The 72,089-nt window shown below is 36.8% G+C and overlaps 2 protein-coding genes, 2 long non-coding RNA genes and 2 other non-coding genes across 10 annotated transcripts; 3 read left to right on the top strand and 3 right to left on the bottom strand.

Moving 5' to 3' along the window:
* The first annotated feature begins 8,287 nt into the window (after window positions 1-8,287).
* LOC112767917 (small nucleolar RNA R71) lies at window positions 8,288-8,395 on the top strand. Its single transcript, XR_003185357.1, has one exon. It is a non-coding gene; the product is annotated as a small nucleolar RNA R71 (small nucleolar RNA).
* A 20,093-nt stretch (window positions 8,396-28,488) lies between these two features.
* Window positions 28,489-48,059, bottom strand: LOC112765182 (anthranilate N-methyltransferase). Of its 3 annotated transcripts, none has more exons than XM_072222578.1 (4): window positions 47,466-48,059; window positions 46,613-46,926; window positions 46,102-46,166; window positions 28,489-28,967 (listed from the first exon to the last, which is right to left on the bottom strand). In XM_072222578.1, the coding sequence occupies exons 1-4, from the start codon at window positions 47,912-47,914 to the stop codon at window positions 28,797-28,799; spliced, it is 999 nt and encodes a 332-aa protein (XP_072078679.1). In that variant the 5' UTR covers window positions 47,915-48,059; the 3' UTR covers window positions 28,489-28,796. The 3 variants fall into 3 exon arrangements, with proteins under 3 accessions (XP_072078679.1, XP_025666848.1, XP_072078680.1); XM_025811063.3 differs by lacking the exon at window positions 28,489-28,967 and adding an exon at window positions 29,680-30,143; XM_072222579.1 differs by lacking the exon at window positions 28,489-28,967 and adding an exon at window positions 42,451-43,054.
* On the top strand, window positions 31,391-43,847 carry LOC112765183 (uncharacterized). 2 transcript variants are annotated; one of them, XR_003183546.2, is made up of 4 exons: window positions 31,391-31,569; window positions 31,665-31,721; window positions 31,798-31,956; window positions 34,139-34,398. It is a non-coding gene; the product is annotated as an uncharacterized lncRNA (long non-coding RNA). The 2 variants fall into 2 exon arrangements; XR_003183547.2 differs by lacking the exon at window positions 34,139-34,398 and adding an exon at window positions 43,356-43,847 and having other exon boundaries at window positions 31,393-31,569.
* A 505-nt stretch (window positions 48,060-48,564) lies between the features above and the next one.
* Window positions 48,565-51,537, top strand: LOC112765990 (uncharacterized). The gene is made up of 3 exons (XR_011875039.1): window positions 48,565-49,615; window positions 50,503-50,607; window positions 50,891-51,537. It is a non-coding gene; the product is annotated as an uncharacterized lncRNA (long non-coding RNA).
* A 3,356-nt stretch (window positions 51,538-54,893) lies between these two features.
* LOC112767928 (small nucleolar RNA R71) lies at window positions 54,894-55,001 on the bottom strand. Its single transcript, XR_003185368.1, has one exon. It is a non-coding gene; the product is annotated as a small nucleolar RNA R71 (small nucleolar RNA).
* Window positions 55,002-64,449: 9,448 nt separating this feature from the next.
* LOC112762946 (uncharacterized) lies at window positions 64,450-66,982 on the bottom strand. 2 transcript variants are annotated; one of them, XM_072222576.1, is made up of 7 exons: window positions 66,648-66,982; window positions 66,257-66,361; window positions 66,000-66,182; window positions 65,620-65,821; window positions 65,159-65,272; window positions 64,923-65,059; window positions 64,450-64,829 (listed from the first exon to the last, which is right to left on the bottom strand). In XM_072222576.1, the coding sequence occupies exons 1-5, from the start codon at window positions 66,690-66,692 to the stop codon at window positions 65,256-65,258; spliced, it is 552 nt and encodes a 183-aa protein (XP_072078677.1). In that variant the 5' UTR covers window positions 66,693-66,982; the 3' UTR covers window positions 64,450-64,829; window positions 64,923-65,059; window positions 65,159-65,255. The 2 variants fall into 2 exon arrangements, with proteins under 2 accessions (XP_072078677.1, XP_072078678.1); XM_072222577.1 differs by lacking the exon at window positions 66,257-66,361 and having other exon boundaries at window positions 66,648-66,934.
* Window positions 66,983-72,089: the final 5,107 nt, after the last annotated feature.

Raw genomic sequence — 72,089 nt, 5'->3', positions numbered from 1 at the left:
AAGATCAAAACCAAAGAGATTTCACTTATTCACACCCCATTCATCAAGAGCCATCACCTCTGAATTATCCAACCTCACCTCCTAGTTTTACATATCCAAATTCTTCATCACTTGAGCATTTCTCAGCACAAAATTCCTTCTCAAATTCATACAATTCATTTCATTATCCACAAGACTCATTCCACTACACACAAGAGTCATACCACTACCAACACTCCAACCAAAGACTCTATCAGCTCACACAAAACACATACTCCCAACCACCATATCACAGCCAAGATAATCAACCTCATCAACCCAATCCGAACCAACAATTTCAAGATCAATTAAATAGGATAGAAGGAATGCTTGCAACTATGGGCAGAGATGTGGCCGATTTGAAAGGCTTTAAGGAAGAAGTGATATCCAACTTACAAAATCAAGGTGCTGCCATTCAAAAGCTAGAAGCACAAATTGGATATCTATCAAAGCAAATCCCTACCCACAATTCTTCTAGTGATACCATGGCAAACCCAAGGGAGGAATCAGAAGAACAAGAAAGGGAGAAAGTCAATCAAGGGAGATCACACTCCAATGACACAGAGAGTTGCAAAGAGGAAGGGTTCATTGAACCACAAATTCAGGAAGCTTTTGATGAACAGGATACTCCAACTGTCCAACAACAACCAAGTTCTGAGATCAAGGATGTGAAGGCAGTAGAAACAAGCACCAAAATGAGGATTGTGACCGAGAAACAAAGGACCATATCCATGAAGAAGAGAAGGTCGAAGAACAATCCAACTCCTGAGCCAACAAGCAAGTTCACTCAAGCCAATCACAAGGGAAAGCTTGCTGGAAAGAAGCATTCACAACAAGGGGCACTAACTAGCTCCTTTATCCACTTGAAGTCATTCCTCTTAACAAACTGGAGGAAGAGGAAGAAAGTCAAGAACAGCATGTCAAGCTAATGACGTTAAAGAAGCGCTTGTTGGGAGGCAACCCAACCAAAGGTAGTTTTTCTTTTCTAGTTATTTCAATAAAATAGTTAAGTAGATTTATCTGTATTGCAAGGAGCTAAGTTTGGTGTTGCACACCAAAACAATTCAAGGGTGAATGTGAGATTCTAAGTTTGGTGTTCCACCAAAAACTTCATTAAAAGCACATTTCTACCTCAGCATGACTAGTCACTAGCTCCAACCAATCAGGGAAACTACTTAAACAATAGTTTAATTTCTAGTTCATAGTTTCTTTTTCTAGTTCATAGTTATTTTCTTAATAAAAGCACATGAGGTTTTCTGCATATGATCCAAATTGCTGCATATGGCAAGGAACTAAGTTTGGTGTTCACATACCAATCTAAGTTCAGAGGCCTACAAACATACATGCATGCTAACCAATTCTCAAAGTGCTTGGGGAACAAGCAACTTCTAATAGCTTTGCAGGAAAACAATCAATCTCATGGAAGGAATATACATCATCATCAAAGAGAACACCAAGGCTAGGAAGGATGATGAACAACAAAGAAGATGCTAAAAGGTTGTATTGTCACTTAATTGCTTGTACTTTGAATTGCTGATATTGGAAGTTTGCATGCACCCCTGCTTTAAGTTTGAGTCATTGCAGTTTTTGTTTGTCTGTTTGTTTAATTTCCAAATAAGTGATAGTCTAAGTGTCTGGATAAACTTCACTTGCTTAAATGTATGCTTGCCATGCTTGTTCTGTTTCCATAAAATAAAAGAAATGTTTGAACAAAAGTAACTCAATTCCATTTGGTAAGAAATCAAATAAGATTAAGTGGTGGTATGCATGTTTGATTGAATAGTCAGCTCACTAAGAAATAAAGTTAGAATTGTCACTTTTAGTGGAAATTAGGATGCTGTCTATGGATCTTGATGAATAAATGTCTTTGGCCATGAAAAAGAAAGAAAAAGAAGAAGAAAAAGCCACTGAAAAAGGGCAACCAAAAAGCAAAAAAATTGAGAAAATAAGCTAGGCACCAATGGTTTGAACTTCTGAGACAAATGCCTGTGGTGTGTATGTATTAAGGATATGCTTGGATGAATAGGTTCTGAGGAGTGCTTCAACACTTGGTAACTTGGGTTAACTAACCCGGGATTATCAACCAAAAGTCCATTATCAAGAGCAACCTAAATACAAAACATTTAGTCACACAAAGAGGTGCTGGGTACCAATGTCTCAAGAAGAAATGTGAACTAAAATGCCTGTAGTGGATATGTGTAGTGCACTGATAAGAAAAAGAAAATGCCAAAGGCTTGTGCAACACATGACACTGAGCAACAAGGAGCAAATAAGCTCAAAGAAAAAGAAAAACAAAGAAAAGAAACTTGCCAAGGATATGTGAATAACAAGAGGCCATAGCAGTGTTTTAGTGGAAACATAAAAAGTGACATTCTTACCTAAGAAACAATAAAGTGATGCTGCAACAACTTTCTGCATGAACACCCCATTAATCAATGTCAATTACTTACTGATATGGCTAATGAATTTACTTTCTGTTTCATTCTTTCTTCTCAATAATTCAGAACTTGCTTGGGGACAAGCAAGGATTAAGTTTGGTGTTGTGATGCCAAGGCATCTTAGGCTAGTTTCACTAGCCTTTTTCTTTTATTTTTAGTTGTTTTATGCATTTTCTTGAGCCTTAAGTAATCATTTGGGCCAAATAGTCATGCTTGTCTTAAATCATTCAACATGAAGATTTTGATGCAAATTCCATGAGTTTTTAGTTATATTACTTGAATGCTATGAATGGAAGATTTCTCATGAAATTTTGCAAGACTTTGATGCAATTGTTTGGATGATTTCAGGGAAGAAGAGGCTAGGCAAGGAAGCAACAAAATCAATAAATGAAGCTTGAATATCACATGTGGAGTTTAAGTTCCAGTTTAAGCTTAAACTGGAACTTAAACTACCAAGCCATATAATGCTGGAATTGAAGTTTAACCTCCAGTTTAACCTTAAACTGGAGGTTAAAGGCCAGAATGAAAGTCTCACCAAAGAAGCATTCCACGTTTAACCTCCAGTTTAACCTTAAACTGGAGGTTAAACGCCAGAATGAGAATGCCAATCAGGAAGGAGTTCCACGTTTAACCTCCAGTTTAACCTCAAACTGGAGGTTAAACGCCAGAATGGGAAAAGCACCAGGGAGCCATTTTCCACGTTTAAGCTCCAGTTTGACCTCAAACTGGAGCTTAAACGTGTTCGACCAAGTTTTCTCCTCCAGGGTTGCTCTCTCCATTTCCACGTTTAAGCTCCAGTTTGACCTCAAACTGGAGCTTAAACGTGTTCGACCTCCAGGGCTACCTTTTCCATTTCCACGTTTAAGCTTCAGTTTAACCTTAAACTGAAGCTTAAACGTGTTATATGGAACAGCTTGACCATGCCTTCTTCAAACATAAATAACTTGAGCTACAAAACTCCAAATGAGGTGATTCAAAATGCATTGGAAAGAAGACATCTAGAGCTTTCCAAGCATATATGGCATGCATGGTGGATACTAAAAATTGAGGGAGAAAACAGCCCCGTAATGTGCATAGAAGAGCATAGTACCAACATGCAATCAGGCCAGCTGACCTCTTCACCTTCCATGGAGTATAACTCGAGTTGTAGAGATCCAATTGAGGTGCTTCCAGTTGCGTTAGAAAGCTGACATCCATAGCTTTCCAACGAGGTATAATAGTCTATATTTGGCATCAAATTGGCAAGGTTGACAAGAGAACAAAGTGACGACTCAAGAAAGGGGGTGCAACATTTGAGTGTAGTTTAATGGATCATTATCCTTTTTGGATCAATTATGTCACTCAGCCCTTCAAGCAAGCAAGGCCCATCAACAACACCAAATCAAGGCCACAAGAATCATCTAGAATAGTTTATTTTCATTTGATTGTAATTTGCTTTGAATTTCATTTTCATTTTGTAATTTAGGGAGCCTATTTAAAGGCCTTAGTTTCTGCATTTGAAGGGGGGGGGATTAAAGGGGAATCCAGCCCCTGAGAGGGGACTTACTTTCACTTTTAGCTAGTTTTCCTTTTCTTTGTAATTGAATTCAGAGCTATGATTCACTAAACCCCCTTTCATTGGGTTAGGGAGCTCTATTGTAATTCAATGAATCAATAATAGTTTATCTTCTTCTTCAATCTTTTCTCTTGAATTTTGTTAGAAAGCTTCTCGATCTAATTCCATTGAGTAGTTGTCTTGGGAAAGAAACTACCCATACTTGGAATTCTTCGGAACCTTGGGAAAGGAATGGAGGATTCATGCTAGAGAAGCTTTCTCACAGTGAATTGGATTGGGGTTTGGATGGATATTGTGACATGTAATCCTACCAAATTGTGGTTCATGAAACTGTGTGGTATAATCAGTGATCGAGCATCATCTCTTCTTATGAACATTTAAACCAAGGGATTGGGAATTTGTTTGTTTTTAGAGAGAATTGGTGAGCCAAGGGATTGGGATCCAATCATATAAGATTGCCAAGCAAAATTCAATGAACGCATTGGTTGAGGAAGAGATAAACATGTTTTGATTCGGAGATCTCAATATCTCCTATAACCCAATGAATTCCCCATTTCCGATTTCCACTTTCTCTTTACATTCCGCTACTCAATTCATGCAATCATCCCCATTCCCTTTTAATTTCAGCAATTTAGTTTCTGCTCTTTAATTCATGCAATTTAAGATTCCGCCATTTCAATTTCTTGTCATTTACTTTTCCCGCCAATTTTACATTCCGCAATACTCATCTCAATCTTGATTCCGCTCAACTAGAACACACTTCTAATCCGAATTGCTCAATCAACCAATCCTTGTGGGATTCGACCTCACTCTATTGTGAGTTTTTACTTGACGATAACCGGTGCACTTGCCGGAAGGAATTTTGCCGATCGTGCAATTTCCTAAATCGTAGCATAACAAGTTTATGTGCATCAGTCCTCATCAATGAGGATGTCTTCCTCTATGTCAATTCCAGCTGAATTGCAGAGGTGACAAATGAGATGAGGGAAGGCTAACCTTGCCATAGTGGAGGACTTGTCCGCCACCTTGTAGAGTTATTGGGATATAACCTCATGAACTTCTACTTCTTCTCTAATCATGATGCTATGAATCATGATAGCCCGGTCTATAGTAACTTCAGACCGGTTGCTAGTAGGAATGACTGAGCGTTGGATGAACTCCAACCATCCCCTAGCCACGAGCTTGAGGTCATGCCTTCTTAGTTGAACCGGCTTTCCTCTTGAATCACTCTTCCATTGAACGCCCTCTTCACAGATGTCCATGAGGACTTGGTCCAACCTTTGATCAAAGTTGACCCTTCTAGTGTATGGGTGTGCATCTCCTTGCATCATAGGCAAATTGAATGCCAACCTTACATTTTCCGGACTAAAGTCTAAGTATTTCCCTCGGACCATTGTAAGCCAATTCTTAGGATCCGGATTCACACTTTGATCATGGTTCTTGGTGATCCATGCATTGGCATAGAAATCTTGAACCATTAAGATTCCAACTTGTTGAATGGGGTTGGTGAGAACTTCCCAACCTCTTCTTCGGATCTCATGTCGGATCTCCGGATATTCGCCCTTTTTGAGCTTAAAAGGGACCTCGGGGATCACCTTCTTCTTGGCCACAACTTCATAGAAGTGGTCTTGATGCACCCTTGAGAGGAATCTCTCCATCTCCCATGACTCGGAGGTGGAAGCTTTTGCCTTCCCTTTCCTCTTTCTAGAGGTTTCTCCGGCCTTTGGTGCCATTAATGGTTATGGAAAAACAAAAAAGCTTTAGCTTTTACCACACCAAACTTATAAGGTTGCTCATCCTCGAGCAAAAGAAGAAAGAAGAGAGTAGAAGAAGAAAAAATAGAGGAGATGGATGGGGCTTTGTGTTTCGGCCAAGGGGGAGAAGTGGTGTTTAGGTTGTGTGAAAATGAAGGAGTGAAGATGGGTTTATATAGGAGTGGGGAGGGGGTATGGTTCGGCCATTATGGGTGGGTTTGGGTGGAAAAGTGGTTTGAATTTGAATGGTGAGGTAGGTGGGGTTTTATGAAGGATGGATGTGAGTGGTGAAGAGAATGGTGGGATTTGATAGGTGAGGGGTTTTTGGGGTAGAGGTATTGAGGTGATGGGTGAAGAAGAGAGAGAGAGATGGGGTAGGTGGGGATCCTGTGGGGTCCACAGATCCTGAGGTGTCAAGGATTTCTCATCCCTACACCATGTGGCGTGCAAAACGCCCCTTGCTGCCAATCCTGGCGTTAAACGCCAGGCTGCTGCCCATTTCTGGCGTTTAACGCCAGCTTCTTGCCCATTTCTGGCGTTTAACGCCAGCTTCTTGCCCATTTCTGACGTTAAACGCCAGTCTGGTGCCCATTTCTGGCGTTAAACGCCCAGAATGGTGCCAGACTGGGCGTTTAACGCCCATTCTGCTACCCTTACTGGCGTTTAAACGCCAGTAAGTGTCTCCTCCAGGGTGTTCTATTTTTCATTCTATTTTTCCTTCTGTTTTTGATTTTTCAATTGTTTTTTGTGACTTCACATGATCATCAACCTATAGAAAACATAAAATAACAAAAGAAAATAGAAATTTAATATAGATAAGTAAAAATTGGGTTGCCTCCCAACAAGGGCTTCTTTAATGTCAATAGCTTGACAGTGGCTCTCATGGAGCTTTACAAATATTCAGAGCAATGTTGGAACCTCCCAACACCAAACTTAGAGTTTGACTGTGGGGGCTCTGTTTGACTCTGTATTGAGAGAAGCTCTTCATGCTTCCTCTCCATGGTGACAGAGGGATATCCTTGAGCTTTAAATACAAGAGAGTCTTTATTCACTTGAATGATCAATTCTCCTCTGTCAACATCAATCACAGCTTTTGCTGTGGCTAGGAAGGGTCTGCCAAGGATGATAGATTCATCCATACACTTCCCAGTCTCTAGGATTATGAAATCAGCAGGGATGTAATGGTCTTTAACTTTTACCAAGACATCCTCTACAAGTCCATAAGCCTGTTTCTTTGAATTGTCTGCCATCTCCAATGAGATTCTTGCAGCTTGTACCTCAATGATCCCTAGCTTCTCCATTACAGAGAGAGGCATAAGGTTTATACTTGATCCCAGGTCACACAGAGCCTTCTCAAAGGTCATGGTGCCTATAGTACAAGGTATTGAGAACTTTCCAGGATCTTGTCTCTTCAGAGGTAATTGCTGCCTAGTCAAGTCATCCAGTTCTTTGATGAGCAATGGAGGTTCATCCTCCCAAGTCTCATTACCAAACAACCTGGAATTTAGCTTCATGATTGCTCCAAGGTACTTAGCAACTTACTCTTCAGTAACATCTTCATCCTCTTCAGAGGAAGAATACTAATCAGAGCCCATGAATGGCAAAAGTAATTTAATGGAATCTCTATGGTCTCAGTCTGAGCTTCAGATTCCCATGGTTCCTCATTAGGGAACTTCTTTGAGGTCAGTGGACGTCCATTGAGGTCTTCCTCAGTGGAGATTACTGCCTCTTCCTCCTCTCCAGGTTCGGCCATGTGAGACGTGTTTATGGCCTTGCACTCTCTCTTTGGATTCTCTTCTGTATTGCTTGGGAGAGTACTAGGAGGGAGTTCAGTAATTTTCTTACTCAGCTGACCCACTTGTGCCTCCAAATTTCTAATGGAGGATCTTGTTTCAGTCATAAAACTTTGAGTGGTTTTGATTAGATCAGAGACAATGGTTGCTAAATCAGAGTGGCTCTGCTTAGAATTCTCTATTTGTTGCTGAGAAGATGATGGAAAAGGCTTGCTATTGCTAAACCTATTTCTTCCACCATTATTATTGTTAAAAACCTTGTTGGGGTCTCTGTTGATCCTTCCATGAGAGATTTGGATGATTTCTCCACGAAGGATTATAGGTGTTTCCATAGGGTTCTCCCATGTAATTCACCTCTTTCATTGCTGGGTTCTCAGGATCATAAGCTTCTTCTTCAGAGGAAGCTTCCTTAGTACTGCCTGTTGCTGCTTGCATTTCAGACAGACTCTGAGAAATCATATTGACTTGTTGGGTCAATATTTTATTCTGAGCCAATATGGCATTCAGAGTATCAATCTCAAGACCTCCTTTCTTCTGAGTTGTCCCATTATTCACAGGATTCCTTTCAGAAGTGTACATGAATTGGTTATTTGCAACCATTTCAATGAGTTCTTGAGCTTCTGCAGGCGTCTTCTTCAGATGAAGAGATCCTCCAACAGAGCTATCCAATGACATCTTGGATAGTTCAGACAGACCATCATAGAAAATTCCTATGATGCTCCATTCAGAAAGCATGTCAGAAGGGCACCTTCTGATCAATTGCTTGTATCTTTCCCAAGCTTCATAGAGGGATTCACCTTCCTTCTGTCTGAAGGTTTGGACTTTCACTCTAAGCTTGCTCAATTTTTGAGGTGGAAAGAACTTTGCCAAGAAGGCATTGACTAGCTTTTCCCAAGAGTTCATGCTTTCTTTAGGTTGTGAATCCAACCATGTCCTAGCTCTGTCTCTTACAGCAAAAGGAAAAAGCATAAGTCTGTAGACTTCAGGGTCAACCCCATTGGTCTTGACAGTGTCACAGATTTGCAAGAATTCAGCTAAGAACTGATGAGGATCTTCCAATGGAAGTCCATGAAACTTGCAATTTTGTTGCATTAGAGAAACTAATTGAGGCTTAAGCTCAAAGTTGTTTGCTCCAATGGCAGGGATTGAGATGCTTCTCCCATAGAAGTCGGGAGTAGGTGCAGTAAAGTCACCAAGCACCTTCCTTACATTGTTGGCATTGTTGTTTTCGGCTGCCATGGTTTCTTCTTCTTTGAAAAGCTCTGTTAGGCCCTCTAAAGAGAGATGTTCTTTAGCTTCTCTTAGCTTTCTCTTCAAGGTCCTTTCAGGTTCAGGATTAGCTTGAAAAAGTATGTCTTTATCTTTGTTCCTGCTCATATGAAAGAGAAGAGAACAAGAAAGTAGGGAATCCTCTATGTCACAGTATAGAGATTCCTTGAGGTGTCAGAGGAAAAGAAGAATAGAAGGAGGAGGTAGATAGAAGAGAATTCGAACATATAAAGAAAGAGGGAGTTTGAATTGCACCTTGAGGAAGAGTGTTAGTCCTTTAAATAGAAGGATGTGAGAAGAGGGGAAGAATTTTCGAAATTAAAGTAAAAGATTTTGAAATAATTAAAAAGAAATTTTGAAAATTTGATTGATGATTTTCGAAAATTAAGATTGGGAAAGAAATTAAGTGATTTTTGAAAAAGATTTTGAAATTAGAAATAAAAAAGATATGATTGAGAGTTAATTTTGAAAAAGATGTGATTGAGAAGATATGATTGAGAAGATATGATTGAAAATCAATTTAGAAAAAGAAAGTTTTTAAAATTAAAGTTGATTACTTGACTAACAAGAAATTAAAAGATATGATTCTTAAAATTTAAAATTTGATCATTTCTTAATAGGCAAGTAACGACTTGAAAATTTTGAAGTAAATCTTTAATTATAACATGGATTTTCGAAAATAAAAAAATGGAAAGAAATTGATTTTGAAGAGATATGATTGAAAAGATGTGATTTGAAAAAGATTTGATTTTGAAAAATTATGAAGATTTGAAAAAAAATCTAAATTAAAAACAAAATCTTCCCTCTAGTGTCATCCTGGCGTTAAACGCCCAAAACTCTACCTTTTTGGGCGTTAAACGCCCAGCCAGGTACCTTGGCTGGCATTTAAACGCCAGTTTTCCTTCTTCACTGGGCGTTTTGAACGCCCAGCTTTTTCTGTTTGATTCCTCTGCTGAATGTTCTGAATCTTCAATTCTCTGTATTATTGACTTGAAAAGACACGATTTTAAAAATATTTTTGAATTTTTAATGATGAGAAACAATCAAAATACAACTAATCTTAGGAAACTCAAATCAAACAATGCATGCAGGACACCAAACTTAAAAATTTTCATATAAGAGACACTAACAAATTGAGAATGCATATGAGAAACAACAAAACACACAAAACAAGAGAATTTAAAGATCAGAGCACTGAAATCATCAAGAACAACTTGAAGATCAATGAAGAACATATTGCATGTATTCGAAAAAATACAAGAAGAATAAAAACATGCAATTGACACCAAACTTAAAAATTGATACTAGACTCAAACAAGAAACATAAAATATTTTTGATTTTTATGGTTTTATAAATTTTTTTGTGATTTTCGAAACTTATATGGAAAAAGAAAATAAAGAGAAGCAAAATTTTTAATGAGAATTCCAGGAATCATGCAATGTTAATCTAAAGCTTCAGTCTAAAAAGATTAGACATGTTTGGCCAAGCTTCAGCAGGACATTACATTCAGCAGCTAAATTGATGAGAATCAATCAGCTTTTGTGATGCTAAGAACATCACCTTGAAACTCTAGAATTCATTCTTAAAAATTTTGAAAAGTACCTAATCTAAGCAACAAGATGAACCGTCAATTGTCTAAACTCGAACAATCCCCGGCAACGGCGCCAAAAACTTGGTATACAAAATTGTGATCATCAATGGCGCCATCATCATGGTACGCACAATTGTAATCTCAACTCTTTATCACAACTCTGCACAACTAACCAGCAAGTGCACTGGGTCGTCCAAGTAATAAACCTTACGTGAGTAAGGGTCGATCCCACGGAGATTGTCGGCTTGAAGCAAGCTATGGTCACCTTGTAAATCTCAGTCACGCGGATTCAAATGGTTATGGAGAATTGATAATTAAAAGATAAATAAAACATAAAATAAAGATAGAGATACTTATGTAATTCTTCGGTTGGAATTTCAGATAAGCATATGAAGATGCTTTATTCCTCCTGAACCTCTGCTTTTCTATTGCCTTCTTCCAATCATTCATACTCCTTTCCATGGCAAGCTTTATGTTGGGCATCACCGTTGTCAATGGCTACTTCCCATCCTCTCAGTGAAAATGTTTCAAATGCGCTGTCACCGCACGGCTAATCATCTGTCGGTTCTCGATCATGTCGGAATAGGATCCATTGATCCTTTTGCGTCTGTCACACGCCCCACAATCGCGAGTTTGAAGCTCGTCACAGTCATCCCTTCCCAGATCCTACTCGGAATACCAAAGACAAGGTTTAGACGTTCCGGATCTCAGGAATGGCCGCCAATAATTCTAGCCTATACCACAAAGGTTCTAATCTTAGATCAGAAACCCAAGAGATACGCATTCAAGCCATTGCTAGTAGAACAGAGGTGGTTGTCAGGCACATGTTCATAGGTGAGAATGATGATGAGTGTCATGGATCATCACATCCATCAAGTTGAAGAACAAATGAATATCTTGGAGAAGAAATAGACTTAAGTTGAATAGAAAAACAATAGTACTTTGTATTAATTCTTGAAGAACAGCAGAGCTCTACACCTTAATCTATGGTGTGTAGAAACTCCACCGTTGAAAATACATAAGAACAAGGTCTAGGCATGGCCGAATGGCCAGCCTCCAAACGTGTCTAAGATAGCATAAGGCTTCTCAAAGATCCATAGTATGAGTAAAAGATCAAAATACAATAGCAAAAGGTCCTATTTATAGAAAACTAGTAGCCTAGGGTTACAGAAATAGGTAATTAATGCAGAAATCTTCTTTCGGGCCCACTTGGTGTATGCTTGGGCTGAGCATTGAAGCTTCCATGTGTAGAGACTTTTCTTGGAGTTAAACGCAAGCTTTTGTGCCAGTTTTGGAGTTAAACGCCAGAATTCTTGAGCTGACTTGGAACACCGGTTTGGGTCATCAAATCTCGGGCAAAGTGATGACAAGTCATCTTAGCCTAGTTTCACTAGTCTTTTTCTTTTGTTTTCAAATGAATTATGCACTTTCTTGAGCCATAAGCAAGCCAATTGGGTAGATTTTCATGCTTCCTTTGATTTAATCAACCATAGATGAATTAATGCAATTTCATGAAGTTTTATGCTATAATTGTCACATATTATGAAAGAATGAATATCTCATGATTTTGAGCATAGCTTTGATGTGTTTGGTTGATTAATGATAGGTGAAGAAAGCTTGGAGAAAGGTTGAAGCAAGAAGGAATGGCTAGGAGGAAGAGAGGACAAAAAGTTTGAGCAAAAGTTTGCCTCAAACTTTAGCTCAAACTTTTGGAATAAGTGAAAACGAACCAGGGAGCAAAAAGCTTAACCAAAAGTTTGCCTCAAACTTTTGCGCAAACTTTTGGGCAAAAAGCTTGAGCAAAAGTTTGCCTCAAACTTTTTGGCAAACTTTTGGGAGAAAAGCTTGAGCCAACGTTTGCCTCAAACTTTTTGGAAAACGTTGGCATCACAAATCAACACCCTGGAGAGCAAAAGTTTGCGCCAACGTTTGCCTCAAACGTTTTGGCAAACGTTGGCGCCATGAGTGTGCAAGGGGGAGCCAACGTTTGAGCAAAAGTTTGACCCCAAACTTTGGCTCAAACGTTGGTAGCAGCAAGGATGGGGTGGCTGATATGAAAAGTTTGAGTAAAAGTTTGCCTCAAATTTTTACTCAAACTTTTACTCAAGCTTTTATAATTCCCAACCCGGTTCACTTCGGTTCTTTTTCCAACTCCGAGAGCAATCAACCAAGGCCTCTATCAACCCAATTCCATTAAGAGCAAAGGCCCAATCCAAGGCTTGAAGACCATTTGAAGAAAGTGTATAAATAGATTAGGATTTAAGTTTCTAGGGGAGCTTTCTTTTCGGTTTTGATTTAGTAGTTTTGTAGAGAGCTCACTTTTACATTTTGGCATTGTTGCTTGAATTCAAGAGAATTTGGGGAGGAGAATTGATCTCTCTTCTTTCTTGTTTTTGCTTGAATACTCTTTACTTTTCTTGCTTCGGATCTTGGATGGAGAATTGAAGAAATTCTATTTCAATCTCAACTTGGGATCTTGTTTAATTTTACTGCACAATTGAATTTCAATTTCTGATAATTGCTTCTTCTTCTACTTTCTCTGCAATTTACATTTCCTTTGCAATTGCTCTTGTTGGATCTAGGAAGGCATTGAGATCTAGACTTGGTTATCTAGTCTCTTGAGTCCTGAGATCTGGATTTCACATTTTCGATTCTCTGTTTAACACTTTTCAAGCCCATTTACAATTCTGTTTTAGATCCGATTCAATTCAAGTCATTTTCTACTCTTCTGATTGTTGAATTTTACTTTTCATTATTTAATTTCTGCAAATCCAATTCCCAATTCCCTTTACAGTTCAAGCCATTTACATTTCTTGCACTTTAAGATTCCGTAATTTACATTTCTTGCGTTCTAAGTTTCTGCCATTTAATTTCTTGCTCTTTAAGATTCAGCACTCTAATTCCTGTTCTCTTTAATTTCATGCAAATTTCCCATTCCCTTTACTTTCTGTGCAATTTAAATTTTGTTGATCACAAATCTCTCAACCAAATCATGATTCGCTTGACTAAATCAACCACTAAATTAAAATTGCTCAATCCTTCAATCCCTGTGGGATCGACCTCACTCCCGTGAGTTTTTATTACTTGATGCGACCCGGTGCACTTGCCGGTGAGTTTTGTGTCGGATCGTTTTTCGCACATCAAGTTTTTGGCGCCGTTGCCGGGGATTGATCAGATTGACAATGATTAAGTGAAGTGGAGATCTAGATCAAGCACTTTTTCTTTTCTGTTTCTTTAACTTTTGACTAACACGCTAACTGTTTGAATTTTTGCCTAAGCTAACTAATATTTCACTTCAGCCATGGATTGAAGTGTTATTGCTTTTTTGGTATTGTGTGATTCTTGTGTTTTGCTTGTATGTCAGATGCAAGAAGAGAGATCCCTACCTTTCATGAAACTGACGAAAGAATCCTCCGAAGGCTAAGAAGAGAAGCAAGAGAAAAAAATGTTGCTGGAGAGGAAGAATCAGATGAAGAATATCATGAATTGGAGGAACACTCAACAAATCCAACAAATCCACCAGTGAGAATGGCCAACAACAATGGTCAACCCCAGAGGAGAGTCTTGGCTTCATATACATTTGCTAATCCAAGGCATTGTGGGAGTAGCATCCTTACCCCAAATGTCGATGCAAATAACTTTGAATTGAAGCCCCAACTCATCACCTTGGTGCAGAACAACTGTTCCTAAGGAGGAGGCCCCTTGGAAGATCCAAACCAGCACCTATCCACCTTCCTGAGGATATGTAACACAGTGAAGACCAATGGTGTGCATCCTGACAGTTACAAATTGCTGCTCTTTCCATTTTCCCTCAAAGACAAAGCCACTCAATGGTTGGAGTCATTTCCAAGAGATAGCATCAACAATTGGAAAGATCTAGTGAGCAAATTCCTTGCTAAATTTTACCCGCCTCAGAGGATTATTAGATTGAAGACCGAAGTACAAACATTCACACAGATGGATGTTGAACCTCTCTATGAGGCATGGGAGAGATACAAGGCTCTAATCAGGAAGTGCCCTCCTGAGATGTTTAATGAATGGGATAAACTCCAAAATTTCTATGAAGGACTGACAATGAAAGCTCAAGAGGCACTTGACTATTCCGCAGGAGGCTCGATGCAACTTATGAAGACAGCTGAAGAAGCTCAGAACCTCATTGATATGGTGGCAAACAATCAATACTTCTTTGCTCATCAGAGACAACGCCAACCATCACTAAAGAAAGGAGTGTTAGAAATGGAAGGGGTGGACACCATCCTAGCTCAAAACAAGATAATGCAGCAGCAGATTCAAGAACATTTCGAGAAGATGGCTAAAAAGATTGATAGTTTACAAGTTGCAGCAGTGAATACAAGCCAACCATCAACCACATGGGGACAAAATGAAGAAAACCAAGAAAATCAGCAACAGGAACAACCTCAATATGTGCACAACCAAGGCTCAGGCCAAAATGAGGTTTATGGTGACACCTACAATCCATCCTGGAAGAACCATCCAAATCTCAGATGGGGAGATAACCACACCCACAGCCAGCAACCGTGGCAGAAAAACTCAAACCAAAACAACTCAAGAAACACAACTTACTCAAACCACGACCAGCAAAACACTAATAATAATAAATACAAGAAACCACAAAATACATATCAACCACCCCACCACAATCCACAAACTCATCAAAATAGCATTTCCGCACCAACATCTAACCCCCAAAACTACCACACTACCCCTACAAATAACTTCCAGCAACCACATTCCACCCCCATCATACCACCAATAGACCATCATGAAAGTAGAATTTCAAGTCTTGAGGCATCCATACAAGCAATTGCTCAGTCCACTCAAAGCTTGGTCAAAGTGCAAGAGAGAAATGAAGCTACCATGAAGAGCCTTGAACGACAAGTGGGACAATTGGCCAAACAAGCTGAACGGCCGACCAATGTTCTCCCAAGTGATACAATCTCCAATCCAAAGGACAAAAGAAAAGCTACAAAGTGGGAGGAGTGCAAAGCAATCATAGTGGGAAGTGAAAAGACTAGGGAGAAGGAAGCCATCAATCAAGAAGAACACAACAGAGAAGTTCCACAAGAAGAGACAGAAGAGAGAAGTGAAGAGGAGATAAAGACCAAGAATGCAAAAAGCTCAAAGAAAGATGAGGACATCCTTGAAACACAGCTACAAGAGAAGAAGGAAGGGGTGAAGCCAGATGTCCCCAAACTTTCGTACCCTCAGAGGTTCAAAAAAGAAAACGAGGATAAGCAATACTCAAAATTCCTGGATATATTCAAGACTCTCAGCATCAATATTCCTTTCTTAGAAGCACTTGAACAGATGCCATTATATGCCAAATTTATGAAAGAAGTACTCACAAAGAAAAGATCCCTGAAGGAAGGACAGATTGTTGAGATGACAAAGGAATGTAGTGCTATCCTCCAAAGAGAGTTGCCAGAGAAGAAAGATGATCCTGGGAGTTTTTACATACCTTGCACCATAGGAAACATAACAATTGAGAAGTCATTTTGTGACCTCGGTGCAGGAATAAACTTGATGCCTTTGTCTCTAATGAAGAAACTTCAAATTTCTGAGCTGAAGTCCACACGAATAGTTCTCCAAATGGCTGACAAATCCATTAAGCAAGCACTGGGAGTTGTGGAGAATGTGTTGGTAAAAGTGGGAAAATTCTTTCTCCCAGCTGATTTTGTCATCCTGGATATGGATGAAGACCCTAACACTCCCATCATCCTGGGGAGGCCTTTCCTGGTTACGGGCAGAGCATTGATAGATGTTGAAAAAGGAGAATTGTTGTTAAGAGTGCATGATGAGCACCTAGCATTCCATGTTTTTAAAATCCTGCATGAGCCCACTCAACAAGAAGATTGTATGAAGGATAAGGCCAAGGATCAAAGTTTGAAGGAGGTAGTCAATGAGTTAGCTCCAAGACTTCCAAATCCATACTTGAAAGAAGTAGAGATGGTGCAACAGACCAAAGAAATCAAGGAGGAACTAGATCCAAAACCTCCAGATGAGAAATTCAACATCTCAGATAAGGAACCACCAAGGCAGGGAGTATCTTTTGAGAAAGAAAAGAAGAAGAGGCCAAGAGGGTGGAGAAACAAGAAAATCCCCACTGAAGGCTTTTCACCAGGGGATAAAGTAGTGTTAAACACCCAACCAATGAAGGTGTCCCCACAATCATCTGAATGCTATACTGTGAACCGGATCCTTTCACTTGAACACCTAGAGATCATCAAAGAGGAGACCGGAAGAAAGTTCACAGTAAGAGGAGAAAAGCTGAGGCACTATGACTTTCAACCTCCATGATCAAAAGAACAAGATGTCAAGCTAGTGACATTAAAAGAGCGCTTGTTGGGAGGCAACCCAACTTGAGGTAATTTTCTTTTCATAGCTTTTTCAATAAAAATGTTGAATAATTAAGTATGTATTGCAAGGAGCTAAGTTTGGTGTTGCACACCAAAATAATTTAAGGGAGAATGAAGGATTCTAAGTTTGGTGTTCCACCAGTTAATGTTAGCTCCAAGCAATCAGACAAATTATTCAACCAGTTAATTGCTTTTTTTTTGTTTTGGTTCCATAACCTTTAGCAAGGCCAAAAGAATTAATAAATGTACAACCTGTTGCATTAGAGACAGTGGCAAGGAATTAAGTTTGGTGTTCCCACACCAAATTAAATCCAAAATCCACACTCAATTCATGCATACTAACCAGTCAATTAAGGGCTTGAGAAGCAAGAAACTTTTGAGAATTGTGCAGGGAACGAACCACCCTTTGAAGACATTATGCATCATGACTCAAAAGGGGCACAACAGAAGGAAGAACAAAAGAACTGCAAACCAATAGGTTGTATTTATACTTAACTTCAACTGTTGAGAGATGCTATGATTTATATCTTGCTAAAGTGTTCATCTAGTACAAGTAGAATCAATTTTCTTAAAATAAGCAAGCTAGTCTAAGTGTGTGCTTGTGTGTTTACTTTCACTTAACAAAAAGCATGCTTTGTCCCCTGCAATTTCAATTCAATAAAAGAAATGTTTGAATGTGAAGTAAGATAGTTCTCTGTTAGATAGAAGTACAATAAAAGTAAGTGGTGGTATGCGTGTGTGATTGTATGATAGCTCACTTTTAGTAAATAAAAGAACTAGGATGTTTCCTTCTAAGTATAAAGTGGCCTACTGTCTATGAATCTCAATCAAATAAAAATCCTTGGTTAGAAAGAAAAACAAAAAGAAAGAAAAAAGAGGAGAAAAAGAAATAGCCAAAGAGTGGCAGAACAAAAGAAAACAAAAAGAAACAAAGCTGGACACCAATAGCTTGAACCTTAGAATATATGCCTGTGGTGTCTTTGTATTAGGATCTGCTTGGACTACTAAGCTCTTTGGAGTGCATCAACACTCGGTGACTTGGGTTAACTAACCCGGGATCATCAGCTGAAAGTCCACTATCAAGAGCAACCTAACTACAAGGCATTTAGTAGCCCAAAGAGGTGCTGGGCATCAATGTTTTAAGAAGGAATGTGAGCCAAGTGTCTATAGTGAATAATGTGTCAAGTATAAAGAAAAGAAAATGAACTTGCTACACATGACACTCAAATAAAGCTTATGAACAAAATAATAGCCAAGGATAAAGGAATAATGAGAGGTCATAGCAGTATGTTACTTGAAGCTTGAAGGAGACTTTCTAGGCTTAAGAGTCAATAAGAAGTGAGTGTTTACATATCCACATAAAACCCCATGAACTACCAATAACACTCTACTAGCATGAACATCCTCTTCCATTTCATTCTTTCTTCTCAATAAATCTTTTCTTGCTTGGGGACAAGCAAGCTTTAAGTTTGGTGTTGTGATGACAAGTCATCTTAGCCTAGTTTCACTAGTCTTTTTCTTTTGTTTTCAAATGAATTATGCACTTTCTTGAGCCATAAGCAAGCCAATTGGGTAGATTTTCATGCTTTCTTTGATTTAATCAACCATAGATGAATTAATGCAATTTCATGAGGTTTTATGGTATAATTGTCACATATTATGAAAGAATGAATATCTCATGATTTTGAGCATAGCTTTGATGTGTTTGGTTGATTAATGATAGGTGTAGAAAGCTTGGAGAAAGGTTGAAGCAAGAAGGAATGGCTAGGAGGAAGAGAGGACAAAAAGTTTGAGCAAAAGTTTGCCTCAAACTTTAGCTCAAACTTTTGGAATAAGTGAAAACGAACCAGGGAGCAAAAAGCTTAACCAAAAGTTTGCCTCAAACTTTTGCGCAAACTTTTGGGCAAAAAGCTTGAGCAAAAGTTTGCCTCAAACTTTTTGGCAAACTTTTGGGAGAAAAGCTTGAGCCAACGTTTGCCTCAAACTTTTTGGCAAACGTTGGCATCACAAATCAACACCCTGGAGAGCAAAAGTTTGCGCCAACGTTTGCCTCAAACTTTTTGGCAAACGTTGGCGCCATGAACAACACACCCTGGAGAGCAAAAGTTTGTGCCAACGTTTGCCTCAAACTTTTTGGAAAACGTTGGCGCCATGAGTGTGCAAGGGGGAGCCAACGTTTGAGCAAAAGTTTGACCCCAAACTTTGGCTCAAACGTTGGTAGCAGCAAGGATGGGGTGGCTGATATGAAAAGTTTGAGTAAAAGTTTGCCTCAAACTTTTACTCAAACTTTTACTCAAGCTTTTATAATTCCCAACCTGGTTCACTTCGGTTCTTTTTCCAACTCCAAGAACAATCAACCAAGGCCTCTATCAACCCAATTCCATCAAGAGCAAAGGTCCAATCCAAGGCTTGAAGACCATTTGAAGAAAGTGTATAAATAGATTAGGATTTAAGTTTCTAGGGGAGCTTTCTTTTCGGTTTTGATTTAGTAGTTTTGTAGAGAGCTCACTTTTACATTTTGGCATTGTTGCTTGAATTCAAGAGAATTTGGGGAGGAGAATTGATCTCTCTTCTTCCTTGTTTTTTCTTGAATACTCTTTACTTTTCTTGCTTCGGATCTTGGGTGGAGAATTGAAGAAATTCTGTTTCAATCTCAACTTGGGATCTTGTTTAATTTTACTGCACAATTGAATTTCAATTTCTGATAATTGCTTCTTCTTCTACTTTCTCTGCAATTTACATTTCCTTTGCAATTGCTCTTGTTGGATCTAGGAAGGCATTGAGATCTAGACTTGGTTATCTAGTCTCTTGAGTCCTGAGATCTGGATTTCACATTTTCGATTCTCTGTTTAACACTTTTCAAGCCCATTTACAATTCTGTTTTAGATCCGATTCAATTCAAGTCATTTTCTACTCTTCTGATTGTTGAATTTTACTTTTCATTGTTTAATTTCTGCAAATCCAATTCCCAATTCCCTTTACAGTTCAAGCCATTTACATTTGTTGCACTTTAAGATTCCGCAATTTACATTTCTTGCGTTCTAAGTTTCTGCCATTTAATTTCTTGCTCTTTAAGATTCAGCACTCTAATTCCTGTTCTCTTTAATTTCATGCAAATTTCCCATTCCCTTTACTTTCTGTGCAATTTAAATTTTGTTGATCACAAATCTCTCAACCAAATCATGATTCGCTTGACTAAATCAACCACTAAACTAAAATTGCTCAATCCTTCAATCCCTGTGGGATCGACCTCACTCCCGTGAGTTTTTATTACTTGATGCGACCCGGTGCACTTGCCGGTGAGTTTTGTGTCGGATCGTTTTCCGCACATCACAAAGTATAGACTATTATATATTGCTGGAAATCCCAGAATGTCTACTTTCCAACGCAATTGAGAGCGCGCCAATTGGGCTTCTGTAGCTCCAGAAAATCCACTTTGAGTGCAGGGAGGTCAGAATCCAACAGCATCTGCAGTCCTTTTTCAGCCTCTGAATCAGATTTTTGCTCAAGTCCCACAATTTCAGCCAGAAAATACCTGAAATCACAGAAAAACACACAAACTCATAGTAAAGTCCAGAAAAGTGAATTTTATTTAAAAACTAATAAAAACATAATAAAAACTAACTAAAACATATTAAAAATATACTAAAAACAATGCCAAAAAGCGTATAAATTATCCGCTCATCAGGGACCCCAGAATTCATTCCATCAATCAACACTCTTGGGGCCTTGTCACTTGCTTTAACTTGCTTGAAGGCTCTTTACGCCTAGTTTGGGATCCCGGAGGCCATTGGAATCACAAACATTGGTGGAGATTCCTGGATGAGTTCAAGCACAAGCCACCATAACAAAGGACTCCCCAAATGTCCAACTTAAGGACTTTAACTAAAAGTGCTAGGTAGGAGACAACCCACCATGGTATGATCGTTCCTTTTTTTCAATTTTAATTTTATTTTGTTTTGTTTGTTTTAAAGTTTTGTTTTATTCTATTGAACCTGGAATTATTCATAACCTCCATATCAGCATTTGCATTCTGCATTCTGCATATTGCATATTGCATCAAAAAAAAGAAAAAAAAGGGAATGCACGCGACGCGTAAGCATCGCTAACGCGTCCGCGTCACAAAGTGCGTTGGGAAGAAAACAAATTGAACAGAGAGTCACGCGAAAGCGTGGCTGGAGGCGTGCCTTAGGCACAAATATGATCACGTGACCGCGTCGCTGATGCGTTCGCGTTGTTTGCGATATAGCCTCTCCACGTGTCCACGTCACCCACGCGAACGCGTGGCCCTGTAAAATCGACGTAAATGGGTGTATGGCTGCAAGTTATGATGGAATGGGGCTGGAACCATGCTAGAAGCACCAGCCCTCCCACGCGATCGCGTGCCCCACACGGCCGCGTCGTTTTACAAAATCAGTCCATTCACGCGTGCGCGTCACCCACGCGCACGCGTCATCCTAAATTTTGGCAAAATGGATTTGAGACAGAAAGTTGCGCGAACGCACGGCTGCACTCGCACCAATAGCACAAATCAGATCACGCAATCGCGTGACCCACACGTCCGCGTCACCTGGAAAATATCACACATCACGCGATCGCGTGACCCACGCGTCTGCTCGCCTGCGTCGCACAACTTATCCAGATCAGCGCCAATTATTTTATCTTTTCTTTTCTAATCCTAATTTCTTCTATCTTTTCTTCTTTCTTCTTTCTTTCTTATTTACTTCTTCTTCATCTCTTTAACCTCTCATCCCTCTTCACTTCCATTCTATTTTATTTAATTTATTTGCATACTTTCATCCATTGCATTTTAATTTTGTGCATATTTTTATTTTCTTTTCTAAATTTATTATTTTACCATTGGTGTTACATTTTCTTATTCAACTGTTACATCTTTTCTTGAATTATTTTGGTACTTAGTGACTTGCTTTACACTGTTGGGTAATACTTTATACTGTCTTTCATTTCCTACTCTTCCCTTTTGTTGCAAATTTTTTGCAACATTGATATGCCATTTGCTTCCACTGTTTTCTCAATTGCATGTTGTAGCTACCATGTAATTGTGATCCTCATTATTTGGCATTAACACAGCCATATTTTATTTGTTTTTTATCTTTCTTTCTGGGTTACTTTTCTTCTTTTCCTCTACTTTCAGGCTGGCCACCGAGAAAAAGAAAGGGAAAGCTTCTAAATGGGGAGACAAACAAGTCCATCTGCAAAATCTTCGGAGAAAAGCGCCAATTGGAACAGCCCGTCCACCTGCACATCTCAGCATGCACCGAGGACGGTGCAATCTTTAAGTGTAGTCGATACCGATCTCCATGGGTTAGTTATTTTTTTTCAACACCAATATTCTATTTTCTTTGTTTGTTCATTGTTGCATTTGCATATTTGATTGCATGTTTGTTTGATTTTATGCATTTAGTTACTACTTGGTTGAAGTAATATTTTCCTTTTCAAGAAATTTTTATAGTATTTAACTAATTTAAATTGAAAATTTTTTTTTTGTTAAATTTGTTGGAAGTTGTATTTGGAACATAGTTTAAAGCTAGAAACTTACAACCTGTAAGACTTGAGCTTAATTACATGGTTACATTATTTAACCATAAATTTTTATTCTTGTGTGTTTTCTTCTCTATAACTGCAATCTAGATTTTGTTCCAGTCTATATGTCCATTAATTAGTATATTTACATGCTTGCATATGATTGAGGCCATTACTTGTTTTGCTCACTTATCGCAAATAAGCCTACCCTTATATGTCACCATTGTTAGCCACTTTGAGCTTTTTTATCCCCTTTTGTTCTATAATCACATCACTAGCCTTTAGCAGAAAAATAATTAAATACCCCAATTGAATCTTTGGTTAGCTTAAGATAGAGATTGTGCATCAACTAAGTGTGGGGAAACTGTGGGAACATGGGTTAATAAGGGAATGTATCATGTTTCCAACTTATTTGAATATTAGAAATTTGGGAACCTACTCATGAAAAAACAAAATAGAAAAATAATGAAAAATCTATGTGCATTGATAACTTATGTTTGCTTTTATCATTCAAAAAAAAATCTAAAAATATTCAATAAATAAGTAAATAAATAAGGGGACAAAATTACCCCGATGTTAAGTTAATGAAAAATCAATGCATATGTGATAAAATCAAAGAAAAGTTGATACATGAGTATGTAATGCAAAAGTGAGAATTTTGGGTAGCTAGGCATGATTCTAGAATTATATAGAGTATATGTATGTTAGGTGAGAGCTTAGGTTAATTAAAGATTCATATTACAACTCACTTGGCCATACATGTATCCTTACCTTCACCTCAGCCCCATTACAACCCTGAAAAGACCTCATGATGTTTGCATTGGTATGCTAAATATTTGTTGATTGGTTAGATGAAGAACAAGGTTTAGAAAGCATGACTAGAGAAGAGTAGAGTGATTAACCCTAGACACTTGAGAGATTAGAGTGATATACACTACTAGCGAGGGTTCAATGCTTAATTCTATGTTCCCTGCTTTCATGAGCTATCTTCTTACAAGTTTACTTGTCTTTTATTGTATAATTTGAATTAGTGGAATTTGAATTATTTTTGTCTTGGAGAACTTATTTGCTTTTAACCAAGTAGGTAGAAACATCTTAGCATGTAGCTGCATTCTTGAGTTATCAAACTCAGCTGTTGATTGAAATTGGAATTCTTTGCTGGTTAATTTGTACTCCAATAACTCTAGTCTTTCCATAGGAGTTGACTAGGACTTGAGGATCAAATTAATTAGTCCACGTGACCCTCATTTGTTTAGCAAGGGTTAATTAAAGTGGAAGCAGAATCCAATTCTCATCACACCTGATAAGGATAACTAGGATAGGACTCCAATTTTTTATACCTTGCAAGAGATTTTTATAATTATTAATTTATTTTTCTTGTCATTTAAATTACTTGTTCCTTATTTTAAAAAACCCAAAAATATACTGTTTTACATAACCAATAATAAATCATACCTCCCTGCAATTCCTTGAGAAGACGACCTGAGGTTTAAATACTTCGGTTATAAATTTTATTGGGTTTTGTTACTTGTGACAACCAAACTTTTGTACGAAAGGATTCTCTGTTGGTTTAGAAGCTATACTTGCAACGCGATTATTTTTATTAAAATTCATTACCGATAGAAAATCCAATCATCAATGATGTTCTCACCTATGCGTACGCATGGTAAGGGAATGCGCACGCGAGCTGCCTTTTTATACTCGCACGCGTACGTGTGGCCCCTGTTTCCTGCAAAACTGAATTTTTGTGTTTTAAACCAAATTTTAGACTTCTAAACCTCTATTTTCATCCTTTTAGTCATAAAGTATAATACTAAGTCTAGTAGCTAGTTGAAGCTAGGGAAATAAGGTAACTTGGGGACGAAAAAAGGGGTAAACATGATGAGTTATAAGAAAAAGATGTAGATGTTAAATGAAGTTATGATGCCATGGCTATGATGAATGATTATATAATGATTATGAATATTAAACGGCTTATGAATTAATGATATCTGAGATACGAGTTTCCCTGGGTAACAGAACCGTTGCTTGCCACCACGAGTTCCAGGTTGAAACTCGATACTCTGTTGACCCTATGTCGTAAGGGTGACCGGGCACGTATAAATTTCCAGGAATGGATATCCCCCATTGAGTGATATATAAATGAATGAATGAGAAATCTATGCATAGACTCATGGGGATGCACGACGAGGGACAGTCTAAGGTTTTCGGACTTGTCGGGTTGGCTGGATAACCAACAGATGAGCCTCATAAGCCATAGGACAGGCATACATCATGTGCATTTGTTTGTTTTGTCTGTTATGCATTACTTCGGATTGCCTAACTGAATATATTTCAAGCTACCTGTTATATTTGCTACTTGCACTATCTGTTTCTTACTTGTGCGTGAAATTGTTTGGTTGTTTGTCTTTGCTGAATCATTGGTGATGGAGGAGCGGAGGAAGGGTGGATTGGTTTGGGGTTAATGATAGGTTTAGAGTAGGTACGTTTAGAACCTTTTAGCTCACCTACCCCCTTTTATGGCTTCTGCTTAGAGTTTAAGTTTTATAATTGTATATTGGAGTTCTAGGATTGCCTCTGACATTTCCAGGACCTTATATATTATATACGTGACACCTTTACCATGTTGAGAAAATCTTATTCTCACCTCATACTATGTTATTGTTTTCAGATGCAGGTCGAGAGGCTCCTCGCTAGGCGTCTGGATTCTTGAAGCGGAGTAGTCCTTGGGTTCTTTTGGATTATCAGTTTGTGTATATATGTACTTAGCTTTCTCTCCAAGAAACTTGATTATTTTTTTCCTCATAGAGGTTAAAGGAGAGTTAGGGCCTTATCTCTGTATCTTGGGCGTTTTGGGATACTTGTATATGTATGTAAATATTCTCCAGCCAGCCTTGACTTCGCAAGCTGAGTCAGGAGCTAATTATGTAGTATTTTTGCCTCTTTATTCACTCTTTCGCTTATTTATGTCTATGACCTTTAAGTTTCTTAGCACGGAAGTTATTCTGTTTCCCGAGTGTTGCGCTTTAAATTTTGCGATTTTGTTTTACCCGTTTTTCAAGGCTCCTAGTATATTATATTTCTCCACTATTATACGCATGTATTTCCTGATTAGAGGTCTGTAACACCACACTACCTCTGCTCTACGACTTAAGCGTAAAGCTCTGTGTAGTAGGGTATTACATCAGGCACACTAGGAAGTATGTTATGTGCACCACAATGACCTTCCAAATATATGGAGTTCAAAATTACCAGATTATAACTTTTGCAAACTACAGATGCATTTGCAACATTATATTATTATGGAAATTGTGAGAGGGTATAGTGGTTTCAGGAATGCATGTAAACCACTGCACCCTGAAGGAATGCATCAATGAAGAAACCATGGTATCCCTATAGCGGTTTCTTTATAAATGGATAGCCTAGGAAACCGTGTGAGCCTATAGCAGTTTCTTCATATAAGAAATGCCTATAAATATCAAGCAGGAGGCAATGGTGTAGTAGTAGATTGTCATTTTCACAAATTCACAAATGGATAGTGAGGAGAGTTTTTTAGTTATAGTACATTGCTCTGAAAAAATTCAAAAAAGCAAAAGGCATGACGTTAAGTTTACTGATAGAGAACCAATGAGTGTTTATATTTGGTCATCAAATACGTTATCAGAGCTAAAAACGAGTATATTGCAAAAGGTGGGAGTGTGTAGGACAAAGTGGGTGAAGAAGTTGTTTTACAAGATTCCTATTGCAGTTGTATCCGTTGGTGTGAAGTATGAAACATTTGTGATAGGGTCGGACGAAAATATTGTTTCATTGTCTGTGAAGTTTTTTGAGAGTGAGAATACACAAGATGTATGCCAAGTTGAAAGATAGCGTCAACAGTTTTGGAGCATTAGCGCTAAATCCTCTGTCGACTACGGTGGAGGGTGCTTCTACCTCGATGCCTGTCGTTGCACCTGCTTGTCTGTTAGCTGATCCTCCATCTGTTGCAGTTGGGATAGCTAGGTCACCATGTATGATTCCAGATTGTAGGTGATGGTGAACCGGATCGGATTGAAAATGCAATGCAAGAGGATGATTCGGACGAAGAGCCTGCTCACATCGTGAGGGGATAGTGATGAGGATACCCCGAGAAACTCACCTACACATAAGGGGCCATTAAGTTTTGGGACACAGTAACATCCTCCACATTTCTCAACGCTGAATTTAGAAGCCATTGGCCAGCAACCAAACATAGATTCGACCTTTAGGGTCAAGGATTGCATGAGGGAAATCCTGCTATGAAATTTCAGATTGGCCAATCTTTCCAAACTAAGGAGGAAGCTGTGTTGAGTGTAAAAGATTATAGCATCCGTCGTGGAGTTGAGTATAGAGTGATAGAGTCAGATCATCTCAAGTATCATGAGAGATGTAAGAAGTTCGGTAAAAGTTGCACGTGGTTGATTCGCTACGCCCACCGCAGTTTGTGCAATGAGTCATTTGAAAAAAAACCGCTATAGGTGTACCACAATTTTTTCATTGTTGCATTCCTTCAGAAAACCGCTACATGGTGTAGCGATTTCTCTTGTCACGTATTTCAACGTAAATCGCTTCACCTTGTAGCGGTTTATGTGCATTTCTGAAACCACTATATTTTCTCACAGTTTCTATAATAATATAAATGTTACATTTGCATCTGCAATATTCAAAAATTATACTCTAATAATTATTATTTTTAAACAATTTAAATGAATAACTTGCCCTAAAAATAATATATATATATATATATATATATATATATATATATATATATATATATATATATATATATATATATATATATATATATATATATATATATATTCCAGGGAATGGACCATCATTCAATGCATATTGATTTATAATCTGTGTTGGATCGCGAACCTTATATATATATATATTACCTGAACTTTAATTTATAATAAAATTAATATTTATTTCATATTCAATTAATTATAATAAATATTTTTATTTATTTCATCTTCTTATTATAAAATACTTGAACTTTCATTTACTTCTTTATTTTACTATGTTATGTATTTTATCATTGAAAAAAATAAAAAAATTTGTAGATGTATTTTTGTTAAACAATTATAGTTTTTTACTGAATGTATTTATTATTTTCTTTATTTTAAATTTATTAATTATGATTATAGTTAATTTTAAACTGTAATTTTTTATTTGTATTTCCTTATTTTATTCTTTTAAAATTTAAATATTTACTATAATTTTTTATAATTTATTTAATTGTGACAAATTCAACTAGTGACTTCCTGATTGAATTAGGCAACGATTCAATGATCTAATAATTCGACAAATTCCATCGTTAGAAAATTATGGTGCCCTCACCAAGGTTCTTAGTTTCTTCGAAACCCCTTAAAAATAATTGATTCACTCTTATGTAAATAGCACTTTACAGCAATCGAAAGTGAAATAATAGAAGAAGAAGAAGAATAACTATTTTTACTTATTAATGATGCTTAAAAGTCTGCGAAAAGAATAGAAATATTCAGTGGCAGTCATGCCATGCTGCTTCACATATTGTAGTTAATGTTTGGGTTGTTAAATCTTGATGTTGGAGATCTTTAAAAAATAATCTTGTATGATTTTTTAGACTTGATAGGCAAAATGACAATTTAACATAGAAAAGTAAGAAAGAGTAATAAAAAAAGATTTGTATTTATTTAAATTGTATAAAATGTTATAATATAAAATGATATTTATAGATACTATAAGAGAATCGAAATAATAAAGACGTAATATTTTATAATAAATATTCAGATATATTAAATAGTTCTAATAAAAGCTAATTGATCCTAATATATTCTAACATATCTCCTCAAACTCAAGTGGAAACTTATTCAAAATAACAAAAGAAAGAAAAAAAACTGCATAAACTGATAGAGCAGGTGTAGATGGAATTGCTGAAAGGAGCTCAGACGGAACCGTTGAAAGAAAATGCAGACAGAACTGCTGCAAGAAAAGCGTAGATGCAACTGGCGCAATGAAAGCGCAGACGAAACTGCCGCAAAAAAGCGCAGAAGTAACTGCCGCAAAAAAAGCGCAGGCAAAACTGCCAAAAAGATGGCGAACTGTCTGAAAAATACCGAAAAGATGACAAACTGTGAAGAGATGGTAAAATGTCGAAAGAAACTAGATTGCATGAAACATTTTGTCAACATTGTTTCAAAATACAAGCAACCATATATATATTAAACTAGATTGCATGAAACATTTTGTCAACATTGTTTCAAAATACAAGCAACTATATATATATAGTATGTTTGTGTGTGTGGTGACGTAGAGTTACTTCTAGAACTCCATGACCCATACCTAAGAGACACAACACACAAATCTTATGGCAGTGAATCCAGATCCTTTAGCCAAGTCCATGAATGAAATCTTGCTGTATTCATTCCTTCCCTCTTAGTGTGTGAGTCATTATGACATCAAATCTAAATGCGTTCTTGGCAACAGCTGTTGGCTCAGGTACACTAGGAAGCATGTTATGTGAACCACAATGACCTTCCAATCATTGGGAATGGCCTTGTGACAATTCTTCGGGAGCTTCAAGCAGTGTTCATCATCCCAATCATTAAGGATGGAGCTAGACTAAATTTTAAGAAGGGACAAAAATTAATTTTGTAATATAAAAGAGACTAAACCAAAAATTTTTGGGAGTCTAAATTAAAATTTCTACATAATTTATAAAGAAAAATTGAGATTTAGAGGAGCATTGCCCCACTTTCCTTAAGTGAGGCGCCACCCCTGCCAATCATGAAGTATATTCTGCAAAAGATTTATATATATATATATATATATATATATATATATATAATAATAATAACTAATACTAAACTCATTGTTAACATATTCTGTTCCCTCATCCTTGAGTTCAAAAGATCAATCTCCTACTAATCCACATCCTTCAACTATTCCTGCATACAAATTAATCCTCTTTTTAATTCAAAAACTACCCATACTACTAACACTCATTCTATGATTACCAGAGCAAAATCTAGATTCACTCAAAACCTAAATCTTTTAATGCTATTTTCTAGTACTAATCCTGATCCTGAGTATACAAACTATACCAAGTTTTGCTTAGAAGACTACCCAATTTAATCATTGGAAGGAGGCTATGTTAACTGAGTTCGGTCCCTTATATAACACATAAACATGGACTTTGGTTACTCCACTCTCAAATAGCGCCATAATCATATCCAAATACGTTTTTGCAAATTAAAGAAGCCCTACCAGTAGTATTATTCGATACAAATCTAGATTAGCGGCCTTGGGCAACCATCAAATGGAGGGAGTGGACTTTACATAAAATTATATTAAAAAATAAAATTATTTTTTAAAAAAGATATGATATCAAAACAAACACAAACACTTATTCAATTGAAACAACTACAAAGAAACATTGTAAACATTTCAAAATACAAATACAAATATAGTCTAAAAAGTAGTAACACGCGTGTGTTGGAACTACTTGTAGAATTCCATGACCCAGAAGCTAGAGACACAACACACAAATCTTATTCCACTAAATCCAGATCCATTTGCTAAGTCCATGTAATCTTGTTTGGTTCTCTCAATCCCTCCAGGCATTTGAGTCATCATGATAACATCATTTCTAAAAGCATTCTTGGCAAAAGATGTTGGCTCAGGAACAATGGGAACAATTGTTTCCACCACAATGACCTTCCCATCATTCGGAATAGCCTTAAGGCAAATTTTCAATATCTTCAAGCATTCGTCATCGCCCCAGTCATGAAGTATTCTCTACAAATTTTCGGTTCAACAACTCCATGACATCAAATATTTGATATGATAATATAATTAATGTTTTAATAGTATGATAATACAATTAATGTTTATAGGATTCACAATTTTTGTGTTTTTTTAGAAGAATATTATATGCATTATCTTTGCGTACATTTTTTTTATTTTTGTACATCTTTTACTTTTACTATTAAAAGTTATTGATAAAAACTGGAAAAAAAATATTTGTCCTTTTTTTATACATAACCAATCATAATATACCTAATCGGTGAGTCAGGAAATAAAAATAGTTTTTTGCGCAAGAAAAATATACAAACAAAAATAATATAAATATTTTTTATTTTATAGGTAGATGTTTTTTTTTTGGTATTGAAAGATGACATAAACTCCAAAAAAAACTTAATTACAAATTAAACAGAATAAAGTAATTTCTCTTTTATCATCATTCAAAATGCCAACTAGCTAATTCAGATAGAGGTAAATTCTAGAACACAAAATTATTATCCATATCTAAACTTTAATTTATTTTAACCAGATAATCTGTACATCTATTGCATTTCCTATAAATTTTTACGAAAAAAAATATTCAATTCCTTTTTATTTAACTAGGTAGATGTTATATTGTATCCTTTGATAATTGTTACGGGATCGTATAATCGGCCCAACTGTCAGACCAACTGAACGACCCATCAACCCTGTTATAGGGGCTCTTGAGTTAAGGCCCAAGTCCTTACTTGAGATTCGATTTCTAACAATTTCTCAAATTTGGGGAGATTTGATCTCATGTATTCCCTCACGGTTGACAGGAAACCCACTACATAAAGAGGAGCTCGAAGCTCTCAAATATGACACAATTCTAACTCTTTACCTATTTGGCTCTTTTAATTTGAATGTTAGGTGTCTTTACAAATACACCCATTATTCTTTTCTTTTTTTGGTCATGGACTCAACCCAGCAAGAAAAGAACTCAACTCGCATAGAAACCTGCTTCTAAACCCCACCCACATGTAAACCTCATAAAATTAGTAAATAATTAGTCAATAAATTGAATTTTAATTAGAAAAATTAAAAATGCAAAACTAATATCAAAATAGGATAGAGCTCTTCAAAACGAGAATTTTAATACTAATTTCGAAAAATTTGGCCCAAAATTGGACCGGATGAACCGAACCGGTTGAACCGGGCCCAAATCGGATCCGTGGACCAACCGGACCCATCACTTAAATGAGCTGAAGCTCATTTTCTCCTTCATTTTGGCATGCAAACGCTGGAGAGCTCAGCATGAAGAGGAAGAATGTTTGAAGCTTCCAAAACCCTCACTCAAATTTCAATTCTCAATAACTTTTGATCCGGAGCTCCAATTGACGATCCGTTTGCAGCCATGCGACCGCAGCGTCGAGCTCTACAAAGCCCAGTACGTTGTAAGGTAAGAAATCCACATTTCCTTCCTCGATCTCCTCTGTTTCAGTTTCGAAAATCTATGAGCAAATATGTTGAAAATTGTTCAATTTGGTGTTCTAGGTTCGATTTAGCTTGCGGAGCTTATCGGATTGAGTTGCTGTGAGAAGTGTGGGTGCGGTAAAGATCACCTAAACCTAGCCAAATCTTGAATTTATTATGTAAAATCTGAATTGAGAATATATATGTATATTAGGTGTGAATTAAGTATATATATGTGCATTGGAATTGAATTGTGGGCATTTGGAAGCTTGGTGGTGATTGGAGCTAAGATTTTGGTTGGTTTCTCAAAGCTTGAGGGGCTGTGGTTGTGATTCGTGTGGCTGCCTTGGACTAAATATAGTGATCGGCCAAGGTATGGTTTAGGTTTCGCGCGTTTAATATATAAGGTGGTGTGAAAACTTAGGCTAGAAGAACTATAGGATAAGTTGAAATGGTTTTATGCATTAAATGATTAGTTTTGAGTTGATGATATTGTTGGTATATGTTAATGATATTTTGTGGTTATGGTTTGTTGATTGGCTAATAATGAATTATGGGTAATTGTTAGATGCAATTTCTAGTTGAAGGTGATGAGTTAGTAAGGTTGATGTTGCTGAAATTCTATGGATTGGTTGGTTTATTATTGTTAGAGGAAGTGCAGAATTTTAATGCTTTAAAGTATGCTTGTATGATATAAATCATGGTAATTTCTGATATGTACATGGACCTGAGGTTTTGGGGTAGGGTTATGATATAATTAAAGTAGATATGGTGATGAATGAGAGGAATGGTGGACTAGTATAAGTTGGAAACCTAGAGGACTAAATTCGGTTAGTGAAACTGAGAAGTCTTACTGCAGAAATTCCTAATCTGTTTGGACAGCAACTTAAAACGAAAACTGGAAATAATCTGGACATGATTTTCAAACTAATCTATTTTTCAAACAAATTTCTATAAGTCAATATTATTCCAGAAAAATTTCAAGGAATTTGGCCGAGTGGTTTGGAAGATATGATTTTTTAAAGTTTAGTGGTTGCTGCAGATTTTTCTGGTTTTCTGGTTCTGTAGTACCAACTTCCAGACGCTATAACTTTGGATTTAAACGGAATTTTAAGTTGCTCCCAAAAGGGATTTAAAAATTTATCAGTATATTTTAAATGAGAATAAATTTCAGATCCATATCTATTTTGTAGACTTAGATAAGTCATTTGGAAGATGGGTTGTTTGCTGGAAATTCTGAACTGATTCATAAAAATAGGGCACTTCTTTCAATTGATAATTAATTACTCAAATGAAGTTATATGAACCTGAAACTTGTGGATTTTTAAACTTGGGAATTTTGAATGTAGTCCCATCAAAATTTAGAGGCAACGGATTAGAATTAGAATTATTGTGGAATTTATAAAAATACTGCTGCTGTCTGTTTTTCTGGAATTTTGTAAATGCAGTAGCAGAATTCTAAATTTTGTAAAAAATTCAATTCTAATCCAAGTTCAGCAAAAACCTAACTTAAATTGAAGATTAAGATCTCTAGAGTTACCTTACCAAGAAAAATAGGTCGTGCATAAGTATTTACAACACAAGAAGGTTTTAGATTAAACAAGCTTAGGAAATGAAAAGAAATGTAAGTTGCCCCTAGGAAGGGTTAAAGTTAAAGACAATGATATTGAGAGATAAAGAGAAGAAAGAAGAATGAGGAACAAGGAATGAAATAAAAGTTGAGAATTGATGATGTTAATCAATCAAGAATAATAAAATGTATGAGCAATGAGTTAAGTAAAGTTGAGAATTGATAATGTTAATCAATCAAGAATAATAAAATGTATGAGCAATGAGTTAAGTAAAGTTGAGAATGATGAGATGAGATATGAATTGGTTTTGAGAATGAAATTAATAATTATGAGAAAATGATTGAATAACTTAGGCTTGGGGCATTGTCCCCATGTCAGCCGAGATTTTTCCCGTGGTTGTGAGCTTGGGGTATTGTTTTCCCCATGTCAGCTTGGGATTCGTCCCATGGATATTATTGAGCTTGGGGGCGTTCTCCTCCCTATGTCAGCTTGGGATTCTCCCCATGGTGTATTTTGAGATTGAGAACATGTCAGGATGGCTACGTAACCGACAGTTGATATCAACAGCCATAGGACAGGCATGCATCATGTGCACATTGTTTGAATTGCTTGTTTGTGAACTATTTGGGAATGCCTACGTGATTATAACATGCTATCTGTTGTACTTGTTATCTGTATTACTTGTAAGTTACTTGTGCTTGCCTTGTTTGATTATTTGTCTGTGTAAACTAATTGGTGATGGAGGAGCAGAGGAAGGGTGGACCGGTTTGGAGTTAATGTTAGGTTTAAAATATGTAAGGTTAGAATTCATTAGGCCACTTACCCCTTTTTATGGCTTCTGCTTAGAAATTAAGCTTTGCAATTGTATGACGGAGTTCTAGGATTGCCTCTGGCATTCCCAGGACCTTATTTATTATACGCGTAGCACCTTTACCATGCTGAGAACCTCCGGTTCTCACCCCCATACTGTGTTACTGTTTTCAGATGCAGGTCGAAAAGCTTCTCGCTAGGCATCTGGATCTCTGAAGAGGAGCGGTTCCTGCGTTTTGGTGTTTATCAATTTATGTATATAAGTACTTAGCTTTCTCTCCAAGAAACTTACCTATTTTGTTCCTCATAGAGGTTACAGGAGAGTTAGGGACTTATTACTATACGTTGGGTGTTTGGGATACTTATGTAATTATATGTAAATATTCTCCGGCCAGCCTTGACTTCGCAGGCAGAGTCAGGAGTTAGTTTCACTATATTCTTGGCTTTCTTTTATTCTTTTGCTTATTCATATCTATAATCTTTAGGTTTCTTCGCACGCAAGTTATTCCGTTTCGGAGCGTTGCGCTTTTTATTTTACGAGTTTTGTTTTACCCATTTTTCAAGGCTCATAGTTTATTATATTCTTTCTACTATTATATGTATGTATTTTATTTTAGCAGTCGTAGCGCCTCACCACCTCTGCTTTACATCCTAGGTGTAAAGTTCTGTGTGGTAGGGTGTTACACCACCCATACTTTCCTACCTCATTCACGTACCACCCCTTTTGAGCAGATCCTTCTCCTACCTTGCTGCAGCTGAATCCATTGCCACCGAACAGTTTCCATCACCCACCTGGTGTCAAAACATCGCCATACCACCACTGCCAACTCCTTTTCACTGTCGTAATTATCCCTCTGAAGCACGCGACATCTCTACTCCCTTCTTCGATCAGATTCCTTTGTTGCTATCAGTCACGGTGTTTCACCACCAAACCTTCATCGCCGATGCATGTGAGATCGCCAGTTGCCACACCATGCCAAAGAGTATTAAAAGCCCTTTTTCTTTGCAGATTGAAATTCTGCCCCCTTGCCTCTTGCTTGATTTGGCAGAGAGCTTGCTTTCCCCCCCTAATCTGGTTCTGCTAGCTGCATCACAGACCATTGGCTGCGGAACGCTGCCATCGCTGCGCCAAGGAGGAAGACTTGAACTTCCGCTGCCGTCATCATCTTCTAAACGATATGCCTGTTCGGTTTCAGCCCCTGAAAGCTGGCTACCTCTGCCGCATGATCCACGCGTTGCCAACCCCTAATCTGAGTCGATGAGCTCTTCGATGCTTTGATGTGCACGACCAAAATCTGGAAGGAACTTGTCCACAGCTTCCTCTTGCCCTGTATGTTCATACTCTGCATTTCTTGAAAACATTCCAACTGGTTGGTATCGATTTCCACCTATCCTATTGAGAAGGTTGCAGTGATACTCATTGCTTCTGTCTCTCGCTACAAGTAATACCTACGCAGTTGTCTCGCTTGTTACAAGATCGGTGATTTGTTGTCTCCTTTGCTATCAGAAAGCCTCCCTTCGAAGAATGGTTCTGATTTCCTATGGTTGACAAAAGCTAGAGCAGCTACCTTGTGCGCTAGAGAATTTCCCTCCCTTGGACTCCAAGTGAAGCCGCACCGAGAAATTTTGGTCGCCAACTCATGTATGTCTCAAAGGATGGCCTGAATTTCGCCAATGCACGCCTTAGATTTAATTTCCTGGACTAGGGATAAATTGTCATATTCAAAGTTTATTTGCACTAATTGTAGATTTATAGCTAAAATTAACACATTTCTCATTGTAGTTGCTTCTGCCCCGAGGCTGGATGTTGCTTTGATTTTAGCCACACTTCCTGAGATTAATCTACCTGCGTTGTCCTTGACAACCACCACTGTAGCTCCATCTACCGTATTCTTCTGGAATGCAGCATCCACATTTGCCTTTAGACCTTTTCCTATAGGCGCCTCCGGCCCTCCAGGTAACCCTTCTTCTCACACTATTATTATTATTGGTGATGTTGTTGCTGTTTAATTTAGTTGATCATCTGTTTGATTGGTTGTTCTAAATTCTGATTCCAACAACATTGTTTTAACCATCGCTAACATAGGGTTCACTTCAATATTTCTAAAGATAGTATATGATTCCTCAATTTCCAAATTTCTCACATAAGATACCCAATTATGCTCTGCATGGTCTCTTTTTGGTCTCCTTCATGTTCATTTATTTTCCAAACAACTCCATTAGCCATTTCCACATGAACTTACTGATTCCGAACTAGGTATGCACTGGCATTGTCCACCGAACCAAGCAGCCCTTGTCCAAGGACATAAAAGCAAGGCATTTTCGATGGTTTCAATTAGGGGTGGTAAAGCCACCAAAATGCGCCCCGCCAAAGCGTGCCCAAATATAGCTATGGCTTTAGGCTTAGAGGTTGTCGAGAAAGCAGAGATACTGAGGAAGCAGAGAAGGTTGCCGCCGCCACAGACAGACTAGAACGTGAGGTTCAGATATGAGAGAGAATATAAATCAAATAAGAGGAAAAGAACGAAGAAAGGAAAGAAATGCCACTGGAGACACAGTCATTGTTGGAGACGCTGCACAAAGATGCCAACAACGCTTCTAGAGATGCTGCAAGGAGGAGGTTATCAATTTCTGGGTGGAGGGGCGGCGGACAAGCAGCGGCGACGACGGCAATTCTGAGAAGAAAAATCGAGAGATCTGCTACAAGATTGAAGGAGTAAGGCACCATGAGACCGGCTTTTGAGGACAATGAAGGGGTGACGAGCAAGCAGCGGTAGCGACGGTGAGGGAGAAGGTTTTGCCATTGAAAAGAAAGAAGAAGAAAAAAAGAGTGGGGAGTGGGTGTGTGGCTAAGGGAGGAGAACTGAAACCTTAATTCCCTTTTTTTAGGTATTTATTTTGTTGCTAAAACCCGCGAGTTCGACGGTATGGGTTTGACGGGATTTTTCATGTTAGCGGGTTCAAAATCTCACCCTGAACCATCTTTTTTGGTGGTTTTGGTGGATTGACTCGATGAGTTTGACCCAATTTTTCATCCCTAGTTTCAATCCCATCATTGCAAATTTGGCAATTCGAATCCCTGGCTATCTTTTTGCTGAATAGATTACTGCTGACTAGAAGACTATTGTGAGCTACCTTCCACAAAAATAATTTTATCTTCTGGGGCACTTGTAGATTCGAAATCTCCTTCCAAAGGTCGTTCAGGTCCTCACTCGTTATAGCCTTATAGGTGCATCCGATTCCATATCTGCAGTCTCTTTTCTGGTTATGTGGTATCCTGTTCTAATGGTATAGTTCCCATCCCATCTAAATGACCAAACAAGTTGATCCTCCCTACTTATAAGTTGGTGTTTGTAAAATTTTTTCACTAATGCTTGCTGGAAAAATGTTCTTGACCTTCCTTTCGTCCCATCCAAAGCCTTCTTTAATTAAATCTTTTACAAATTCTATATTATTATTTCCTTTGCCTTGAAATCTATTATTTTTCATGGCCCAATTGTCTTCCCAGATTTTAACCTTGTAACCTTGGAAGCCTCTCTTATGCACCATCTTCTATTTCTTCTCAAAAAATCCCTACTCTGTAGTATGCTTTTCCAGACCCATGAAGCACTTTTCCTTTCCTTTGCTTCTCAAAATTCCTCTTTCAGAAAGTACATAGCTTTGAGTATTCTAACCCACAATATGCTTGGATTTGTTATCATTCTCCATGCCTGTTGGCTAGATGTGCAATATTTTAACTTTGAAAATCTCTAAACCCCATTCTGCCTTCAGCCTTGCTTTTACTAATCTTTCCCCAGCTTTTTCAGTGGATGCCCCTATCCTTTTCAGCCGATGTCCACGACAATCTAGTAACCTTTGAGCTAAGTCTTTGGAAAAAACTCATTGGGAACAAAATATAATTTGCATTGTTTTACAATTCCTTCCTAATTTTGTGATATAATTGAAAACATGTTTTCTAGGCCTTTAAACTGTTAATTTTAATTAACCTTTATTACCATTCGATGCCGTGATCCGTGTGTTGAGTGTTTTCAGACTGTATAGGGCAGGAATGGCTCAAAGAATGGAAAGAAAACATGAAAAAGTAGAAGGACGTGCGAAAATGAAGTTTAGAGAAGCCGGCAGCGACACGCACGCATGGGCGACGCGTACGCGTGCCTAGCGCAGAAGACGAGCGACACGTACGCATGACAAGGAATTTCGCCAAATGACGTGCACGCGTGACTGACGCGTATGCGTGATATGCACCACGTGCAGAAAGTTGCAGAAAGCGCTGGGGGCGATTTCTGGGCTCCTTATGGCCCAGTTCCAAGCCTGAAAAACACAGAATAAGAGCTGCAGAATGGGAAAACACAGGACACAACTCATACAACATTCATTCACACAATTTAGGTTTTTAGATGTAGTTTCTAGAGAGAAAGGCTCTCTCCTCTCTCTAGGTTTTAGGATTTCTCTTAGTTTTAGGTTTGTTTCTTCCCAATTCCAGGTTCAATGTTCTTTTAATTTAGTTTCTCTTCTACTTTTATTTATTCTATCATTCTAGTTTATTTATTTTCCCAATTTGGTTTATGAACTCCATGTTAGATTTGATTTCTTTATTTAATGCAATTTGAGGTATTTCATATTTATGATTTTAATTTAGCTTTTTACATTCTTAGCTTTGGTTGAGTAATTGGAGACGCTTGAGTTATCAAACTCCTTTGTTGACTGATAATTGGAATTTGTTGGTTGATTTGGATGCCTCTAAGCTAGTCTTTCCTTAGGAGTTGACTAGGACTGAGGAATCAAATTGATTAGTCCACTTGACTTTCCTTTATTTAGTAAGGGTTAACTAAGTGGGAGTAATGAACAATTCTCATCACAATTGATAAGGATAACTAGGATAGGATGTCTGATTGTCATACCTTGCCAAGAGTTTTCTTAATTATAAATTTATTTTCTTATCATTTACATTCCTTGTTCAACCTTTCGAAAAATCCAAAAATATACTTTTCCATAACCAATAATAACTACACCTCCATACAATTCCTTAAGAGACGACCCGAGGTTTGAATACTTCGGTTATTATTTTAATTTGGGTTTGCTTTAGTGACAAACAAGTTTTTGTACGAAAGGATTCTTTGTTGGTTTAGAAACTATACTTACAACGTGATTACTTTTGTGAAATTCTTTACTAGCAAAAACCCGTTCGTCAGTGAGCATCTCGTTTTCCGCTTAATTTAGGAGCTTTTCCTTCCACCCTTCCATTTTGTTTATCGCTTTTTCTGCAATCCATGTTAGTGCACTATTTTTAGATCTCTCCATTGTGTTGGTAGCCTAAGATACTTTCCTAGATTGTCCCAAGCAACCATCCCCATAATCTCCTCGATGTTGACCCTTGTTTAAATCTGCACATGGTCTCCAAAAATTATGCAGTCATCCACAAATAATAAATGAAAAATTGCTGGTGCTATTGGCACTATCTTGAAACCTGAAATGTTTCCTTTTGCTCTATCTTCCTCCATTAAAATTGTGAACACCTCCGCTACCAAAATGAAGAGGTATGGAGATAAAGGATCTCCTTGTCTCAAACCTCTATAAGAAATGATTGTCCAAGTTAAATTTCCGTTAATCTTGAATTCGTACTTAGCACTCCTAACATATTCCATTGCTTGCCGGGCCCATTTCTGATAAAAACCAAAATCCTCTAACACTCTTTCCATGAAGAGTCATTCCACCCGGTCATATGCTTTATTCATATCGAGCTTAACTGCCAAACTTTGTGTTCTCCTCTTTTCTTTTTTTGATAAACTATGAAAAGTTTCTTACACTATTATGATATTATCCTGAATGAGTCTTCCTCCCACGAATGAGATTTGAATTGGAAAAATGATGCGGTCCATAAATTCTTTCAACCTTCAAACCATAATCTTTGAGATTATTTTATAGATGAAGTTGCAGCAACTAATAGACCTCAGTTGGTTCAAGTTTTTTGGGTTCTTAGTTTTTGGAATAAGCACCACAATTGTTTCCCCAAAGTCCTTTGGTAGCTTTTGGTTTGCAAAACAATCCTTTATTACTACACACACATCCTCCTCTACAACATCCCAATGTTTCTGAAAGAAAAGTCCATTTAGTCCATCCGGTCCGGGTGCTTTCAAGCTGCCCATACTGAAAACTGCATCCTTAATCTCTTTATCAGTCACTTCCTTAACTAATTCTACATTTATTTCCTTGGTGACCCTCTTTGGAATCTTGCTCACACATTCCTCCATGCATGGTCTTCCCGTTATCTTAAATAGGTTTGAAAAATGTTCTTCAATTAACTTCATAACCTCTTTTTTCCCATTGACCCACTCGCCATTAGTATTCCTCAACTTTTCAATCCTATTCTTATCCCACCTTTGAATGGTAGTAGCATGAAAGAATGTGGTGTTTTTATCCCCCACTTGAGCCACTTAATTATTTACTACTGACCTCAAAATTTTTCTTCTCTCTTTCATAATTATGAATTTCTTTTTTAACTTTGCAACTTTCTTCTTGATGTTCTTCAGTGAGTTCTGATTCTAACAACTTTTCTAACCGGCTTTTTTTCTTACAATCTCTTTGTCTGCTCTTGGGAATGCACCATTACTCTATTTTTACAATTCTCCTTTGCAATTTGACATTTTTCTCTTTATCTTCTCCCAATTATCTTTTGTTCTTCCGCTGCATGTCCAGCCCCCTACTTATGACCTCTTTGCATTGACCATGATCCTCCCAAAATGCTTCGTACCTGAACAATTTGCTACTCCTTCTTGTCGGCTCCAGTTCCAGGATAATAGGGCAGTAGTCTAAGCTCATTGCAGTTTGTGTTACTAGTGTCGCATGCTAGTATAAATTCCTACATTTCCAATTCACCATAGTCCTGTCAATTCTTTCTCTTGTAACAAACCCATTTCTTGTATTATTGAACCATGTGAAGCTTATTCCTTTTAATTCAATATCCATTAGCTTGTTTCTATCTACAATCTCTCTAAACTCTATCATCTATTCCCTAGGCTTCGGATGTAAGCCAATCTTATCTTCTTGTTGCAAAATATCATTGAAGTCATCAATGAACAAACTCGGAGGATCTGCATTTATATCCAGGGTTGTGAACTCCCTCTATTGTAATTTTCTATTCTTATATTTTGGATCACCATAAACAAAATTACATTCCCAACTTGCACCTTTCCTATTCTTTATATGAGTTTTAATTAATCTATCATTCTAAGAATAGATATTAATATTCATACTATCATTCCAAATAAACATAGATTGCCGGATAATTTTCGAAGTTCTATACAAAAGAAATGATCAAAACAAAGCTTTTTTCTAAGCCTATTTATCTTACATAATTTAGCTCTAGTTTCTATTAAGAACATGATTACTGGTTTGAAATTTCTACACAGCTCTATTAATTCTGACACCGTCGCGAGCGCCGCTACTCTGCGACAGTTCCAACTAATAAACTTCATGGTTTCACGTGGAGCTTGTTATGGCCCGCCTCCTCAGCCTTGTGGAGTGTGTTGTGTTCATGTACATATCCTTCTTTCACCAACGTCCCTGCTAGTTCCCATCTTGTACCTTCTACTTTGCTCTTCTTTTTCTGGCCATTGTCAGCTTCTTGATCTTCATTACATCCCTCAATGCCTTCCATTAGCAGTATCTTTGTTTCTTCTCTCTTCCTCTTTAACTTTAGCTTGTTATTCATGTTTTCTGCGAGTTCAATTTCCCAACCCTTAGTCTCTGTTTCCATGAATGCCTCTTCCCTTCTTTCTCCTTCCTCATCGCTAGCCAGCTCAACGAAATAGCAAGAACCATTTCAAACATCATGAATTTATTTTTTTTCCTTTCCCAGCTTTTCCCTTGTGCTGTTCTTCACTCCTTTCTTTTGCACTATCATCTCGGTATATCTTTTCCAAACATATGCTTTTAAATTTTTGTATTAAAAGTTCCCTGATTGGTACCTGAACCTCCACCCCTTTTTCTTTCATAGTCTAGGCTTTCTATCGTTTTTTACTTTCCTCCCTCATAGCTTGATCTTGAAAAATTTTCACTATGTCCTTTTTCTGTCTTCCCATCTCTTTTTCTATAAGACCCACTTGGCTTTCATGCTTTCCAAACTGTATATTTTGTTTGAGGAATGTTAGTGGGCCAACGACTTTTGTGATTTGTAGCCATCAAATAGCCATTAATGATGGTTTTAATGGTGTGAGATTGATGTGATATTTCATCCAATGGCTCACTTTTTTTTGCTGGTTACATGCTGGCCAGAATTTAACAAAGATGCTGGCCCCCTAGACTTTTCCATTTTGTTTTTCTATCAATATATTTGGGACAGACACTTCTTCTTATTGGGCTTGTGCTATTTTGGCCCACCATTATATTTTTTTGTTTCTGTCTCCCTTAGATGTTTGGCGCCACTCGCAGGGTAGGGCATTGCCTCCTTCCCTCAATCCCTTGATTTTCTCTCTCTCTCCAAGCTGGAAATTCGATTATATTCACCTACTCTGAAGTTTAATTTTTCTCCTCCATTTCTCTCACTTTTTCTCTAGCATGTTCTCTGATTAGCTGCCTACTTTTTCCCAAATTATGACCTGCTCCCCTTGCTATAGATTCTTAATTACATTATACCACTTTCATCACGATTGGCAATTCATGCGCCTCCTCTTCATGGTCCTATTGCAAGTTTTCTTCTTCTCTTTCTTCCCATCAATCTAATTTTCTGACCTTGTTTACTCTAAGACCTACTGTATGCCAGGGCTGGGTTAGACCTCATAAGGACAAAGCTGTGATGTTCCTGCATTCTTTTTTGTTATGGCCAATGATGCCACAATTCAGACAATAACAGTCCATGAGCCTTTCATATTAAAAGTCTACCCAAGTCATGGGTAATCCATCCCTAGCTAGCCATAATCCTGTTGGCAAAGACTCTGTGAAATCCATTGCAACCCTGGCTCTTAAAAATGTTCTATCTAATGTAATGCTTTTTAGAGGGTTCTCCACTTATATTAAGATGCCCATCCTTTTCCTTATCTTCCTTGTCGTATCTCTATTGATATAATCCAGAGGGATCCCATACATTTGAACCTAAAATTCAAGAAATCAGTGGTTAACTTCTATTATTGCTTCATTAGATGACCACAACTGTAGGTTTAATAGTGCACCTCGAACATTCCATGGGCCTCATTTTAGTATCTGTAGGCAATTACTTTTGTTCTTGAAGTTGATATACTAACTCCCTCTGGGTTGCCCCATATTCCCATCAAGGTGTTTTTGCATGCTTTGAAGCTAATTTTATTTTTTGAAATGATTTTTCCTACCAAGTGAATACAATCTGCTTTAAAACCTTTATTCCTTGTTTTGCTAATGGTGATAATTTTTTTTATAGGATCAGCTTTGGTATTGTTTACATCCTCCATCATTTAGGCTTGTTTCTGCCAGACAGTAACAGAACAGCAAGACTTGATGTTTATAAAGGTTGAGAAGAGATGAAATATGTGTATGTTATAAAGTTGATGGAAGCTTATAAGATACAATATCTGTGATATATGTATAAAACTCAGGATGAATATTGTAGATGAAGTTATATCTCCTTTTGGGAGATACCAAACCTCCCCTCTTGAGAGAAAGCTCCTATTCTATCGAGAGTCCTTAATACTCAAGTTGTTATATATATACCCCCATTATTCATTGGCACCAAAAACCCATCAAGCAGGCTAGCCGAGGACTTGTTCCCCCTTTATAGCCCACATTGACAGGTACGTATTGTATAATAATGAGAGGGTGAGTTTTAAAATTTAAAGTGAATGTATCCCACAAAAAGAAAAATTATTTTATTATTTCTCTTATTGATTAACCTCAAACACATGATTGATCGACATTATCTTTCTTATCCTTGATTAAAGAAACATTTAGAAGAATTATGTCACATCATTATTGTTAGTTCTTCTTTAAAGAAAATAAAGCCTAATAAAAAAGAAAAAGTATAGATAACTAGCTAGGATGCAATCAATTACAGTTAATTAGTGAAAATTTTGATTTTAAAATTAAAAAAGAATATGTTTTTAAAATTAAAAAAAAACACAAAAAAACCTTCCAACGACGCCTTCTAACCCTTCGACGTCTCCATTATCTCCTCCAACGATGATGACTCTATTCTCAGCTCCAACGATAATGACACCTTTCACACCAGCAGCGTCTCTTTTATCTCCTCCTCCGACGATGCCATTCCTTCCTCTGATGACGACGATGCCTTCCACACCTATGGCCTCTCTCTTCCCTCCTCCAAATAATAACGACTTCATTCTCACCTCCAACGATTATGACTCCTTCACACCCATGGTGTCTCCCTTCTCTTCTCTGATGACACCGCCATTCCCTTCTCTTTCTCCGACGATGCCTTCCACACCCACGATGTCTCACTTCTCTCCTCAAACGACATTGAAGACTGCAGCCTCCACCTCCATCATCTCCTCATGCTATTTTTCTTCTTCTTAGTTTTAGATGATTCTTTTTATTAGTTTTGGATGTTTCTTTCTCCTAGGTTTCAGTTATTTCTTCTTTTTAGGTTTTTGATGATTTTTTAAAATAGTTTTAGATGTTTCTTTTCTTAGTATTTAGATGATCTTTCTAATAATTTTGGATGTCTCATTTTGTTAGGTTTTGAATTTTTTAAAATGATTTTGGATATCTCGTTTTTGTTAGGTTTTTTATGTTTCTTTTCAGGTATTCTTTTTATTAGGTTTTGGATATTGTTTTTACAATGGTGTTCTTCTCCTTGTAGGTTTTGGATTATTTTTTTACTTGATTTGGATATTTCTTTCTCCTAAATTTTATGTGTCTTATATGTGTCTTTTTTTTAGATTTTAGATGATTTTTTTAATAGTTTTAGATATTTTTATTCTTAGTCTTTGGATGTTCTTTAATTAATATTTTTTGTTGTCTCTTTTTATTAGGTGTTGAGTCAAAATTTGATTTGGTACCTTGTGATGACAAACATAATTAATTATTTCCTAGTATAACTAATTTATTATGATGAGTATTATAGGAATTAATCAAGGATAATCAATCAAGCAAGGTAAAATTGTGCAAATCAACAACACTAATATAAATATCATATCAAGACAAGTTTGGAAACAGATTGAACAATCAAAACAGTAAAAGACGCTTCAAGAATCAAGCTCACGAGCAATTGGATAGACTGCATTTTATCAAGATAAATGGGAAGATATCATACTCTATAAAAAAATTTGATCCAAGGAGGAAGGGCAACTCGATTATTTCTTATCTGAAACACCTAGTCTCTGTTCCTTTGTTTTATTATGTGTGTTCTTACTTTTTTTTTTTTTTGTCTAGAATTAAGTTTTTTTTTTTAAGAGATACAAGAAGCCAAAAAAAAAAAAAAATAGAGCATACATAAGCCAATTTTCATTTTGTTTGAGGGTTTAATTTCGAAAAGTATGTTGGGTTAGAGTGCACTTGGTTCTCGTTAACTAGGTAAGATTAATACCTATGTGAGTGACTAAGTTTGGGATAACTTAGGTGAGTTTACAAGAGTGTGAATCTTTTGGTATTATTGGAGTTTGTAATCCAAATTGGTTATAGTGAAAATTTCACCATAATTGTGGCGAAAACTGGACGTAGGCCACATTACACTTCATAGCTAAACTAGTATATATCGTGATCTCACTCTTCTTCTTCTCTATTTACATAATTTATTTTTAAGCATTACAAGTGATTCCTTGACTTAACTTCCCTCCTCAATTTACTTGGAACCTTAATTAGATTTTGAATTTTTTTAAAATAACTGTGGAAATCTTTTTTTTGTTAAGTTTTAAATGTTTCTTCTTGCTACATTTTTTTATGTTTATTTTTATTAAATTTTGAATATTCTTTTTATAATAATTTTTTAATGTTTGTTTTTATTTAATTTTAAAATTTGTTTTTAGACTTTACATGTTTTTTTCCATTCCTCTAAAAAAAGTTGTATAACAAATGATATATGGTTAACAAATCAGACTTTCTCTCTCTACAATAGATTTTAAGTTTTTAGCGCTAATTATATCAGCTAAGCAAATCAACAAAAAAATTAAGTAATGAAAAGCTCCAAAAAGCATAATATATATTCCTCCCACCTTCATGAAAATGGCATCTCCATTAGGAACACTCTCAAACATATCTCCTCCCACGTGTTCCACGGCTGCAACATTATTAGAAAATATAATTGTCATTGGTCATATTTCCTTTAAAAGGAAAAATCTATATATAATAATAAACTACTGAACAACTATATATATATATATATATATACACACGAGGAATGCTAGGGGCAGCAACTTTTGTGATTTGTAGCCATCAAATAGTCATCAATGATGATTTTAATGGTGTAAGATTGGTGTGAAGTTTCATCCAATGGTTCACTTTTCTTTACTGATTATATACTGGCCAGAATTTAACAAAGTTGCTGACCCCTAGACTTTTCCTATATTATATATATACTTCGTTCTGTTTTGCTTTATCTCTATTGTTTATCTTAAAAACAATATATCTAAAGGATTATTGAACCTTTAACGAAAGAATAAATGGTGAAAAAAAAAAGTGAAAACGCGGGCTAAAATCAAACAAATAATAAATTATCACACATACCATCATCATAGGCTGAGGCACATTCTATGACATGAGGCAAATCAAAATTGATACCAAGAATATGAGGGTGTTTGGAAGTGATTAATTTGATAGTTGCCCCAACACCACCACCAACATCCACTAGTTTATTGATGTGGTCGAAGCCTTTGTAGACATCAAGAATCCTCTTCATTAATAAAGTGGAGGAGTTGTGCATTGCTTTGTTGAAGACCTCGTTGAACCTACCATCAATTTTTGCATACTCGAAAACATGCATGCCATGAGCCCTATTGAATGGTATACCTCCTTCAAGGATTGCTCCTTTCAATTCATTCCTAATGATACAAAACATATATAAACAATTAGAAAAGTTTAGCATTACTAGAAAAGTTTAGCCATCAATATTTAAAAATATATAATAAAATATATTATTTAATTATTAGACTAAAAAAATTAAATTAAAAAATTAAATTGATGATTAAGTGATGATAAAAATACAATAAATTTTAATAATCTTTTAATATTTTTTTAATAAATTTGTACAGTTATAGTAACTATAACAAGTATATAATATGTATAAGTTTTGTTGTGAACTAAATTTAACTAAGTTGAACAATAAAAATAAAATTTAGGTGAGTAAATAAGTGAAAATGATAAAAATAATTTTTGTTATTAATGTGTTAGACTAACTTAATTGAATTTAATTGATAAAAAAATTTGTACATATAATTATTATATATATATATATATATCAAAAATACATATATTTAATTTATTTTTAATATTTATTTTATATTTTAATATATATTCAACTTTAATAACTAATTTTTATGTACTCCTAACATGAGTGATATGTATCTATTTATATACTAACCAACTTTGGGTAAAGACTTTATCTAGATGCAGCAACAAGGAAGGTCCCAAAGATACACCATCAGCATCACCCACAAAATATTTGGAAACAGGTGAGAGGCTATACAGCCTCTGATGCAAGTTATTAGAGCTTTCTACTGGATCTTTAACAACAGAACAAGACAGTAATGAATGACTTGCAAGAAGCCTAAGAAGACGATCCAACATTGATGCTGCTTCAGGGTTGTTGCTTCCAATGTGATCCGCAATATCTTTTGCTGAGAGCTTTGCACCTTTGCCTTCTTTTGCTATGATGTCAAATACACCAAGCTCTATTGTGGTCCTCACAACCATTGGAACCACAATTGACCATGCCATTTGAGAAAACAAGAAGACATCTACTTCTTCTTCATCTTGTGGTAGCTTGAGGATCTCAAGTAGCTTTGCATTGGATTCTGATGCAGGAGCCATTTGTGAATTGGGACGAAATTAAAGCAGGATGGAGTGCAAGTAATGTAATATAATGTATGTAGTTATATTTTGAAGTGAACTTATAAAATATTCCTCTCATCATGAGACTAAATATATACTGTTTTTCGGAATTGCACCGACAAATAAAAAAGATATATTTTTTGTATATTCGTTTCTAAAAAAATATTAGAAATTATTAAAATTTATTATTTTTTATTATTATTTAATTATCAATTTAATTTTTTTAGTCTATTTTTTTAATATAATAATTTAACAATATACTTTATTTCATATTTTAAATACTAATGACTAATTAATAACCAAAGTAATAAATTCTAATAATTTTCTTATTTTTCTTTTTTTTTATATATTTTGAAGTGAACTTGTAACATTTCTCTCATGAGACCGAATATATTGTTTTCCGGAATTGCACCGACAAATAAATATGTCTCTTTTGTATATGGTATAAAAGATTTTTTATTTTTTATCGATGAATTTTTTAAAAAATAAAAAATACACAAAAAATTAACCAAAAATAGGACAATTTATTTAAACCAGATACATCGCAATCTTATTATTAGGATAAAAAAGATAAAACAATCCCTTAATATATGGTGTTATATATATATACTCCTCATTCCCCGTTGTCCACAAAAGATGGTTTAATATTATCCAAAAAAAGGAAAACTAGAAACAAAGAAACGTGACTCCTCTTCTAAGTCCTTTTCTGGCACAACACTTGTGAATTGTGATTGACTATCTATCAATGAAAGTCAGGCATGTGCATCGTACTTCAATCAAATAGGAGGGTTTATGTCATTCTGATGCACGGAAAAATTGCAATACTACAAGACACACGGCAGATAGCAATGCTTTATTAGAATCGGTTTTAAAAATACCTGCTATCTGCAATTTAGCAGCGATTTTTATGACAGATTTAAGAGAAGCTGCTATTTGCTTTTTTTTCAGGGTTTTATTAGATGTTTCTTTTTCTCAGATCTCTATCTCAATTCTCATTCTGATTTTTTTTACTCTCACTAGTTACAACACAGTTCTCTTCTCTCCAACTTTCATCACCATCTCTGCACCTCTCAAAAGTTTCTATATTGTGCTAGCTCCTCTGCTTCTTCTGCTCCCTCTTCTGCTCTGCCAAATCTGTTAGCTATCTCATCCACGTAGCATTGTGCGCGGTTCGGATTTGCGGTAGCGACACGAGTATCCTGTTCATGTTCTCGTCTCTCTCACAAATCCTTCTATCTCACATCACAACACAACACCACACGCTTTCGCATTCGAATTCAAATTGAAATTGTAGCTCAAAGATCCTATCTTTAGGGTTCCCAATTCCCCTAATTTTATTTTCAAGTAATTACTCAAATTCCATTCCATAGACCCCTGAATGCCAGCGCCGTGATTGGACCCACCTTTTGCCGACGATGATGCCAGCATCACGGAGCATCACGACGGTCGATACTGGTAAGTTGCTCCTCAGGGACCTCGAGAACAATGGCGAGGACGACTCCCCCGCCGCCAAGAAGCCGAAATCGGAGAAGTTCCCTCTCAACAGATGCCAATTTGCTGGCCGCCGTTGCCGTATTCTTCCTCTTCGCCACCAGCCTTCTGCATCTACCTCACCATGCCCGCCTCTGAGTTTGGCTGCATCAAGCTCCATTACACCCTCTCCGATCTTCATCACCTCAAGTAAATAAAGATCCCCCTTTTCTTTATTATGTTATTATCTTAATGGATTTATTTGAATCAAAATAGCATTAGATGAATTTTGTTAGACTTATCTCGACCTAGATTAGTTGGAACATTATATTAGACAGGTGAAAAAAGAGCCTTTTTTTGGGTAAAAAAGAATGCTACGTGCTTGCATATCTCTCTTTCTTCAGTTTGAATCCTATTTCCTTTTAGATGTCCCTTTTCCTGTTAATCTCCATTTGATTTATTCTATTGATCAAAAGAAGTAAGTAACTATATGATTCATCTTAAACTTTGAAGTTATAGCATCTTTTATCCTTTTACATTTTTTAATTCTTTAAATAGTTATTGATTTACATGATTAAAAGTATCCCGATCAATGATGATATACCTAGCTATCTAGGATGGGATGGAAATTTTCAATGGATGTGGTCCATGTGTAATTTTACTCATAGAATTTGTTGTAAAAATTTCACCCCATTTCTACTTCCCAGAAGAACATATCCTTATCATGATCATTGGAAACTACACATGCATCATATTGAACTATAAGTTGTGGGCCATTCTTTCTTTGTATGCTTTGATATGAATTTCTTGAATGATAGGCGGTTGCATGCAATTTTTATTATTGCTGACTTATTCCTCTGAATTGCAAAACTATAAGGTAAAACAATGGCTGTAGCTGTGGAACTTGCACATGAAGTCACAATAACAAAAAAATCTCCTACAAAACAAAGGCGAATAGTAGTGCTGTCTTAACCTTGTATATAAAAAATTTAAAAAGTAAAAAGGTTCTCTACAATTATATAAACAAATTTCGATACGTGTTTCATATTTTTGGAAGAGATCCGAAAGTAATTTCATTGGTTCTGTTGAAATCTTAGGAGTTGCATCAATAGGGCTGAAGGTACAGGGACAAATTTGGATTTGGGTTTATAACAAGTATGGGCAAGTGGTCATCGCAAAAAATACTTGATGATGAGGTGAAGGTAAATATTCAGGTGTTTAATTTTGTGTATATTTATGTCTGACATATATAATACTATTAAATAGAACATATATCAGTCTTCGTCTTCTCTGTTGCCAAATAGACCATCTATTCATCCACATAAGCGGCAGCTGATGAGCGGATAATTTATACGCTTTTTGACATTATTTTTAGTATATTTTTAGTAGAATCTAGTTACTTTTAGGGATGTTTTCATTAGTTTTTATGTTAAATTCACATTTCTGGACTTTACTATGAGTTTGTGTATTTTTCTGTGATTTCAGGTATTTTCTGGCTGAAATTGAGGGACTTGAGCAAAAATCAGATTCAGAGGTTGAAGAAGGACTGCTGATGCTGTTAGATTCTGACCTCCCTGCACTCAAAATAGATTTTTTGGAGCTACAGAACTCAAAATGGTACGCTTCCAATTGCGTTGGAAAGTAGACATCCAGAGCTTTCCAGAAATATATAATAGTCCATACTTTTTCCAAGTTTAGATGACGCAAACTGGCGTTCAACGCCAGCTCTCTGCCCAATTCTGGCGTCCAGCGCCAGAAACAAGCTACAAAGTGGAGTTCAACGTCCAAAATGGCACAAAAACTGGCATTCAACTCCAGGAATAACCTCTGCACGTGTAACATTCAAGCTCAGCCCAAGCACACACCAAGTGGGCCCCGGAAGTGGATTTATGCATCAATTACTTACTTCTGTAAACCCTAGTAGCTAGTTTATTATAAATAGGACCTTTTACTATTGTATTAGACATCTTTGGATGCCTGGTTCTTAGATCAGAGGGGCTGGCCATTCGGCCATGCCTGGACCTTTCACTTATGTATTTTCAAACGGTAGAGCTTCTACACTCCATAGATTAAGGTGTGGAGCTCTGCTGTTCCTCAAAGATTAATGCAAAGTACTACTGTTTTCTATTCAATTCAACTTATTCCACTTCTAAGATATTCATTCGCACTTCAACCTGAATGTGATGAACGTGACAATCATCATCATTCCCTATGAATGCGTGCCTGACAACCACTCCCGTTCTACCTTCGATTGAACGAGTATCTCTTAGATTACTAATATAGGGGACCGAGTCCGAGATATTAGGATCTTCGTGGTATAAGCTAGATTGATGGCGGCATTCATGAGAGTCCGGAAAGTCTAAACCTTGTCCGTGGTATTCCGAGTAGGACTCTGGGATTGAATGACTGTGACGAACTCAAAACTCGCGAGTGCTGGGCGTAGTGACAGACACAAAAGGATAGTAAATCCTATTCCAGTATGATCGAGAACCTCCAGATGATTAGCCATGCAATGACAGCGCATCGGATCATTTTCACAGGGAGGAATAGGATGCAACCAACGACAAAGGTGATGCCTCCAGACGATTAGCCGTGCTGTGACAGAATATTTGGATCATTTTCCCGAGAGAGATCGAAAGTAGCCATTGGCACCGGTGACATCCTTACATAAAGCCAGCCATAGAAAGGAGTAAGATTGATTGGATGAAGATAGCAGGAAAGCAGAGGTTCAGAGGAACGAAAGCATCTCTATACGCTTATCTGAAATTCTAACCAATGAATTACATAAGTATTTCTATCCTTCTTTTATTACTAAATTTCGAAAACCCCATTACTATTTTATATCTGCCTGACTGAGATTTACAAGGTGACTATAGCTTGCTTCATACCAACAATCTCCGTGGGATTCGACCCTTACTCACGTAAGGTATTACTTGGACGACCCAGTGCACTTGCTGGTTAGTTGTGCGAAGTTGTGAACCATGGTATTGGCATCATGTTTTTTTGGCACCATTGCCAGGGAAAGAAAGAGCAATGAATTTTACATAATCAAAGTGTAATCACAATTTCGTCCACAAAGTTTTTGGCGCCGTTGCCGGGGATTGTTCGAGTTTGGACAACTAACGGTTCATCTTATTGCTCAGATTAGGTAAATTTTCTTTTTGTTTTCTTTTCAAAAAAATTTCAAAAATCTTTCAAAATTTTCTCCTTTGTTTTCAAAAAAAAATTTTTTTAAAATAAAAATGTTTTCAAAAATAAATTATTCTATGGCTTCAAAACTTTCAAGAATGAATTCTAGAGTTTCATGGTAACATGTTGAATCCTATCTGGCTGAAAAGCCATACCCAAACTCCTTTGGGATTGGTCTTCGACTAATCACCTTAATGGATGTAAATCTATTCTAAAGCTTGAATGGCTATTAAGCCATGTCTGACCCTTTGATTGGAGCTTTAGACTAAAGAGCATAAGATCCCTGGAATTCATATTAAAGATTTTGAAATCCTTATTTTTGTTTTTCAAATAATTTTCGAAAAAAATACAAAAAAAAAATTAGAAAATCATAAAAATCAAAAATATTTTTTTTGTGTTCTTGTTTGAGTCTTGAGTCATGTTATAAGTTTGGTGTCAATTGCATGTGCATCTTGCATTTTTCAAAAAAATCATGCATTCATAGTGTTCTTCATGATCTTCAAGTTGTTCTTGGTAAGTCTTCTTATTTGATCTTTGCATTTGCATGTTTTGTGTCTTTTCTTGTTTTTCATATGCATTCTTGAATTCTTAGTGTCTAAGCATTAAAGAATTCTAAGTTTGGTGTCTTGCATGTTTCCTTTGCATTAAAATTTTTCAAAAATAAGTTCTTGATGTTCATCTTGATCTTCATAGTGTTCTTGGTGTTCATCTTGACATTCATAGCATTCTTGCATGCATTCATCGTTTTGATCCATAACTTTCATGCATTGCATCATTTTTCTTGTTTTTCTCTCTCTTCATTTAAAATTCAAAAAAAAAATATCTTTCCCTTTTTCTCTCTCAAAATTTCGAAAATTAGATTTGACTTTTTCAAAAATTTTTAAAAAATCTAGTTGTTTTTATGAGTCAAATCAAATTTTCAATTTAAAAATCTTATCTTTTTCAAAATCTTTTTCAAAAATCAAATCTTTTTCATTTTTCTTAGTTATTTTCGAAAATTATAAAAAAAATATTTTCAAAAATCTTTTTCTTATTTTTATATCAAATTTTCAAAAATAACAATAACAATTAATGTTTTGATTCAAAAATTTCAAGTTTGTTACTTACTTGTTAAGAAAGATTCAAACTTTAAGTTCTAGAATCATATCTTATGATTTCTTGTGAATCAAGTCATTAATTGTGATTTTAAAAATCAAATTTTTCTTCAAAAAAAAAAAACTAATTTTTATCATATCTTTTCAAAAATATCTTCTCATCTTATCTTTTTCAAAAATTTGATTTCAAAATATCTTTTCTAACTTCCTAACTTCTTATCTTTTCAAAATTTGTTTCAACTAACTAACTAACTTTTTGTTTGTTTCTTATCTTTTTCAAAACCACCTAACTAACTCTCTCTCTCTAATTTTTGAAAATATCTTCCCTCTTTTTCAAAATTTCTTTTTTATTAACTAATTATTTCAATTTTTAAAATCTTAATTTTCGAAAATTACTAACATTTTTCAAAAAAAAAAAAAACTATTTTCGAAAATTACTAACTCTTTTTCAAAAATTATTTTCGAAAATCCTCTCCCTCTCTCATCTTATTCTATTTATTTATTCATCTACTAACACCCCTTCCTCACATCACTCACCAAATTCGAACCCCCTTCTTCTATCTGTGTTCGAATTTTTTCTTCTTCTTCTCTTCTTCTACTAACAATAAGGAACCTCTTTACTGTGACATAGAAGATTCCTCTTCTTTTCTTTTTCTCTTCTCTTTCTTATGAGCAGGGACAAAGAAAAAGGCATTCTTGTTGAAGCTGACCCAGAACCTGAAAGGACTCTGAAGAGGAAACTAAGAGAAGCTAAATTACAACAATCCAGAGACAACCTTATTGAAAATTTTGAACAAGTAAAGGAGATGGCAGCTGAACCCAACAACAATAATGCAAGGAGAATGCTTGGTGACTTTACTGCACCTAATTCCAATTTACATGGAAGAAGCATCTCCATTCCTGCCATTGGAGCAAACAACTTTGAGCTAAAACCTCAGCTAGTTTCTCTGATGCAGCAGAACTGCAAGTTTCATGGACTTCCATCTGAAGATCCTTTTCAGTTCTTAACTGAATTCTTGCAGATATGTGATACTGTTAAGACTAATGGAGTAGATCCTAAAGTCTACAGGCTCATGCTTTTCCCTTTTGCTGTAAGAGACAGAGCTAGAGTGTGGTTGGACTCTCAACCCAAAGACAGCCTGAACTCTTGGGATAAGCTGGTCACGGCTTTCTTAGCCAAGTTCTTTCCTCCTCAAAAGCTGAGCAAGCTTAGAGTGGATGTTCAAACCTTCAGACAGAAAGAAGGTGAATCCCTCTATGAAGCTTGGGAAAGATACAAACAGTTGACCAAAAAGTGTCCTTCTGACATGCTTTCAGAATGGACCATCCTGGATATATTCTATGATGGTTTATCTGAGCTATCAAAGATGTCATTGGATACTTCTGCAGGTGGATCCATTCACCTAAAGAAAACGCCTGCAGAAGCTCAAGAACTCATTGACATGGTTGTAAATAACCAGTTCATGTAAACTTCTGAAAGGAATCCTATGAATAATGGGACTCCTATGAAGAAGGGAGTTCTTGAAGTTGATACTTTGAATGCCATATTGGCTCAGAACAAAATATTGACTCAGCAAGTCAATATGATTTCTCATAGTCTGAATGGAGTGCAAGCTGCATCCAACAGTACTCAAGAGGCTTCTTATGAAGAAGAAGCTTATGATCCTGAAAATCCTGCAATAGCAGAGGTGAATTACTTAGGTGAACCTTATGGAAACACCTATAATCCATCATGGAGAAATCATCCAAATCTCTCATGGAAGGATCAAAGGCCTCAACAAGGCTTTAATAATGGTGGAAAAAACAGGTTTAACAATAATAAACCTTTTCCATTATCCACTCAGCAACAGACAGAGAACTCTGAACAAAATACTTCTAATTTAGCAAACTTAGTCTCTGATCTATCTAAGGCCACTATAAGTTTCATGAATGAAACAATGTCTTCCATTAAAAATTTGGAAGCACAAGTGGGCCAGCTGAGTAAAAGGATCACTGAAATCTCTCCTAGTACTCTCCCAAGCAATACAGAAGAAAATTCAAAAGGAGAGTGCAAGGCCATTGACATAACCAAAATGGCCGAACCCAATGAGGGAGAGGAGGACGTGAATCCCAAGGAGGAAGACCTCCTGGGACTCCCAGTGATCAATAAGGAGTTTCTCTCTGAGGAACCAAAGGAATCTGAGACTCATCTAGAGACCATAGAGATTCCATTGAACCTCCTTATGCCATTCATGAGCTCTGATGAGTATTCCTCTTCTGAAGAGAATGAGGATATTACTGAAGAGCAAACTGCCAAGTTTCTTGGTGCAATCATGAAGCTGAATGCCAAATTATTTGGCATTGATACTTGGGAAGATGAACCTCCCTTGTTCACCAATGAACTAAGTGATCTGGATCAACTGACATTGCCTCAGAAGAGACAGGATCCTGGAAAGTTCATAATACCTTGTACCATAGGCACCATGATCTTTAAGGCTCTGTGTGACCTTGGTTCAGGGATAAACCTCATGCCCCTCTCTGTAATAGAGAAACTGGGAATCTATGGGGTGCAAGCTGCCAAAATCTCATTAGAGATGGCAGATAATTCAAGAAAACAGGCTTATGGACAAGTAGAGGACGTGTGAGTAAAGGTTGAAGGCCTTTACATCCCTGCTGATTTCATAGTCCTGGATACTGGAAAGGAAGAGGATGAATCCATCATCCTAGGAAGACCTTTCCTAGCCACAGCAAGAGCTGTGATTGATGTGGACAGAGGAGAATTGATCCTTCAATTAAATAAGGACAACCTTGTGTTTACAACTCAAGGATCTCCCTCTGCATCCATGGAGAGGAAGCAGAAAAAGCTTCTCTCAAAGCAGAGTCAACCAAAGGCCCCACAGTCAGACTCTAAGTTTGGTGTTGGGAGGCCACAACCAAACTCTAAGTTTGGTGTTGAACTCCCATATCCAAACTCTAAGTTTGGTGTTGGGGGAGTCTCAACAATGCTCTGAACATCTGTGAGGCTCCATGAGAGCCCACTGTCAAGCTATTGACATTAAAGAAGCGCTTGTTGGGAGGCAACCCAATTTTTATTTATCTAACTATATTTTTCTTAGTTATATGTCTTTATAGATTCATGATCATGAGGAGTCATAAAATAAATATAAAAATTGAAAACAGAATAAAAAACAACAGAAGAAAAATCACACCCTGGAGGAAGCATCTGCCTGGCATTCAACGCCAGAACAGAGCATGGTTCTGGCGCTGAACGCCCAAAATGGGCAGTATCTGGGCGCTGAACGCCCAAAATGGGCAGCATCTGGGCGCTGAACGCCAGAATTGCACCCTGGAGAGGAGCTGGCGCTGAACGCTCAGAACAAGCATGGTTCTGGCATTCAACGCCAGAAATGGGCAACAAATGGGCGTTGAACGCCCAAAATGGGCACCAACCTAGCGCTGAACGCCCAGAGTTGTGTGCAAGGGCATTTTACATGCCTAATTTGGTGCAAGGTTGTAAATCCTTGAACACCTCAGGATCTGTGGACCCCACAAGATCCCCACCTACCTCCACTCACTTCTTCTCACCCCTCACCACTCTCTTTCACAAAATCCCATAAACACTCTTCCCCAAAACACTTCACCAATCACCTCAATCTCTCTTCCCCATCACCTCCTCACCACTCACATCCATCCACTCTTCCCCATAAACCTACCTCATAAACTCCACCTACCTTCAAAATTCAAAATCAATTTCCCACCCAAACCCACCCTAAATGGCCGAACCTTCACCCCTCCCTTCCTTATATATAGCCCTCCATTCTTCCTCATTTTCACACAACATAACCCTCTCTTCTCTTCTTGGCCGAAACACACCTCCACCCTCCTCTCCATATTTTCTTCTTCTTCTTCATCTATTCTTTCTTCTCTTGCTCGAGGGCAAGCAAAATTCTAAGTTTGGTGTGGTAAAAGCATAAGCGTTTTGTTTTTCCATTACCATTGATGGCACCTAAGACCGGAGAATCCTCTAGAAAAGGGAAAGGGAAGACAAAAGCTTCCACCTCCGAGTCATGGGAGATGGAAAGATTCATCTCCAAAGCCCATCAAGACCACTTCTATAATGTTGTGACCAAGAAGAAGGTGATCCCCGAGGTCCCTTTTAAACTCAAGAGAAATGAGTATCTGGAGATCCGACATGAAATTCAAAGAAGAGGTTGGGAAGTTCTAACAAACCCCATCCAACAAGCCGGCATCCTAATGGTTCAAGAGTTCTATGCTAATGCATGGATCACTAGGAACCATGATCAAAGTAAGAACCCGAACCCAAAGAATTATCTCACCATGGTTCGGGGGAAATACTTAGATTTTAGTCCGGAAAATGTGAGGTTGGCGTTCAACTTGCCAAACATGGAAGAGAACGCACGCCCCTACACAAGGAGAGTCAACTTTGATCAAAGGTTGGACCAAGTCCTCATGGACATATGTGTAGAAGGAGCTCAATGGAAGATTGACTCAAAAGGCAAACCGGTTCAACTAAGAAGACTGGACCTTAAGCCTGTAGTTAGAGGATGGTTGGAGTTCATTCAATGCTCAATCATTCCCACTAGCAACCGGTCTGAAGTTACTATAGACCGGGCCATCATGATCCATAGCATCATGATTGGAGAAGAGGTGGAAGTTCACGAGGTTATACCTCAAGAACTCTACAAGGTGGCTGACAAGTCCTCCACTATGGCAAGGTTAGCCTTTCCTCACCTCATTTGCCACCTATGCAATTCGGCTGGGATTGACATAGAGGGAGATATCCTCATTAAAGAGGACAAGCCCATCACTAAGAAAAAGATGGAGCAAGCAAGAGAGCCCATTCATGGAGCTCAAGAGGCGTATGAAGCTCATCACCATGAGATCCCGGAGATGCCTCAAATGCATTTTCCTCCACAAAACTATTGGGAGCAAATCAACACCTCCCTAGGAGAATTGAGTTCCAATATGGGACAACTAAGGGTGGAACATCAAGAGCACTCCATCATCCTTCATGAAATAAGAGAAGATCAAAAAGCAATGAGGGAGGAGCAACAAAGACAAGGAAGAGACATAGAAGAGCTCAAGGACATCATTGGTTCCTCAAGAAGGAAACGCCACCATCACTAAGGTGGATTCATTCCTTGTTCTTATTTCTTTTGTTTTTCGTTTTCTATGTTATGTGCTTATATATGTTTGTGTCTTCATTACATGATCATTAGTAGTTAGTAACTATGTCTTAAAGTTATGAATGTCCTATGAATCCATCACCTCTCTTAAAGGAAAAATGTTTTAATTCAAAAGAACAAGAAGTACATGAGTTTCGAATTTATCCTTGAACTTAGCTTAATTATATTGATGTGGTGACAATGCTTCTTATTTTCTGAATGTATGCTTGAACAGTGCATATGTCTTTTGAAGTTGTTGTTTAAGAATGTTAAATATGTTGGCTCTTGAAAGAATGATGACTAGGAGACATGTTATTTGATAATCTGAAAAATCATAAAAATGATTCTTGAAGCAAGAAAAAGCAGCAAAGAACAAAGCTTGCAGAAAAAAAAAATAAAATAAAAATAGGCGAAAAAAATAGAAAAAGAAAAAGCAAGCAGAAAAAGCCAAAGCTTTTAAAACCAAAAGGCAAGAGCAAAAAGCCAATAACCCTTCAAACCAAAAGGCAAGGGTAAATAAAAAGGATCCCAAGGCTTTGAGCATCAGTGGATAGGAGGGCCTAAAGGAATAAAATCCTGGTCTAAGCAGCTAAACCAAGCTGTCCCTAACCATGTGCTTGTGGCGTGTAGGTGTCAAGTGAAAACTTGAGACTGAGCGGTTAAAGTCAAGGTCCAAAGCAAAAAAAAAGGAGTGTGCTTAAGAACCCTGGACACCTCTAATTGGGGACTTTAGCAAAGTTGAGTCACAATCTGAAAAGGTTCACCCAATTATGTGTCTGTGGCATTTATGTATCCGGTGGTAATACTGGAAAACAAAGTGCTTAGGGCCACGGCCAAGACTCATAAAATAGCTGTGTTCAAGAATCATCATACTGAACTAGGAGAATCAACAACACTATCTGAACTCTGAGTTCCTATAGATGCCAATCATTCTGAACCTCAATGGATAAAGTGAGATGCCAAAACTATTCAAGAGGCAAAAAGTTATAAGTCCCGCTCATATGATTGAAGCTATGTTTCATTGATAGTTTAGAATTTATAGTATATTCTCTTCTTTTTATCCTATTTGATTTTCATTTGCTTGGGGACAAGCAACAATTTAAGTTTGGCGTTGTGATGAGCGGATAATTTATACGCTTTTTGACATTGTTTTTAGTATGTTTTTAGTAGAATCTAGTTACTTTTAGGGATGTTTTCATTAGTTTTTATGTTAAATTCACATTTCTGGACTTTACTATTAGTTTGTGTGTTTTTTTGTGATTTCAGGTATTTTCTGGCTGAAATTGAGGGACTTGAGCAAAAATCAGATTCAGAGGTTGAAGAAGGACTGCTGATGCTGTTGGATTCTGACCTCCCTGCACTCAAAATGGATTTTCTAGAGCTACAGAACTCAAAATAGCGCGCTTCCAATTGCGTTGGAAAGTAGACATCCAGAGCTTTCCAGAAATATATAATAGTTCATACTTTGCCCAAGTTTAGATGACGCAAACTGGCGTTTAACGCCAGCTCTCTACCCAATTCTGGTGTCCAGCGCCAGAAACAAGCTGCAAAGTGGAGTTCAACGCCCAAAATGGCACAAAAACTGGCGTTCAACTCCAGGAATAACCTCTGCACGTGTAACATTCAAGATCAGCCCAAGCACACACCAAGTGGGCCCCGGAAGTGGATTTATGCATCAATTACTTACTTATGTAAATCCTAGTAGCTAGTTTATTATAAATAGGACCTTTTACTATTGTATTAGACATCTTTGGACGCCTGGTTCTTAGATCAGAGGGGCTGGCCATTCGGCCATGCCTGGACCTTTCACTTATGTATTTTCAAACGGTAGAGCTTCTACACTCCATAGATTAAGGTGTGGAGCTCTGCTGTTCCTCAAAGATTAATGCAAAGTATTACTATTTTCTATTCAATTCAACTTATTCCACTTCTAAGATATTCATTCGCACTTCAACCTGAATGTGATGAACGTGACAATCATCATTATTCCCTATGAACGCGTGCCTGACAACCACTCTCGTTCTACCTTCGATTGAACGAGTATCTCTTAGATTACTAATATAGGGGACCGAGTCCGAGATATTGGGATCTTCGTGGTATAAGCTAGATTGATGGCGGCATTCATGAGAGTCCGGAAAGTCTAAACCTTGTCCGTGGTATTCCGAGTAGGACTCTGGGATTGAATGACTGTGACGAACTCAAAACTCGCGAGTGCTGGGCGTAGTGACAGACGCAAAAGGATAGTAAATCCTATTCCAGTATGATCGAGAACCTCCAGATGATTAGCCATGCAATGACAGCGCATCGGACCATTTTCACAGGGAGGAATAGGATGCAACCAACAACAAAGGTGATGCCTCCAGACAATTAGCCGTGCTGTGACAGAGCATTTGGATCATTTTCCCGAGAGAGATCGAAAGTAGCCATTGGCACCGGTGACATCCTTACATAAAGCCAGCCATAGAAAGGAGTAAGATTGATTGGATGAAGATAGCAGGAAAGCAGAGGTTCAGAGGAACGAAAGCATCTCTATACGCTTATCTGAAATTCTAACCAATGAATTACATAAGTATTTCTATCCTTCTTTTATTACTAAATTTTGAAAATCCCATTACTATTTTATATCTGCTTGACTGAGATTTACAAGGTGACTATAGCTTGCTTCAAACCAACAATCTCCGTGGGATTCGACCCTTACTCACGTAAGGTATTACTTGGACGACCCAGTGCACTTGCTGGTTAGTTGTGCGAAGTTGTGAACCATGGTATTGGCAACATGTTTTTTGGCGCCATTGCCAGGGAAAGAAAGAGCAATGAATTTTACATAATCAAAGTGTAATCACAATTTCGTCCACCAGCAGCCAATGCCATTGTTTGAGTTTGATTTCTAGCTTTATATATGTTAAAGTTTCAGCTTGTTAAAGAAGCCTCCAATTTTGGTTTTAGCTTCAGGTGTACTGAATGTGATAAAGATTTATATTATTATAACTTATGTGAGAAATTTTTTATTGCATTAAGTTGTAGTTATGAAGTCATGTTTTTTTTGTTTTATATTTTATTTTTATTCACTCTATTTGTTGGAATTCATGTGTATCTAGGTCTACCAATTTAGTTTTATAATCTCTAAAGTCCAAAGCTTGTGAAGTGGACAGCAAGCTACTAGCATTGGGGTAGGCAGTGGATTACGTAGCAATCTTCCATCTATAAAACTTTGAATTTTGATGTCCCAATGAAAGTTCGTAGCTTCACTTTGTTGGATTTTTTATATTTGATGGCATTTGTGGTTATTTACTTGTTTGGTTTAGTTTAATGCCAAAGGAAAATTAGTGTTATTGGTGTCATTACAAGTGCATTTTATGGATTCAACAACGATATATTTTTTTGCCCATCCTGTGGGAATTGATTTTTCTTATTACATATATATTGTGCATATATGTCTGTCTCACTAGACATGTTAGCTTTTTTTTAAAAATGTAAAATCCATAATTTGCATATATGAGCTTGGCTGTGATGAAATAACATACATGTGTAATGCTTAGTCTTTGTAGGATGAAAATATTATGAAGGCAGAAGGCCCTTGATTTGAGATATTTCTTAGTGTAAATTTTAAAGTCAACTTAGCTCCTAACATTTATTGAATTAGTTAACTAGTATGATTATTTAGCATTTTTGTGTGCATAGAACTATTTTGTGATGGAAAGACATGAAAATATCAAGAGCTTCATTTTTTTTATGCTATTCTCTAGTTAGTTTCATGGATAATTTTTCCATTATTTTTTTATTGATGATGTATTCTGAATATTGTCTATCTGGATGACCTCTTAGAATTTTTATTGATGTTTATGGCTTCCATTTGAGTATTTGTTGGCATATCATATCTATTTTGCTCAACCCTCTATTTTATTTCCTAAATGCGTGACATACTATTTTTTCAATTGTGCTTAAGAGTTCCTCCAGCTATGGCTCTGTCTTTTGGAGATGATGTACAAAATGGTAGAAATTCAAGTCTCACAAGTGCAATGCAGTTAATCGAACGTGTTCCTGCTGCCTTGCTCTATTGGCCACTAATTCAATTGGCTGGAGTAGCTACTGATGACATTGCATTTGGTGTTGCGATTGGAAGTAAAGGAAGAGGAAACCTGCCTCGCACAACATTTGATATTCGAGCCACACTTCTACTACTAATTATTGGTAAATAATTTTTGGGTTGAAATTTGTTGTGAAATGGTTGCAAGTTGCTTTTGTTTTTATTCTTATATTGATTTAAAAGAATGTTTTTGCTCAACCGATGTTTGATAAAATGCTTCATTGTTATATTTCATAATTTGTGTGCCTGAGTTTACTTCCTTTCATTTTTCTACTTATAGTCTTAAGATTGCAATGCTTGTAATCTATTAGGTTCAAAGCAGCAGGCCAGCAGCAAAGAAGAAAAAGAGGTAGCCGATGAGAGTGCTCTGAGATATCTATTTCAACGACAGAGTGAGGAGTTGCCGCCAAACATCGCTGCAGGGATGAATTTCGGGAAGGACAGAGTAAAAAATAGAATCCTAGGATTGGACTTATTTTGGTTTGATGCAAACATTTTTTTGAATTTGATTATGCAATTCTTAGCAAGAGATTTACTATATTGATATTTTTATAAATATATTATTTTGTTTTCTAGTTAATTTTGTTGTTTTTACCACAAGTTTAGATTCAATGGCTTTAAAATATTTAGATTTATAAGATTAAAAAATCCAAAAAAGGGCAAAAAATATATCTTTAAAATTAAACCCAAAAAATTAGCATTTTTTAAAAGGAAAATTCAATTTTTTTTAATACGATTCGGAATTAGCGGCGGTTTTATAAGCGCCGCAAAAGCCTTAAATTAAAAGACCGTGATAATATTGCGGCGGTTTGTAACCGCCGGTAAAAAATGGACTAAATCCTAATATTTATATATTGCGGCGGTTTAGAACCGTCGCAAAATGATTTTTCCGCGCCAATAACCAGGACGGTTCACTAAACCGCCAAAATTTGATTTTGTGGCGGTTTAAAACCGCCAATAGAGGAAAAAACCGCTGCAAAGCAGCGCCTCTGTTGTAAAGTGCATATATCTCAGCTATCGCTAATTCGCTATATTAGCAAAACTAACCAGGCTATATCATATATTATAAGCAAACAATACAAAAAACATCATTAAAATCGACGGCTAAGCTGTCGATAATATTAAAAATCAACGGCAAAATGGACGGCGGTGGTGGTCGCTATTAAGCTTGTCGATTTTTCAAAATTCGAATAAAATCGACGGCTTGCCTGGCCGTCGATAATAATTTAATAAAATCGACATTATTTTTGTCTATAATATGAGTTTGAAAATTTTACTTACTTACTAAAATCGACAACCTTGCCGTCGATATTATTATATAAAATCAACGCCATTTTTGTCGATATTTGATTAAATAAAATCGACAACATTGCCGTCGATATTATTATTATATAAAATCGACGCCGTTTTTGTCGATTTTTAGATACCGATAAAAAGCGACAACGCTACCGTCGATTTTAATAGCTATATTTTTTAATTATTTTTTTCTATTTAAAAAATAGTAATCAATTAATACAAACAAACTTTTAAATATAGAAATAAAATTTACATAATATTAGATAACAGGTTGATTGATCGAAACCAAGAGGAAACAATGGTTCTTGTGAACTAACTCTATCGATTGGTTGATCGAGCTGTTCGACACTTCGAATCCAAGTCACAAACATCAAACAAATGAAACACACACACACACAGAGTGCAGCATTGACATCACTCCTCCATCGCATTGTTGTCCTCTGATTGCCATTGGGAAACAGAGACTTTGATCTTTTGTGGTAATGTAAGAAATGGGTCCTTCTGAAGGGCCAAAGGAGCTTTGACCAAACTGATGCCCTGCTCCAACTCCTTTGCTGCCTCCTTCTATATCTTTTTCTTTCTTGCCCTTCATTCTATTAAAAATTTGACAAAATGTCAGCAAATAAAAAAATGGGAGGGCATTGTAAGGCTTCCTCATACATGTAAAAGTGGAACTGATGAATTACCTATTCTTATGGTGCCTCTCCTCCCTGGTGACTCTGATCTTTTCAATCTTTGGAATGACCTTGAGGACGTTCTCTGCAAGATTCCTGTCATATCTCTCTGGCCTGTTTCGCTTTCTCTCAAACTCAAAGGTTGAATCCTAAAGCAATATATGACAGTCATGAGGCTCTTTCAAACCATAATTATGAACGACACAGACACGTAGGCCAAAAGAAAGGAAATATAAAGTTTCATTTACCTGAGTCATATCCTTTCCATGCACCCGCCTATACGCCTTGGTCCATTTTACTTTCTGAGGATTCCTCTTCATTTTGAAGTTCTTGTGGCATTTAGATCTACAAAATTAGAAAATCTGCAAGAGAAGTTTGTCATAAATCTGCACCATATAGGGCATGTAAAGCGGGGCTATAAGCCTATAACCAACCATACATAGTTACCTGTCACTCTAGAGCATTTCATGAGCAACCGATAGAATATAAATGAATCTTAAATGCTATCATAAGTATGAGTATAGGACAATCCCTACTAGAAAACTAATGTTGAAACTTGGGAATAGATGGAGTAAATGAATTTCTAGATTTGTTAGTTAATGAAGCAATGAGCAAAGTAGTACTTTAGTATTGTTGAAAAGGCAACAAAGGTTCTCAGATTTCAGAGGAAACAAAATATGTCGGAAAAACAGCGAAATCAATGGCTTACCAATGGTAATCCTCCCACTACATCCATACCAAGTTTTGGTCCAACCTCCACACTGAAATCCAAGATCATCGGCATGAGTCCCAGCAACAAGGATTCTCTTTGCTTTCCTATCCAATGGAAGAAAGGGTTTGCTAATATCTTTTCCATCTTTCAACAGAACCAAGGACTTTCGAACTGCTTCGCGTGCTAGATCTCTATGTTGCTAAACAATGAGGGTAAATAGAGTTAGAACTAATTTTCTAACTATTTCTCACTTGACTTTATTTAAATATAGACATAGTTAAGCAGCAATAGTTTACACAATTACCTGCAATGATGTTGATATTTGAATCATGAAATAAAAATCAACTTAGAAAGGGTCAAAGAGATTATTTTCTTACCTTGCATCCAACCATATCTAGCAAAGATCTGTCACTAAAAGGAAATTCAAAAAGACCAGCGGCAAACTTCACTCTCAAAATTTGCTCAACAGCATCATCAATTCTGCTTATTGGTACTTTCCCCGATTTAACAAGAAAGGTCAAATCTTCAATGAATGGTTCAAATTGTAAACCCACCATTACCTATATGTAATCTTAAATAAATGAACAATTTCAAAAAGTTCTAGTAAAAAATTCCACTTGTTGAAGATCTATACCATGTCAATTTCAGCATTGACAGCAGATTTAATGCAGTAGGGATAATTTGATCCATGAGGATGGCAAAGACGGTCAAGTCTTTCCCAGTTAGAAATCAAAAAGCCCTATATAACAACAGCAGTATAATTAAAATAAAAGTGCTATAATCAAACGAAGAAACAAAATAAAAGGCAAAAAAAATTATACTAATATATGGAGGCTCATAAAACTGTTTTTATATCAATCATACCCCTTTATACCCTAAAAGTAATAACATTCTTATCTTCTATCATATCAGTAGCATCCATATCTCCTTCCATATCATCATCACGAGATACATATATTAGTCCTCATAAATGATTTTATGACTCATGTATTCAACTATTCTCATATCATCAACATTATTCTTACCTCTGACGTGGCTGTTCTCCATTTCTTCATTATTTGGCTCACCATATATGAGATAAACTGATGTCTTCTTCATAACAAATTCTGTCCCATAAACAACAATCACAATCTCAACTCTGTCTCTGGGTTTCAAACTTGAAATTGTGCTTTGTCACTCGTCATCTTCAAGAGAAGCTAGTGTGTCACACTTATACACTTGAATGGTAGATTTTGTGTAATTTATTATCAACACATTCTTGAGACATTTTAGTGAGATGGTGTCCGCAGAAGAAGAATATACAATGCACATTGTCTTTGTCTTCAAGTCACATCCATTCCCGTGAGGGACATTGAAAATTATCAAGTCTTTGGATTTGTTTACATTGGAATATGTATGTTAGCATCATAGTTTAAGTGGTTTTTTATTGGTAGATTAAAATAACTTCTGAGATCACTTATGCTGAGATAATAAACAATTTTATAGTGAATTCTATGGTTTTAAATGATAGTTTTTTTTCCTTTTAATAACTCAATTTTTTATTTTGAAAAATATATTTTTATATGCATTTAGTAGCTTATGAAAAACTCATTCTTTCTTTTCAATCTATAAATCTTGCATTTACAACTTGTGAAGAGTAAAAAAAAACATTTTAACAAGTTTTCTTTGTCTATAAAGAAGAAAAGTAATTCATTTTTCAACTTGCGAAAAGTTTGAGTAAAAAAAACGTGAAATCAATTTCAAAACCTAAAAAACGAGAAAAGAAAAACAAAAGCCTTGCGAAAACCTAAGAGTCCATATGTTGGATTCACTTATATGGATCATTTTGAGATATTTCACATCTTTATTGGTTTCTCTGTGCAAATTTTCAATCTAAAATAAGATGAACAAATTTCAAATTTCAATCTAAAATAAGATGAACAAAAAAATTGAAAACTAAATATAATAATCAGAGAGAGACAGAGAGGAACTTACAAGAAGCTACTATGGCAACGTGCTCTAGCAACGGGCTCACAGCGACGGTGATCGATAAAGACGTTGCAACGATGAATCTGTGGAAGAAGAAGAACTTACATGCAGATTCACAAATAACAATGTGATAGAGTGAGAGAGCGAGAGAGAGGATGGCGCGGCGGCGGGCTCGGCGGAGGAGGAGGAGGAGAAGAAGAAGAAGAAGAAGAAGAAGAAGAAGAAGAAGAAGAAGAAAAGCAGCAGCAGCTCTGCTCTCAGGCAGAGGACGGCGGGTTTTCTCAGGCGTCGGAGAAGAAAAAGCTCTGTAACACCCTAATTAGCCTAAGCCTTACCTCGCGTCGTAAAGCAAAGGTTAATAAAAGGTTACGACAGTTCTAAAGCTCATACATATAATATATAGAAAGAATAATATAATCTAGAAGCCCGATGAAGGATATAACTCAAAAACAGGATTTAAAAAGCGCAAACGTACTAACGAAGCTTCTAACTTACAACACAAGATACAACTAAGATATATCAAAATATAATAGTAAAATATCATAAGAATCTAGCCACGGCTCGTGGAGTTTAAGCCGGCTAGCCATATACAGACCATACATGAATCAGACAGTAAAAATAGCTTATACAAGTTTTGTTCTATCAATACATGCCTCTAGGCAAAACAAAATACAAAAGTGAGAAATGTATAAACAAAATAAACAAAAGACTCCAAAAAGATATCATGATCCTTCGCTTCTGTCACCATCCAAGCAACTCACCGAGGTGGGTTGCGACCTGCATCTGAAAAACACAACAGAAATATGGTATGAGAACCGGGAGTTCTTAGTATGGTAACAGTGCCCAGTGATGTAGGATATAAGACCCCGGGACGCCAAAGGCAATCCTAGACTTCATATCCATCACAAGAATTCAATCTTAAGGCATACTAAAACAAATAAGCATAATTATATAAAGATTAACATAAAGGAACAGGGTACTCTATCTTAGGGGATTTCTACTCTAACCAAACACTGCTGTCCCACAGCCTTCACCAACCTATCCTCCATGCGATCCCATCGCTACCGCCTTCTGAACCTCCTCAATCCCAATAGAAATCACAATTAATTACAATGCAAGTAAAACACAATTATTGGCATATAAGGCAGATAATTCAAATAGCAAATAGGCAAACCATTACAAGTAGTCAAAGCATACAAACAGATAGAAAATGCATATGATGAACGCCTGTCCTATTGGCTGTGATATCACATTGTCGGTTCAACTACCAACCCGACACATCTCCATGGAGATGTCGCCCTTCGAAATCATCAATGGAAACCCCCGAGATATAGTGCTCGGATCAATGTCCAGGGTTTTGCGTCTGCACGCTCTATTGATCCGAAGGGATGCGAGCGGGATACTCTTGCCTCAGACCTCACATCTCAACGTAAGCGGGATTAACCACCGTCCTTATACCGCCGCCGCTACCTCGACAGGCGGGATTAACCACCGTCCCTGCCGGGCGCATAGCGTGTCTTAATCTCAGTACAAATCAGTACTTTAGTGTTTTTTTCAAAAAACATTTTCAGTATACATGGATCCATAATCTCATTCAGAGTCCTCGACTCATCTCAACCACTTTAAATTCACATTTAAGTTCCAAACTCAATAGTTCCTCATTTCTCATCTCATATATCAATCACCCTTCACATACCATCATACCATCCTCAGTACACCCGAGACCTAATCCTCCGTTTTCTAATTTTTCATAAAAATCATCAACTAAAACCCTTAGATTATTTCCCATGTTCTCATACTTAAAATTAAGCTCCAAAGTCTCAAAATGGTGTTATAGAAGCTTACAATCTTATTGGGAAGGTGAAATAGTTGAAAACAAGTTAAAATTTGAGAAACAGGGCGTGTGCGTCCGCACAGGGGTGTGCGCGCACACACCCAGGAAGATTTTTAAAAGTGTGCATACGCACAGGGGTGTGAATACGCACAGGTACGAAAACTCACAAGTCTGTTAACTCACACAAGCTGTGCTAGCGCCCCCAACAGACTGACCTTCCCAACGTGTGCGTGCACACAGAGCTGTGCGCATGCACATGTTGCAATTTCTCATTGGTGTGCGCGCACACAAGCTGTGCTAGCGCTGCAACCAGGGAGCCTTCCCTTGCGTGTGCGGACACACAGATCTGTGCGTGCGCACAGGTTAAAATTTTTGCAGGGTTGTGCGTGCGCACAAGGCTGTGCATGCGCACATACCAGAAATCATAAAATTCTCTGACTTAACAGAATTTCATATTTTTACACCAATCTTTGAATGATCATAACTTCCTCTACAAAAACCAAAATTTTATAAACTTTATATCAATTTGAAGGGTTTTCAATAAGCTTTAATCTCCAATAAATTTCAACTAATTTTAAAAACTGAGGCAAAAGTTATGATCAGATAAAGTTCACCAAAAACCAACTTTTACCAAAAATCACACTTTACCAAATTTTCCAAAATCCTCAAACCACATCCAACCAAAACAATACCAAACTCCCATTTTTCATCAAAATCAACCCTTTGTGTCATATTACACCAATCTTACCACATTTTTCTCCACATATTATTCTCAATCTCAATATCACATCTATCACATATCCACCAATCATCATTACATCACTATCAATTCTCATCATCAACACAACCATGATTCATATTAATAATCAACAATGTTTATTCATCCAAATCCATCATATCTCAACTTCATCATTTAACCACAACAACAACATCAATTCATTATACATCATCAACCCAAACAATCATCAACAACATATAAATTTCCAAACCTATCCTAGGGGTCACTAGCCTAAGTGTCCATAAATATTATATACTACATAGAGGAAATCGAAATAATACCTTGGCTGATTCCCAATATGCCAAAACTCAAAATTGAGCCCACAATAATCACCAACAAGCCTTCCAACACAATCCAAGCTTCCAATGTAACTCCAACAAGCACCAACAAGTTTCAATAGTTCCCAAACCCACAATAATCAAACTATATATGCATAAACCATCACAAATCAACCTAGGGCTTATCATAAATAAAATTTCACAAGAGTTTAATGCCTCTTACCTTTGCCAATAGCTATGGGTGCCAAAATCCAATGCTAAGCAAGGATTAGAGTGAACCTAAACACCCAAAATAAAAAAATCTACTTAATCAAAAGCCCTAAAAACCCAAATTTTTGAAGAGAAAAACTGAAAGAGATTCGAGCTCTCCTTACCAGTTTTTTGTATGGGTCTTGTAGAGCTCTTCACAAGGAACGCGTAGCCGCAAACGGTGCGGCAATCAGAGCTCTATAGCTCAAGATATGAGCTTGGGAAGAAGATGGTGAATAGTACTTCTTCTTCTTCTTCCTCCTTTTCTTTGTTGCTGAGTGTGTGTGTATTTAATTGTGTTGTTGCTACATGGGTTCATTAAATGAACCCTTATATATGTTGGGCTTGGGTCCAACTTGGGTCTGGTCCAACCCGTTAGCATTTTTAGCCCATTTGGCCTAACTTCGGACCAAACCTTTAAAATTAACGCCAGGTTTTCCATTTCTAATATTTTTCTAAGGTTTTTTGACTGTTTTCACTTTTTCTCGCACAGTACCGGGCAGACTTGAACCAGTTCAACCGGTTCGACTGTCGGTTCGCGGTTTTTCACAATTTTTCGCAGAAAACACATTTTCTTACTCAGAAAAACCTACTGAGTCAAAAAATTACATTTAAATCCTCAAATTCTCACTCTAAATTTTTATATTCTATTTTGGGGCAATTAATTATCTAATTAGGCGGTTAATTAAGCTCGGTACTTACAAACTCTGCTCTCTGTCTCTCTCCGTAATCGTGACACCGTCTCTGCTCTCTACTCTCAGGCGTTGGAGGAGAAGAAGTCTCACCCTGAATCCTGATTGTCTGAAGGATTGGGGTTAAATTTTAGGGGAAATGAGTGAAACAAGGGACGCGGGAAGCAAACGCGGGAGTGATGTTTTTCTGGATAAAAATCGACGGCTATTTCGTCGATTTTAGTTAAAATAAAAATCAACGCTTTAGCCGTCTATTTTATATAATAAATCTACACCGTTTATTTCACTTGCAAAAGAAATCTCTATCGTCTAAATTTATCGACGATAAAAATCGTCGATATTTTAATTATTAAAATAGACAACCAGTCCGTCGATTTTAAAGGGAAAAAAAATTTAACTACTATTTCGTCGGTAATGTAACGATAGTATTAAGGCATTAAAAGGTTGCCAAAATAATAGACGATATTGTCGTCGATTTTAATATTTTATTTCTAATCATCTCTTTTCTATTTTATCGACGATAAGCTGTCGAAAAATATCGACAAAAAACTTGACCATTGATTTTTGGCGTCGATAATTACACTATTTTTTGTAGTGAAACATACATCGCAGCCGTTCAAAGAAGCAACCACTCCGATCCAACTAGTTTGACACATTGACCAGTCACA

This window comes from Arachis hypogaea, chromosome 17 (assembly GCF_003086295.3).
Source record: "Arachis hypogaea cultivar Tifrunner chromosome 17, arahy.Tifrunner.gnm2.J5K5, whole genome shotgun sequence".
NCBI lineage: Eukaryota > Viridiplantae > Streptophyta > Magnoliopsida > Fabales > Fabaceae > Arachis > Arachis hypogaea.
The sequence above is the reverse complement of the archived record's forward strand: the minus strand, read 5'-3'. Positions and strand labels throughout refer to the sequence as shown.

Bases quoted from the DNA above. Each gene is read 5' to 3' on its own strand.
- LOC112762946 (XM_072222576.1), bottom strand. From the start codon at position 66,692: ATGGTGAGCCAAATAATGAAGAAATGGAGAACAGCCACGTCAGAG. The intron at 66,362-66,647 runs GTAAGAATAATG...GTTGTTATATAG, and splicing joins GGAGAACAGCCACGTCAGAG to GGCTTTTTGATTTCTAACTG. The intron at 65,822-65,999 runs GTAAGAAAATAA...CTCATTGTTTAG, and splicing joins TAGATATGGTTGGATGCAAG to CAACATAGAGATCTAGCACG.
- LOC112765182 (XM_025811063.3), bottom strand. From the start codon at position 47,914: ATGGCTCCTGCATCAGAATCCAATGCAAAGCTACTTGAGATCCTCAAG. The intron at 46,927-47,465 runs GTTAGTATATAA...TTGTATCATTAG, and splicing joins AAAGTCTTTACCCAAAGTTG to GAATGAATTGAAAGGAGCAA. The intron at 46,167-46,612 runs GTATGTGTGATA...ATAATGTTGCAG, and splicing joins TGCCTCAGCCTATGATGATG to CCGTGGAACACGTGGGAGGA.